The sequence below is a fragment of the Anopheles nili genome, chromosome 2, assembly GCF_943737925.1.
Source record: "Anopheles nili chromosome 2, idAnoNiliSN_F5_01, whole genome shotgun sequence".
NCBI lineage: Eukaryota > Metazoa > Arthropoda > Insecta > Diptera > Culicidae > Anopheles > Anopheles nili.
In genome coordinates, this window is record NC_071291.1 from 58,718,701 (window position 1) to 58,770,916 (window position 52,216).

At 42.1% G+C, this 52,216-nt stretch overlaps 4 protein-coding genes across 8 annotated transcripts; 2 read left to right on the plus strand and 2 right to left on the minus strand.

Annotated features, from left to right (window-relative positions):
* Window positions 1-1,171: 1,171 nt before the first annotated feature.
* Window positions 1,172-4,481, minus strand: LOC128726978 (glutactin-like). Its single transcript, XM_053820834.1, has 6 exons — window positions 4,424-4,481; window positions 2,972-3,156; window positions 2,747-2,899; window positions 1,788-2,687; window positions 1,380-1,716; window positions 1,172-1,304 (listed from the first exon to the last, which is right to left on the minus strand). The coding sequence occupies exons 1-6, from the start codon at window positions 4,479-4,481 to the stop codon at window positions 1,186-1,188; spliced, it is 1,752 nt and encodes a 583-aa protein (XP_053676809.1). The 3' UTR covers window positions 1,172-1,185.
* Window positions 4,482-4,596: 115 nt separating this feature from the next.
* LOC128726986 (esterase E4-like) lies at window positions 4,597-10,357 on the plus strand. The gene is made up of 5 exons (XM_053820846.1): window positions 4,597-4,947; window positions 8,715-9,230; window positions 9,300-9,674; window positions 9,744-10,071; window positions 10,144-10,357. Exons 1-5 carry the CDS (start codon window positions 4,597-4,599, stop codon window positions 10,326-10,328), a joined length of 1,755 nt encoding a protein of 584 aa, XP_053676821.1. The 3' UTR covers window positions 10,329-10,357.
* A 4,046-nt stretch (window positions 10,358-14,403) lies between these two features.
* Window positions 14,404-16,775, plus strand: LOC128720565 (GPI mannosyltransferase 4). Its single transcript, XM_053814238.1, has 3 exons — window positions 14,404-14,548; window positions 14,634-15,573; window positions 15,651-16,775. The coding sequence occupies exons 1-3, from the start codon at window positions 14,404-14,406 to the stop codon at window positions 16,591-16,593; spliced, it is 2,028 nt and encodes a 675-aa protein (XP_053670213.1). The 3' UTR covers window positions 16,594-16,775.
* A 245-nt stretch (window positions 16,776-17,020) lies between these two features.
* On the minus strand, window positions 17,021-41,075 carry LOC128721077 (single-stranded DNA-binding protein 3). 5 transcript variants are annotated; one of them, XM_053814791.1, is made up of 12 exons: window positions 40,616-41,075; window positions 32,826-32,898; window positions 32,404-32,550; window positions 30,994-31,125; window positions 29,818-29,916; window positions 28,128-28,211; window positions 28,007-28,055; window positions 26,558-26,587; window positions 24,307-24,497; window positions 24,073-24,219; window positions 23,785-23,991; window positions 17,021-17,184 (listed from the first exon to the last, which is right to left on the minus strand). In XM_053814791.1, exons 1-12 carry the CDS (start codon window positions 40,669-40,671, stop codon window positions 17,140-17,142), a joined length of 1,260 nt encoding a protein of 419 aa, XP_053670766.1. In that variant the 5' UTR covers window positions 40,672-41,075; the 3' UTR covers window positions 17,021-17,139. The 5 variants fall into 5 exon arrangements, with proteins under 5 accessions (XP_053670766.1, XP_053670763.1, XP_053670762.1 ...); XM_053814788.1 differs by lacking the exon at window positions 17,021-17,184 and adding an exon at window positions 17,490-20,145 and having other exon boundaries at window positions 24,307-24,488; XM_053814787.1 differs by lacking the exon at window positions 17,021-17,184 and adding an exon at window positions 17,490-20,145.
* Between the last annotated feature and the right edge of the window lie 11,141 nt (window positions 41,076-52,216).

Genomic DNA, 52,216 nt, shown 5'->3' on the forward strand with positions numbered 1-52,216 from the left:
AGTAAGGATTGTGAACGATGCCATTGTGCCTGACACTGGCAGGATGTATTTGGATAGGATTCGTCACAAAAAAAAACTTCCAAACTACCCCGTGCATGGGGTTCCGAATATCCGTACTGATTTCCTCTTTTAAAAATGAACAAGAAAGGAAAATCCTGTAATTGCAGGAAAACAACGAATGAGAGAAAAAATAACATCCTTTGTAATAATAACCCAGGGCCTCATTGTTAGTGTGAAAAAGGAATCAAAAACGCCTACTATGTCACCGGAAGCACTGGGCTTTCATTGCAAACAATAGCCCGAAAAGGTGACGATTATTGAAATCGTATCCTTCGCCTCTCGTGTGTCGGTAAACGTGGCCGCCTTTCACCAGCGCACCCCGACCGCTGGGGTGACAAAAGCGTTGATTGCGGTTCACGGAAAGCGGTCGACACACCCGCGTTTAAAATGTGTCAAACGCACCTACGGACAAGGAAATTTGCCGCGCAAATCTCCGCCCACTTCCGATACAGTGCGGGAGTTCAGGGGCGATTTACCAGGCCGCATGTAAAATGTGTCACCGTGTCTAGGACCATAATTTTCGCCGTTTTGCTTCCCACAGCATATTTTCCATCTCCTAGACTCATCATCCCACGGCCGGTAGGCAAAAGCGCACGTTTTGTGTCTCTCTCGCATGGAAACGTTCCACAAAGGAGCACAAAGGATACATTTCTGAGCACCCCATCTCATGGTGCAGGGAGTAAGTGTTTTTGACCTGTGTAAGTAACAAAAATCATTACCTTTCCCTTTTCATCTATTCAAAGCACGAGTTGTGCGTACGCTTCCGCCCTGCTTCGTGGACGACTAGGTTCAATCACATCCGCTTCCTTGTTATAACTTCCTATTGCTATGGTACGCTTTTGCTCACCATTTTAGTTCTGTCTCCTTGCTTCTGTTCATTAAGGCTAGGATTCCATGATACTGTTTTCGTTTTGCGGAAGTTCCAGCTCATTAGATTTGTTTTCTTTGTACCTTTCCGTCGAAATTCTGTTCCGAGTTATTTCAACATTCCAATTTCTACAAATTCTACTTTACGCTTTTATTTGTGCTAAATTGCTTGTAACAAAAAAACCTTCCTTAACCCATGTGTGATAGAAAAACAACTAACGCGTACCGCGAATAACTGAAAATTCTCCGTACGATTGTCTACACGCTATCCTTATTACGTTTCTTTCGCTTCTCGTCGCTCGCTACCGTAAATTCTTCGTAATAGTTGTCTCCGATGCTGGGCGGATCATTTATGTGTAAGTACGGACCTGCGTAATCTGTGCGGAAATTTAAAAAAAACGATGCGGTAAGTTTTGTGCATACGTGTACGCAGTATCAATGAGATCGCTCACTTTTCATTGCATCCCATTGGACGGTCAGATGATCCGATTTCGGTATTCCTTCCGCTGCAAACGATGTCCATAGATCAACCATCAGCTTGGCCATGGCCGTATCCTTTTCGTTCAGCACATCTGCGTTCCCAGGCGGATACGGAAACAGGTACATCTTATCGTCTGAATGGTGGACACCACCCTCGAAGGGATAATGGGACGTATCGCTTCCGTATCCAAACCGTGTCTTCTCACCGGCATAATCGAACGAGTAGAGGAATGTACTGTTCGGGTTGAACCTCGCACTTGCTTGCGCTTCTCGTAAAAGTGGGGCTTTTATTAGAATGGTTCCGGCAAGCTTAAAAGATGAAAAAGAACATCATATTAAATATGCTTGTACTATAAATAAGGAGAAGGACATTTCCTCACATCAATCAACCCATCAGCCATCTCACCAAAGCTGCCACTTTTCAGTTCCTCCGACGAGAACAACGTTCGCGTCTCATAACCGCCCAATGCTCCCGTTGCATCGCTTGCACCTAGAAATTTATTGATTGCATCCACCAGAAAATATCTGGTGAAATTCGGATCATCCAGCTGGCCCGTGCGCTTGAAGTGATCGTACACGGTCGTCAGGAGAAATGTGCCTTCGTGCTTGGTCACACCAGCCATCATTGGGAGATTTTTCCGTATCTTTCCTTGCTTCATACAATCCCACGGCGTTTGTGGCAGGAAGCCGTGATAATCTCCGGTAATGAGTCGATTGCCACCGACGTGATCCAAGCCCTGCGACACGCTTCGCTGCACTTTAAGATCAATAAAGCTCCGTAACAACGTCCACACATCGACCGTTTGTAGAAACTCTTCCACCTCCTCCTGGGAAGCAGAATCAGGACACCCGGCATTGATTGCCACATCGTGCGCGCTATCGACGGGATTCGTATCCCAAACCCAGGGCGAAGCGGATCCAGCCGACTGTAGTATGACTTTGTGAAACAGTCCCTCCGCTACCTTGGGGCTGTACAAAAGTGCCGATATGGCGGCCGCTCCTGCCGACTGGCCAAACACGGTCACGCTGTTTGGATCACCACCGAAATGCTCCACATATTCCTGCACCCATTCGAGGGCAAGCGTAAGATCCATCAGGGCCACATTGCCGGGAATTGCTTCCGTTTTTGTCGCAAGAAATCCGAGCGGACCCAAACGATACTGAACGACAACTAGCACGACGTCGCGTTCCAGCAGAAATTCGGCCGTTTGATTTTTCGCACTGCCTTCATGGAAACCTCCGCCGTGAATGAAAAACATCACCGGTCTTCTCGCGCCGAGCTGTTGAAGATCGTTTGATCGGATGAGCTAATTCAGACAAACTTTTTGGCGATACTTACATCGGAGCTGTATACCGACACGGTTAAACAATCCTCCAGATCCGGCACGAATGCTTTACCCTTAAAGGAGGAAATAAGCTTCATCTGCGGACACGGCATGCCGTGACGGGTGGCATCCTTAATTCCTTGCCATGGCTGTACTTTCTTTGGCGGCTGTTCGAAAGACAAGCATGCATATAATTCGGTGAAAATCCCCCGTTAAGATAATGCCACACATCCACTCACCTTGAATCGGTTTTCACCGGCGGTTGACTGCGCGTAATGCACCCCCAAAAATTGGGAAAACTTTCGACCCGTCCATGCACCTGTGCCCGTGGAGCCTCGCAAGGCGCCTAAATTTGGCAAGTTCACGATCGGCGAACTGGCGTCAGCTCCCGAATTAGCCATGGCGAGAAGTAACCGACTTAGCACTGTAAAAAACAATAAAAAGTACCTGAAGTAAGCCATCGCGTTTTCACTTCGTCATGCAGACACTCCGATAAGGCCGCGCTTAGAGCAACGTTCCCTACCGATTCCGGGACAGAGTAGAACTGAAAAATACTCACGAACAGTGGGATGTCGGATGCCCAAGATTGTCCAAGAACCGGATGATCGCTTCCACCGGAATTCGTTGTATCAATGCACTAGAATCTGCTTGATAACCACAGCTGTTCCGAAACCGGTTTGCCGCAAAGACCGGAATGGTAAATATGTGTGATGGAACCTCGCGCGCTTATCAACAAAACGTTGATGTTTGTGGGAAGAGTAGCGGTGGGAGTGGAGAGAACGCCAAATACAATAATAAACAGCTCCCAATAGCACGGTGGATACGGCTCAGGGCATAAGTTTTGGCAGCTCATCAACATTTGATGCTAGTAAATTACATTTTATTATTATAATTGGGTAATAATTTAAAAAAAACTTAGTTTCATCTATTATTCCCTTTTATTATTGTACTCTTCCAATTGGTAAAATGCAAACAATTAATCAAAAGAGGACGAATTTACTAGCCCAATTTTTTAGTGCATCAGATATTGAAAATAAACGATATGTAAACGAGAAGTCCTTGCAACAAGTGGTTTTATTTTATAATTGAATACTTAAGTTTTAATTAAACACACATTTTGGCTGATTGGGCAATCGTAAACCAAAACGTTGAAAGGTAAGGCCCTATATTATTTTATTTAATCTCTGTAACACATTTTCATTCCTTATTTTTCGGTTATTCCGCATTGCACTCACCGGAATTCAAATGAATGCAATCGATCAAACAAATAAAACATACGCTATTATGAGACACATATTGTATTCAAACATGCAAAAAAATCCTCATCAAATACCTCGCCAAACAGGTTTTTTGCTAAATTTCCTTAAACAATCATCTTTGCGGGGTTGTTACCAATACAATTCCATCGTTAGCCCGGTTTTAGGCCATCTGAAATTACGTAAAATGAACCATACGTGCAGGAGTAGTTTTAATCAGTTTCGTGCGTTCAATCCAACCGATTTGTTGAGCCCGAAATCAAATTTCAACGACTTTTATCGGCGCAATCCGCGATCAGTGTGATGAGGTAAAGTTAAAAAACGCGGAAACAAATGGCGTGCGGCAATATCAATTAGCGAACGCTTACCAATTTGATCGATCGTTATCTATGGCCACTCAAAAGGCAGGATAATTTTAACCACGATTTGCATCACTCTCGAACGCCGCTTTTGTTACTATCAGCACCACCTTATGCTGCTCCCGCTTATCCATGCTTATCACTTATCGTAAAAAGCATGACATCGTTTTATTGCGGTAAGCAACGATCTTCGGCCCCGAGGGTTCAGTAAGTGTGTCGCCGTTGCCAGCAACCGTAGTCGCTAGCAGAATGTCGTCCTTTTCGGGTTTCTTGCCCGTTGTGCTCGGTGTGTTGTGTCTCGCAGCAGCCTCCAATGGCATTACGGTGCCAATTGAGGGTCTCGGCCAGGTGATGGGATCCGAAACGGTAACAGCTCGCACACAACAGATCGTGTATCAGTTCCTAAACATTCCATATGCGGCCCCACCGGTTGGAGAGCGTCGGTTTAAGGCTCCGGTGCCTATTTCACCGTGGACTGGTGTAAAAGACGTCTCCATGCCAGGACGGGCATGTCCACAGCTTGGCGTAACCACACAGAATCCTGAAGGTAATGTCTCCGACCTCGAAGATTGTCTCTCGGTATCTGTGTATACGAAAAATGTAAGTCACTTTCCGCTCGATAACAGCATCTAAGCGAATCAAAGTCTTACTCATGCAAGTGGGTGTTTTTCTTTTGTTTTGTTCAAATCGCACAGATAACAGCCCAGTATCCCGTGATGGTGTACATCCACGGAGGATCATTCTCAGTCGGGCTCGCTGCACTATATCCACCCAACTATTTCCTCGAACGGGACGTCCTGCTAGTGGCCGTACAGTACCGGCTCGGTGCGCTTGGCTTTCTTTCCACCATGACACCAACCATCCCAGGGAATGCCGCCATGCTCGACATCATAATGGCGCTGCAGTGGGTGCAGAACCATATCGCAGGCTTTGGAGGGGATCCACAACGGGTTACAGTCTTTGGGCAATCTGCTGGCGGGGCGGCCGTCAGCGCCCTGCTGTACAGTCCGCTGGTCCCACAAAGCTACTTTTCACAAGTCATCCTGCAGTCGGGTGGCTCAAGTAGCGCGTGGGCCGTTGATCCCAACCCTGTGGAGAATGCAAAAGAAATCGCAAAATTGGCCGGTTGCGAAACGGTGCGACCGATAGAGGATGTCGAAAAATGTCTCCAAGATTTACCGGTTTTTGCGCTTGTCATGGCGCTTGAAATGCACTCGGTACACGTGACGCAATGTGAGGCGCATTTTGCAGCCACATTTAACAATCTTCTTTTTTTTTTTGTTGTCACCAATTTTACAGCAAGAACGAATGGCAAATCAAGGCCTCAACAATATCGGTGGCTGCGGAATGGTAGTCGGTGGTCCCTCTGGTTTTCTCAACGCGGATCCTTTCAATGTTATAAGATCGGGACAGGTGCGCACGGATTTAAACATGATGGCGGGCGTCACGCAACACGACGGATCCTTCATGATGACGGGCATTTACGATATGCTGGCCGCGTCGCAAATGATCGGTAATACGCAGTTCAATCAATTCGATGTCATCGATACTATAAACCGCATCCTTGGTATCGACGAACATGGCGGTGCTCTCACGGGCTATGAAGTGGAATCCTTATTCAGCGAGCAGGACCTCAAGAGTGGAAACTTCACACGGCTCTTGGATGGATTGATTGATGCAAGTGTTTTTTTGTTTTCGTGAAATAATTCATTTTATTGTTTACTCTATTACCTTGTTATGTTTAACACACTTTTTTATTACCGGTTTTTTTATACAGATTGCTGGAACAATTGTTATTAAAGCCCCCCTGTTTCGTGATGTTCAAACCAACGTAAAACACAGTCAGAAGCGAACTTATCTCTATTCATTCGACTATCAGGGAGAGCACACGCGTTTCGGTTATGGTGCCGACACCTCACACTACCCGTTCAAGGGCGGTGCACATCACTCGGATGAAAATATCTACTTATTCCCTTTCCCGCCGGAAGTTACCAATCTTAATGCCGCAGACACGCTAATGTCCGAAATAATGCTAGATTTCTGGACGTCCTTTGCGACGGATGGTGTACCTACGTCATCCAGAGGAGTACCAACGTGGCCAGTTGTGAACGGTAAGAAGATGCAATGTTGTGCATTGTGATTGTGCAAACCAATTTGCTGGTATTTGAATCCATTTTATTTTTCCTTTTAGGTCCTACTGGTCCATATCTGCACATTAATAATCCATTCACTATTGGCACCAATTTCTACGATGAATACGCCGTTAGCGTTCACGAGCGATCGATGGCTGCAAATTTCCAAAACACTCTATCTATTCTTTTGCTAGTATTCGTTGCAGTAATTACGCTCCTCTGATTTTACACAATATTCCACACGATTAATAGCTTAAATCGCAGTTGAACGACGAAAGTAACACCCACCATTGTTTTTCAATTTATAGCATTCCTCTTGTAGTATCCTATTTGTGCTTCTTTTCCATCAAGAAAAGAAAATAAAGCTGTGCACATTCAAATGCAATTTTATGCAGTGTACTTTATTGTATTTCAGTTTAAGCGATCACACCGAATTATGATGTAAAATTTAATTTAAAGTAATAAATGAAAACATGTGAAATTGAAAGTTTAAAATCAGCCATCAAATTAAGGCTTTGCGAAAGTTTTGTTGATTTTTCCTCACATTTTTTAAGACATATGTAACCGTTTAGGATTTCTTTGTGTTTGCTAAAATTTGTTTCAGTTCATATCAAGTTTTAGTACGTCGTGTGCAGCTATTGCTAATTATTATGATCACCCTGTAACTGCAACAATATTGTACGATAACGTCCACGATGCAACTAACGCGGAAACAATTTAGTAGAGAGTAAAGTGAGCCACATTCTACTAGAACTACTCAATTGTAATTTAAATTTGTAACCATTTCAGTTCGCCCATTCACTAGCCAAGCAGGCATTCAACTCAAAAACATACACTACGGTAAGAGATCAATTTATCTGCAAAGAATCGCATGAAGAGCATGTAATTTTCAATCCATCAATATCCATAATTGCGAACTCGGTCTTTATTTCATATGCCGTATCTTATCGCTCGCTGTTATCTTTTTCATTTTATTATCATAACTCTGATTTCAAGCAATACCAAGCTATCAAGAATGACCGTTTCTCTTGCCATATTTATTTATAGGTTGCAACTGACCATGTTGCCACACAGTTTTCAAACAATTAAGATTAGAGCCAGTGGCTTTTAAGACCAGTGGCATAATACCTTACCGGTCATATTCCACTTAGTTGCTTGATATATATTTTTTCGTTGTACATAATTCCTCGAAATATAGTTCACAAACACTACACTGTCAGCGGTACCACCATTCATCGAAATCGTCATAAAACATACATAAAAACGATGTTTTGTTAGATTGATTGGCATTTGGTTCGCTACGTTATCGTACGTGGCACGCTTTTTCTTACCTACAATTGAGTCTACGATCACATAAAATTCCATCGCCGGTCTCCAATTTAGACACTAGCCTGTTACTTTTTTGTGACTAATATCACAAGCTCAGCGTGAGGAAAACACCGTCCCGATATCTTTGACGTACTCTATCTATCATGTTTTCCGCATGATTCGTCATAGGAACGTCGCACTATCTCACGCGATTTAGGTAGGAAAGTGTGAACAAGAACCGCCAGAACCTTGTCGCTGAGGTTACAAAAAGGAGCCAACTTGGTGGATCACCGCTTAGTCGCCAATTGACCGTCGTGAAAGGTGCGCATTCCTGTGCAGTGAAAGGTGTTATCGTCGCTCGTATAACCACTTGTTTCGGGCCGTTCAAATGCGTGTGCAGTGGATAGCTGTCGACCTGTTATCGGTTAGCCTAGTGCTGCTGCTGCTACAGAGCGCTCATGTTAGGAGTCAACAGAACTCACCGATTGTGGTGATTGATGGCCTCGGTACGGTACAAGGAACGCGCGGTCGTACAGCCTGGACCGATCGAGAAATTTTCAAATTCTACAACATACGCTACGCTGAAGCCCCAACGGGCCAGCAAAGGTTCCGAAATCCGGTGCCCGTGAGACCGTGGAGTGGGGTGTACAACGCAGCGTTGCCAGGATCACCATGTCCTCAGATTGGTTTGGACACCGCCGGGGGTTTAATTACCGAAGATTGCCTTACACTTTCGGTTTACACGCAAAATGTAAGGACTTAATGATCATACATCTGTTTTTTGGTGAACCCTCACTAAACCATTCCATCAAACACTGTAATTTTATAGTGTTTTAAAGTGGCAAGCGAAGTGTTCTGGTTTCAGTTCCGTTTGACCGTTTCGCGTTTCACCGCGCCGCGCTGATAGCTTTTCCCATTTTCCCTCAGACAACTGACAATCGACCCGTTATGGTGTTTATTCACGGCGGTGGCTTTGTCACCGGTGCGGCCTCAATCTTCGAACCGGATTACCTGCTGGAAAAGGACATCGTGCTTGTTTCCATTCAGTACCGGCTCGGGCCGTTGGGTTTTCTCTCCACTGGCACGGCCAACATTCCCGGAAATATGGCCATGTACGATATCATCGCCGCCCTCGAGTGGGTGTCCAGCTACATTCGCTTTTTTGGTGGCGATCGGACTTCTGTTACGATTTTTGGCGAGTCGGCAGGTGCAGCAGCAGTATCGGCGTTACTCTACAGCCCCACCGTGCGAGATGATCTGTTCCACCGGGCCATCATCCAGTCTGGGTCGGTGTTTGCTCCTTGGGCCACGTGTAAATCTCCTAAAGAAGGTGCCCTTGACATTGCACGTCGCGTAAACTGTGACCGACCCGCAGAGTCCATGGAAGATTGTCTCAGATCCGTATCTGCGCTTAGGTTAATGGAAGCTTACGAGGATCACAAAGTAAGCAGCTCACAAACGCATCTGTGCATCCATGATTAAGCTTAATACATCATCAACATCATCTTCTAGAACACTCAGTTTAACATCACCGGCTTCCCGGATGTGTCCGGAGCTTGCATTGTAATTGGAGAAGCATCACCTTTTATGCCAAAACATCCTAAAACGTTAACACGCAACGCGTTCCGGAATGTCGAGATTATGGCTGGAACCACCTCACAGGAAGGACTGTTGTTTTGGGAAGGAGTCTACAAATACGGACTCTCGTACAAGCCGGAGAACATTCAATCGTCCTGGGAGCTGGTGCAATTAATCGACACGATCAACGAGCGCTTTGGAGCAGGCTCAAACGATGGATCGCATACCTGGCATCAACTTTTCGGCACGTTCCTCACGACAGAGATACATCGGGCGAACTACACAGAACTTCTCCCTGGATTGGTGGACGTAAGTAAACCAAACGTGAATAAATATTTAGTAGTCATAGCTATATTTTGCAACACTTTTTCTCTGCAGATATGTGGCAATCTCGCCATTAAAGCACCCGTTTTGCAGGACGTTACACGTTTCGCGCACGCCAACCCGGATAAAGTTTATTTGTACAGCTTCGACTACAGTGGCACCCCATCGATATACAATTTTTCGAACCAACAAGACTTCTACTACCCTTACCATAACAACTCGTTTCATGCCGAGGATCTGTTCTATCTGTTTCCTCTTGGGTATCGTCTCGATCAACAAGATACGGAGGTCGCTAAAACGATGGTTGATCTGTGGACTACGTTTGCCATGCGTGGACGACCAACAGCATCGGCAGTGCAGAAAACCTGGAGCCCTGTTGCACGTAAGTTTGCCCATAGCCCAAACAGCAATAGGTTTCTCTGCTACTTTTATTTTTTTTATTAAACTATTGCAGATTTCAACGGTCCGTACCTTAAAATAGGCAAACAGTGCGAGGAATTTCAAAATTATTTCAACGAATTCACGGCATCCACCGATAAGGCAAGACACCAGCGTTCCACCGCTAGTTTGTTGCACGTTTCATATCTAGCTGCTAGTTTAGCTCTAATGTTTAGTATAGTAAGCAGCTTCATACAATAAATAATATAGTTTTGAAGTTGGAAATAATAAACAAAGAAATTGATGTTTCCAGTGATTGGTTTTATTTTCTACAGGCAACATTATTTAACACGTTTTTTCTTCATTTCAGTTTTTAAATAAATAAAAAAAACAGAAAAGCTTTCTCACTTAATTGCCTATGTATGTTGAGCGGCATCGTGGTATTACTGAATCAATAAGCAAGCATTACATTAAACATTCAAAGCCAATGTAATATGTAATCAATCAATTACTATAGCAATCCGATATATACGCTTCTCTCCCATATTAGTTGTTCAACTATATCCATTATCTATTAATGATCAATAAATCAATCTTGGTTATCAAATATCAGTTAGCTGTTGATGAGTAGTTGCTGAATTTATTGTCATTAGTGATATTAAATGAACAATGATGGATAACCAATTACGATGTTATCGGCCTTTCGTTTCATTTAGCAACGGTACTAAGCATTTGAACCATACTGCTGGTTACATACACCTTATTATGCTTCTAGTTAAGTGTATCTTATCGCGCGAGGTTCTACGATAATAATAAAAAGCTGCTTATATGTTTATCATAACATACGATAGCCCCAGTTTGCAATTTTATATTTAACATACATTCTAAACACATTCAGTATATCAGCTCAAAGTACATCAGAAATGCTAATATATGTGAGCGACTATTTCCAAGGCCAACATCTGTATAAATCAATTGCCTTATATAAAAAGGTGCATCGTGGGCTGCAAGAGAATAGCCTTTATGTCGTTGTATAGTATGAAGCATAAATAAGAATATTCAAAAAAGCACGCACGTCCGATTTTTTTTATGTAGTATCGAACAAGGAGTCATCTAAGTAACCCATGCTTAATGCAGTTAGATAGTGATGCCAAAAATGGCTGCATGTTGGGAATCTTTAACGTGTTCTGAGCTCCTGGGCGCAGCCATCGGTTCTCCAGAAGCTGGAAATCTAAATTTCACATTACTACACCAAGTGTTGTTGGCAATATTACGCCGGCTGAACCTTGAGAATGTGCCAGTTAATCAGGTTCAGCATTGTGCGATAGAACAGCAATCTCAAACGGATTCCCTACATATCACGAAGGAAGAAGTAATATCCAACATTCATCGAGATGAATCTCCCGATCGTACCGAAGAACACGTGTCACCGAACCCATCAACAGAAGCATTATCGACGAGTGAACAGGAAGACCCGGAGCCTATTATTTCTTTTCCGGAATCTAAAAATCGCCTAGACGAATCTCCCGATCGTACAGAAGAACACGTGTCACCGAAGTCATCATTGACGAGTGTGCAGGAAGACCCGGAGCGAAATACTTCTTTTGTGGAATCTAAAGACTACCATGAGCTGCTCGGTACCATTTCGCAACTGCAAAGCTCTGTGGAAGACCTTCGGAGTCAGCTTGGAGAACAGGACAGAATAAGCAAAGCCATTCTACCGTCCGTTGAGCAGTTGGCACTGTTCCGTAGCAATAGAAACTCATCCCTGCACACAGACCCCGAAGCACCTCTCGATTACCTATCGCTAGCCAATCGTCTTGATAAGATCGACGAGTCGGTTGCCAAGCTGACGTCGATGGCCTTCGATACGGTGTTGGAGTTTTCGAGGATGGAAAAGACCTTCTTGCCGTACATGGACGGTGGAGAGATGACGATTATGCGCGCCCAGCTGGACAACATAAATCGGGCGTTAAAAGAAACCATCCCTGGGTTTCGCGCTCATTGCAGCTCAGTCAGCGTCCTGAGATCATCACGCCCATCCAACATGGATGCCATCGTTCCGGTGAACTTCTATCGTTACGCCGCGCCGGACTCGGTGAGACCGAACACGCAACGCCGCAGCACAATCAAACACCAGCCGGAACCTGACTTGGGCAAGGAAATCGACACCATACGCACGGTTCTCTCGAGTCTTATAGCACGGCTACCTCTACCAGATGCGATCGCGTCCGGGGATGAATCGACGGCATCAAGTATCTCACTTGAGCTGACCTCCGACAGCATACGTGCCGTTTGGCAAAGAGAATTTGAGGAGCTGTTTAGCTCTTCGCAGGAAAGAATCGAGGATCTTGAAGCCACCATGAAGCAACGCAGCAAGCAACTTGACGAAGTGATCCGTGAGTGCAGCATGCTCAAGGTTGAGATCGAAGGTTTGAAATCGACGGCACAAACCATCCGGGATGTCGGCTGGGAGCAAAATTCTGACCTGCGGCATAGAATGATGGACATCAACGATCGGTTGAATACGGAGCATGCAGCGACGAGTGCTCATCTTATCGAACTGGACCATCGGGTTGACAATCGAGTCGATTATGATCACTTCCAGACCCGTCTGCCGAAGGAAACGTTCCACAGAACCATCGGAGAACTGCAAAGCCTGATGGATGCCCGCGTGGAGTACTTTAACAACGAACTGAACGCCATTTTAATGCAGCTGAACGTGATCAACGCAGAGCTGGATAGGAAAACCGAACAAAACGAGATGCAGCGGTTGGAAACGCGAATACGACGCCGGTTCACGTACGTACACACGCTGGTGAACAATGTACGCCGCACTATAGACGGTCATATCCTGGCGGCAGCAACAACGATCAAACTTAGCAAGGAGCCACTGCGGTGCCTGTCTTGTAGTCATGAAGCCACGATGCGAGCTCAGGCAGACATTATTCCAACGGGAACGTCACTGCGAGTGGCCGAAAAACTACACGATAAGCGCGTGAGACAATTGAACATGTTGGCGGCTGGCATAGCGTCTTCTGCCATTGGAGAAAGTTCAGCTATCCCGCCGAAACCACCGACAATATGTACCGCAAAGGCCGACATGGTGCAGCCTGTGAAACTTGCCTACAATGTGCGTCCGAACGGGCAGCCTTAACGTTATTAATATTTTTGAAAAAATACGGTACGGATCAATGGTAACATTTCATAAATTGTTTGAATGCTTTTTTGGCATAAAAATCATATGTTAGTGGAGTATTGGAGACTAGATACCACACATTTCATTTAGAAGCTCTCCAATTGCTAAAGGAGCTTTGATTAACATCATACCTAGAGCCACAGTATAGGCGGTTTTGTATTAACAGTAAGCGGTTTATAAATTCGTTGGCCGTTCTAACTGTTGGGAAATTGTTGGCTTATAAATTGTTTATAAATAGCTTTATCATTCACGTAGCTAGCAATTAGTTGATCGCAACTGTTATTTATTTTAGTGTTGTTCCGATATATTGCAAGACGTTCCCTAGGCATGGAATTAAGTTTGATGCATCGATGAACTGCATCGGTTAACATCAAGAGATTTGAATTTTTCCCACAAACTTTACAAACATTTCAGACTGCATTGAATAACATGGTTACGTAAACTAATGAAAAAACGAATATTATCATGACACATATTTTCCAAAAGTTCAAAGACAGGCATCAATAATGTTGCTGATTTGTATAATCTCAAATTTGCTATTAAATTCAAGCTTTTATCGTGAAGAAAATTTATATAAACTCCTATCCCAACCGCAAATTCAAGGAGAGCCGTTTTTGATTGAATATTTTCTAATGTTTTTCTTTCGATCATTCGAAGCTTCTTAGATTTTTTATTGTATGTATTTAAAATTTTTAATCAGACAAGGTACAACATTATTATTTTGTATGATTCTGAAATTTAAAAGATCAAGCATGGTTCCATTCTATTCAAAATTCAGCATATTTATAGCATGCGTGATTTGAAAGTGACATCTGTTGTGTCAAAATACGTGAGCGATTGTTTTGTGGATACTTTTATCGGTGCTAGTTTTGCAACATTTTATCTGATAACATGTATTTGAGCTATGTTCTGTGAAATGTTTTTCGGATCTTTAGGGTTTATTTCATGCTTGAAATGTGAAGAATGAATTTTACATGCCGGCTATTTCGTTTTGTGTGCTTAGTCAAGATGGAGATATAGTGCTAACGAAAATTGTAAACAAACAAGCCAATGAAAATAAACTTTCGCCTCCGGTCATATGATTCGCTCAAAACCAAATAATCAGCATTTACGGACAAAAACGCAATACATCTTAAAATGCAATTTAAAACTATAAAGCCAAAAGATCCTTCATTGGTATCTTATTTCATACTGTCTTTTCTGAGAATCGCGCTTGTGTTCGTGCCGCAGCTAGGATACATTCATCCCGATGAATTTTTCCAATCGGTGGAAGTTGTAGCAGGTATGATGTCGAACTGAACGTTTAATCTTTAGCTTTTTAGCCTTTTACCTTTAACCGTGATATATACCACGTTCTTGTATTCTAGGTGACGAGTACGGACTGGAAGTTACGCGAACATGGGAGTTCAACACCACATTCCCTATCCGGTCAATGGCCATAACGTACTTCGGCATGAAAGTTCCGTTCTCAATTCTACGTTTTTTGTCCATGTACTCAAATTTTTATCTCGGTATCAATCTCCGGGGGAGCTACGTAACGCTGGTGTTCCCTCGATTGCTAATGGTTGGTCTATCGTTTGTTAACGATTGGAGTTTGTACAAAATTTGCCGATCCTATGGTCTGCAGTACCAATTCCGACTGCTAACGCTAGCCAGCTCGTACGTGCTATTAGTGTACGCTACACACACATTTTCCAATTCACTGGAAATGGCTCTCTGCTCGCTGTTACTGTACATTGTAAGCGATTGTATGATCCATTCCAACACCGTCATTTACCAGCGAGAATTTCTTGAAGAAAAGTATCGTAAAGCCCAACGTACGGTCGAAAAAGTGCGATTCCACAAGCTTAAAATGTCTCTCCCATCGCACTCCCTGAACAAATGCGTTCTAATGGCGACCCTGTGCGTGGCGGGTGTATTCAATCGGCCCACGTTCATCCTTTTTGGGATGCCGCTCGTCTTTCACTGGATGCTGCGGGGCATGGGAACCAAAACGGTATCGTTCACCGATTTCAACTTACGTATTATGATATTTGTTCTATCGGCCATACCATCGCTGGTTTTGTTCATCGTTATTGATTCCATTTATTACGGCTACCTGACAATGGCGGAACTGGAGCGGCAAGAAATAGGCATTAACAACTTCGTCGTCACGCCGATCAACTTCATTCGCTATAACATTATATCGGACAATACCGCCCAGCACGGTGTGCATCCTTTTTATACGCACGTACTATTGAATGTGCCTTTGCTGTACAACGTACTCGGAATTCTTGCCATTTTTTCGCTGCTCTCCATGGTGTACCGGTGAGTTGGCGTGAAGCCGACCTGGCACGTGGCTTGTGCACTCGACTTATAATAAATTTCGACTATTTCATTCACAGATTTGCTTCAAACGATTACACCACTCTACCACGCGCGCAATCTTTCGTTGGCCTGATGCTATCGACGATCTTTTTCCCCATCATTTGCCTCTCGCTGATAAACCATCAGGAACCGCGATTCCTGATTCCCATCACTGTTCCATTAGTGCTGCTACACGCACCAAAGCTACAGCTTGGGCTCAGCGCAACCTATCCCTTTAAAACGCCGTCCCGCCTGAAGCAGTTCCTGTACCACAGACTAGTCTGCCCGATCATGAGCCCAAAGTATTTACTAAAGATTTGGTATGCTACCAACGTCATCCTGACGCTGTTCTACGGATTCCTGCATCAGGGAGGTGTATATCAGCTCGCGGAATACTTCAGCCGACAAGTCGACGTGCGGTCGTCCAACGTGCACATTCATCTCGTCACTAGTCACATTTACAGTATGCCCCAGTGCTTCGTCGGGCTTCCCAGCACCGAAACGCTACTGGTGAATCCAGAAAATGCTCAAAAATATCGGCGCAGCAAACAGTTCTTCCTGTACGAGTACGGTTCGCTCGAGCTAGACCATCTATACCGTAAGCTAAAGCTGCTCGTCGATGTCTGCGAGATGCGTTCGATCAGTGCCAACCAGCGCTATCGACTGTATCTTGCTATTCCGTCCAGTCTGTCCGAGCAGCTGAACGATATTTTCCACAATCGAACCGCGACTCTCATCAAACACAGCCAGGTGCGGGTGTTCTATCCTCATCTGTCCATCGAAGCGATGCCGAAGATGTTCGGCCAGCACCCGTGCGGAATCAACACGGACGTGGACGAACTGGATGATACCTGTCCGATCTACGCGCTGGACGACGAACAGAATCCGTTCAGCATCGGTCGTGTGCTGAAGCAGTTTTCATCGGTGGCGCACCAGTTTGGTCTAATCCTGTACCGGATCGAAGTGCGGCGCATCAAATAACAGCTGCATTCCTATCCGGCCACCCGTGACGGACGAACAACTGCATGGGTTTGGAGTGATACACGAAGCTAGTCATAATTTTACTTCTCCAGCTGCACTACTGCTAAATAGTAAATAAAACTCTCGAACAACCACGCCAGTGTTAAGACAACTAAGGTCTTTTGCACCATTCCATTGCACATTTCCATAAAACGCTGTGGATGTAAAGAAGAATTGCAAATAAAAACAAATAACAGAGCTTTGTTTGAGCCATGTGTTGTGCTTAGCTTATATTAAAAACAGTAGTTTCTCTGCGTGTTTCGTGCGCGACGTTGAGTTGAGAAAAGCTTATTTTACTGAACAGTGCAGTAAATTCCGTTCTCACCAGTGCATAATTTCCATTATGTACATTTATTTTTAACCATCGATTCGCGTTCATTATATTGCATTCATTAAAACGTATTTTCAGTTTAAAACGACGCAGGTTTACTTTTACACGTGAGAAATGATATAATTTATCTATTCAATCGAACCAGATGGCATGCACGATAACGAAAAGGCCGCTTGTCAGTTATACTCAGATTTCATGGCGTTATTCCAATGGTTGTAAGCCTGAAAATAGAAAAAAAAACACATTTTTTCAGTTTTTCAATATGTTCGGACATGGTCAACGTACTTATTCAAAACTACATGTAAAAGAATAACGTATAGTTGAGCAGAAAATATCAAATTGTAGCATTATGTAAACGAACATAACTGTGAGTTAGTTAGATTGGTCGATATTCTGTTGTCAATAAATTGTGCAATTTTCACCAGTTCCTTTTTATCATTCATTATGCACCACGGGTACGGATTAATATCATAACTTACGCTGTTACCGGTAAAAATGAGCAACGTAAACAAGCAGGTAATTAGGATTCAAAATAAAATGTTTATTTCTTACATTTTTTCCTTGTTTGTTGGTTGTTTTTTCATCTTTTCATTCATTGTTTTCTCGTTGACCTCTCTCTCGCTTTCTCTCTCCCTTCCCCATTGCTACGTTATCGCGTGTTCCCAACATAATTTATGTGTTGCTATCATCTACCGCCTCCCGGCACAGCATAGCAACGAATCCGCACCTTCCTGCCACACTCGTTGATATCTCTCATTAGTGCTTTATTCTGTTAGTCCTTCCATGCTCATCAGGAAGGCCCTCTCTACGACATTTTATTTAATGATTTATGTTACTTTTTAAATCTTTCTCCCAGCAAAATTGTACATCGCACGGTTTCTGCAACGCAGTGCGATTTTGCTTCTACATCCTCCGTGTCACAAGGTGCTTGAAACTTGTTCAGCAAATAAATTAATCTACTTTCCATTGGTTGGTTGATTTTACTTGTGTCGATTTTTTGTTTGTATATTGTTTTAGTTTCAATGTATGTCCCCCCTTTATGTACTCTGCTACGTGTATTTTCATTTAACGAATTTTTACACTCCTCTTCTCTTCATGAAAGTTTTTAACTCTTTCCGCATCCTTGCCTTTATGGACACACACACACTATGCTTTCATTCTTTATTTTATTTGAATGCTCTTCAAACGCAAGTCAATCGGTACTTAAAACTACCTACGTTTCATCGACTCTTCTCTAATAAATTGATTATACCCGGCTAATAAGACAAAACAAACATTGTTTTAATTTTTCACAATACTTCATCATCAGATTAAAAACGGGTGATGTTGAAAAGCAGATTTCATGCGTCAGTAATGCTTGCACTCGATTGTTTCTTCGGTTTTTTCATATGAAACGCGCTCATATTTCACAGTGCAGTTAGTAAAACATGCAATTTTTTCCTTGAAAACTTTTGCATTTCACATGATGATACCCTGTTGCAATTTGCCTCAAATTTGGTTTTAAAAATTGCTCTCCTTCACCCAGAAGTTCCTAGCAAACACACTTCCGTCCGTTTATTCTCAAGACAGTTCAATGCAGCGCTTGACACAAAACGCTGGAAAAAAGTGTTGAACGAAACCCATGTACAGCTGTTCTTTTTTCTATTTTCTTAAAGTAACGCTAAAATGATCAAACACGTCAAAATACTTCCTACGCATCAATAGTTCAATGAATCCAGTTATACTTATAAGCGGTAAAAAAAAGTGTTTTTCCCCCAAATCCTGCAGTTAGATCCTCGCAATATTAATCCACCTTCTTAGTGAACGACCATCAGATTACGAATGTGCTAAAAGTTTATTCCCACCATTGGCCTTGTTAAATACCGCTATCAATACGAGATTACTTGATGATCGAAAATCGAGAATACTTTGGTGGAGAATAGGATTTGTGATGGCGGAAAGATGTACAGTTGTAATTTGGATGTTTACGAAACGCAAAACGTTATCCCGTGCATCTCGACCTTACAGGAAGGTATGTGTATATGACCTTACTTTTCTCAGCACGAATTGAATTCGTTATGGTAGCATTTCGGGAAAGTGCTTTGTGCCGGTGCTTGTAGCAACGATTCGTCCCCATTCCCAACTGTGAACGGGTGTCACAACGATTGTAGGTTTGGTTTCCCTTTATTTTATCTTGGATGTTCTTGGGGAGCAGTGGTAAATATCCGTGCATAATTTACGGTATTTAGCTTCTTTAGCTAACAGTGCTTCTTCCTTTTGTAACAATATAAAACATATGATTGGATTGTGGCTTCTTGTTTAATTACAATACATCGCTTACGATCAACTGTTTCGCCAGTGCGCTCAAACAATTATGCTGTTTATGCATCTTTTCGTTTGCATCCATCGTTTGTATCAATTTTTGTTATATTTTCATATGTTTTCCTTTTTATTTGGTAAAAATGTGTAGCAAACAAACCCACCACCAACCCCACTATTCTGTGTTCTTACTACACGTTTGCAACTCCTCGGTGGCAATATAAGTGTCTTCATTGACACAGATAATGTGGAAACAGTTCAGCTTCTCACCCTTGCAGACTGCAACCAGTCCCCGGTTGCAGCCCATTATCACTCCTTCTCCAACCATCATCATCTCATCATCTTTACCAAACGAAGTTACCTACAATAGATCGTCAATGCTGTCAGCATTTGCATAGCTACCCTTTTAAAATTTATTGCTACAACAACTGCTGCCTCGCATCGTCTGCTGTAACAAACGATTGATGCTCCACATCTCTTCTTGATGCTGCAGCCTTACAATGTTTAGCTTCAGCGACGACAGTAGAGCCGGTGATGGTAAAGTGCATAACGAAGGTTACGTTGTCATTCGCCGCGGCAATGGAATTCACGACATTGTTGTTGCTGATATAGTTCATGGTGTTGTTTGCAGTAATAGTGGCGATGGTGGTGTTGGTAGTGATAGTGATAATGGTAAAATTACTAGTATAGATTGCCTTTACGATATCAGTACTAGATTCGATAACAAAAGTAATAGAAGAAGTTCTAGTAGCGGCTGTAGTAGCAGTAGGAGGAGGATGTTATTGCATATAGTAATCAGGCTGATCTGAGTCTTTCTCAAAACGTTTCGCCTCTTCCTGCATGCTTTCCTTTATTTTCAGTATAGCTGCTGACTCTGTCTGGTCCTGCAAAATACAAGACATAGCCAATTTTGATTTTGCGTCAGTTATGGATAGTAAAGAAATAAGTGTATGATCATTAATCACATAGGAATGATGGTAGTAAGGAGCAATTGTTAGGGGATTATTGGAGGTAGTAGTGTGCGTATGGAATGGTGTGTGTTTTCAGTGAATCTTCAGTAAACGTACTTACAATTACTAAAAATTGGGTGCAAACTTAAAACAAACGAGTTCATAAAATTCAAATAATATGCTTATAAACCTTCCTTTAAATTTTTCAAAAATTAGATTTGCACATCGCGTCCATAATCACGAGATCAATTGAATATATCATCACATTACACATGTGCATATCAAGTTCTTTTCATGACATTTTAACTAACAATTAAAATACAAAAATATTGCTTAGCATAGAAAAGCACAACTAAAACTTTAATTTTTCAACATATTTGCAAAAATCAACATTGAAACAAATGAAAATTCAACGATCAATAACTAAAGGATATTGTAATGCATGAAAAAAAAATCATTCAAAATTGAAATCAAACAGTATTTCCATCAACCACGACATAACAATAAAAATATCATGAAACTAGCATATAATAAGCATGACTTCCAACCAAAACTTCTCTTCATAACTTGCAGATTGAATTATCTTTCTTACAATTCTAACTGAATTTCTTTAAAATAATACATATACTATGCATTATATACCTAGTCATTTATATGATTGGTTTAGGCTGAAATGATAACCTATATTGAGCAAATGAGCACTACGACATCTGACGAGAGAGAAAGAGAATAGTTCTTAAAAACAATGATTTTATCCGGTAAACTTTTTTTGTTGTAATCAATAGGTATTATTCGATGATAATTTTCGAAAACGATGCTGATACTAACACACAACTTCCTACACAACACTAACAACACCACCACACCCGACGACAAAAGCCACCGAATTTTGACCATCAACCAAAAGAAGCCGATGCTTCCGCAAGGCAATATAAGCAATTCACTACCTTTCACTTATACTTTACTTTCTGCGATTCCTCACTTGTGTAGTTGCGGATGTGCAAGCATCTTGCTACTGCAATCTCGTACGTTCGCTGGATGGCATCGCGACGTTCCACAGCATATATCACTGCTCTTGGGCACGAGAGTCAAATAGGTTGTAAGAACTGCAGCTTTGTGGTCCACTCTCATAAATATTTGCAAAGTGAAGTATGGATGGCTTTCTGTGTCCAAAGATTTTTCTCGCAAGCTGCACTGCTAGATAACTTCTTTGGTTATTATCAATACCATCGGACGATAAATAGTTGAATCAAACGTCGAACGATAATCAAATGTTACATTATAAGAGGTGGTGCATTGAACTACTATGTTTCAAATGCATATTAATGGTACGCTTTATTTAAAACGGGGCTCTTCTTCTTCATATGCTGCGCTGATTTATTGCTACCTAATCTTACATCGTAGAATGCAATGTTTAATTTCTAGAATTATATTCTATTCAAAGCGTTAAAATCTAGCCAACAAGTACATCATATTTCGTAGCCTTCAAGTCTAAATTTTGTATCATCTTCTGGGCAATTCAGCAACTAGCGAGGCCGCGTTATTATTACAATGTCATATCAATGATTTGTTATCAAAATTAGAACATTTGTCTGAACGCTCCCCTGGCAAACGCTTGAATTGAAGAAAAGTGGTGAATGAAAACATCGTTCTCTTTCTCTTTATTGTCCATGCTTGATAAACAAAATGTGCAAGGAATCGTGAAACGATTCCTACTCCAGTGTATTCTCTTTCTCGTTCTCGTCGTGTAACGTAGTGTTCAGTAATTTTAAGCATAAATAATATCATGTTACTTCGTCCCATTAAGCTAACATAACCATCTGTCTGCTATTACAGATCGATCATTTCTGTACATTTTTCTGCGGGTCATTGGTTTATTGATGATTTGACGGCCTTTTGAATACTTCTCTTCATCGAAAAATTCTACAGAATCCTTCATTAAGGTTATACTCGAATCAACAAATGCATTGGTTACGTCAAAGTAGTGAACCAATACACAACATACAGATAAAATGTATCAGACAAAAAAAATAATCAAATTAAATCAATACTACTCAGTTGTAGCCCGACGCGCGCTTTATCATACGATTACATAAGGATAGTCTGATCTTTGTGTAGTTTATCATTTAAGCGAGAAACAGAAGAAATGCTTTCAACCATTTACAGGAACGTTAAAATAACCATAAAATCAATACTAGTAGGTAAACGCTCAACCAAGACTCATATGCATGTTTAAACATTCAATAATTTTAAGATCAATAAAAATTAAAAGAAAATAAAAGAAATAAAGAGAAGAGAAGGAGATTTTCATTTTACACATCAAAATAAATCTTCCTCTAAACTTAAGGCTTACATAAATCAAACGGTTGCGCACTATTTACAATTAGCTATGACATGGTCGTTTTTGTGGTATTTTTTTGCATACGTCAACCATATTTTAATGTACATTCCGTTTCTCATTCTAACAACAACCTTATCATTCTTAGTTCATTGATCAGCCTAATTTAGCGTTCAAATCAGTTTTGAACAAATAAGGTTGGATAATTAAAAGGCTATAAAAATTATTATGTATAAGTAAACTAACACCGAATAATGTTCAATATCTTCAAAACGACACAACGGCCGTCAAACGTAATTTATTGCAAGAATTTTTTTTATTTCCTTTTCTTTCTTTAGTTAAAGTGCAAAAAACCAAAATGTAAAATTGTGCAAACCGAAAAAAATTACATCACTTCTGTCCAGTGAACATATCACCTGACGAAAGAAAACCAAATCTTATAATCCATTTTTTTATATTTACACAAAAGGGACATTAATGTTATAACTCACGATATGTTTGAAGCGTAACGACAGAAACTTAAATAAAAAGTAACATACGCAGTCTTTTTCCTGTTGCTCGAATAGTACGATAAATCAAAAGACCTTTTACGTTCTAATCTTTATGTTTCTGTCCAATGGAGATTAGATTATTAATAATTTCTTCCCATTTTTTGAGAGGAAAATTTAAAAAAATGAATGCCTATTACCATCGGAACATTTATTGAGAGAACCAAACAAAAATATATCAATTAAAATAAACAGGAAACTCCACTTCAAACTACTGCAGATATAGTACGTTGAACAAAAATAAATTATGTGTTGTTAAAAATCCGTATAATTTAATACACAAAACAAACTGAAATGGCTAAGAGGAATTGGTTTAGTCAAACGTTATTTCGACTAACGATATATTCATTTGGAATCTCTCAATCAACATTTCGGATCGTTGATGCAAATGAAACAAAAGTGTACGTTGAAAATTACAAGGAAAAAGTGCATCTGTCTCTTGTTGAAGACGAACAGATACGCACTTCAGTAATGTTTACATCATAATTTAGAGAAGATACGTCTCAACGTCGTTCAAACCCTCATGCACCATCGTATTTAAGTAGGAACAGTTATGTCGTTGTGAGATAATGATCGGTGCAAAATTGTTGTAGCACTTAAAAACTGTAGTTTTTCTGTCTGCCCTTTTGTTGCTACGTTATTAGAATGGAGGGTGGTTTATTGGCTCTAGAAATTGTCGAAACTTACGTTCTCTCCCGGGCCACCGAAGCCACCCAGGTTGTAGTCACCCATACCACTGCCGGAATCTTCTCGTGGCGTGCCAGGTCCGTTCGCTGGGCTGTTTTTCATACCGTCCAATCCATCGTTATTAAGTACCGGGCCTCCCATTGCGTTAGGGCCCATGGGGCCACCCATGGGACCACTACCGTCCGCGCCACCAACCATAGGAAATTCCTTATAAATATAAACGATACAGCCAAAAATGGGGATATCAGGATCCGATTTTTTTATTAGATAAAAAATCACAACACTTACGGGCTTCATTGGTGTGTACATGTTCTCGCCACCAGAGTTAGAAGAATCTTGAGGTGATGGCATTATGGGTGTACCTGGTCCGGGGGGCCCACTCGGTCCTGGAGGTCCTCCATAGTTTCCGGGAGAAGACGATGAATAATTCATCGGCTGCATACAAACGATTAGTCAACGTTTTTTTTTGATTCAATATTACATGGATGTTCAAATCAAGGCAAAATTTGCCTTTTCACTTACCGATGATGTGTTCGGTTGCCATTGCGGCCGACCACCGGCCATGCCCATCGGTGGCATACCGCCGGGTCCTAAACTGCTGTTCGGTGGGGGACCACGCATTCCAGGGCCGTACGTCCCCGCTCCCATGGGACCCATGCCAGGGCCGCGAGGTGGATTCATTCTAGGATTCATAGGACCCATACCTGGAGGGCCTGAATAGTTGTAGTGTGGTTGTTTGGATTGTTTGTATTGTTTGTACGATCATATTATGGAAAAGGCGCGTGGAATAAGGTGAGGAGTTTTGAAGGGATGAATATTGCCAAAATCATATAACGTTCGTATGTTGTTTATGTCCACACGAGCACACACAATTAATCAACATGACAAATACACAATTTGAATATGAAGATAACATACAGATGTAATGACAAAAGCCAAAATAGAGTAGATTTAAAAGAAATTAGATTACACGTGTGTTCAAAATGCAAATAATAGTTGTAAAAATAATAATTGTTTTTGTTTTTTTTTAAATATGCACACAATGATATACAAAAAAAAACGTTGCAAACGTTGGATATAATAAATATTATATCATATTATATGATGGTTACATACATATGTATAAATAAATATACATTTTTTTCATACCAAAGTGCCAGAATATTATCATAAATCAAGAGCAAGGAATAGCATCACGAAATGGTGCAACACACATACGTAGCAATGACAATAGTTAGTAATGATTTTGGGAAGCAGGAATTAAAAGTGATGATCGAACATAAAAGAAGAATAAATGGGAAAAAAAGAAACACAATCGATTATTAATGACACACAGTACTCAGGAAAAGAAATTTGGCGTAAAGCATTAATATCTAAAACCGAACAAATCAATGAAGCAGAAAATATCCCTGCAAATTAAAAGCAAATTGGCAATAGAAAAGAGCCATAAAGAACAAGCAGCATAAAGAAAGATCTAACCACATATAATTGTGAATGAGCCAAACACGAAAAGAATGCATGAGGATAATGATGATAGTCGTGTACAATTTTCAAAACTATTCAGTATAACGATACTGCATATATTGCTGAACACTTTCTCCATCATAAATCCTTTTTTATCCTGTGATTTTACATATGAAAACTAAACGCAACAAAAGAAACTCATTTTAAACCATATACTTAGAAAATATGTTATCGCAAAAAAAGTTATGTTTCGAAAAAAATGAAATAGACTATGTACTATAATAATGAGCCACTTGATTGAATATTGAATACTGCAAAATATTCAAGCATTGTTTAACTATTTCTTATATATGTATGACTCTACTACAAAACTTAAAGTTAAAAAATTCATTTCATCATACAATGGATATTTTAAATTAGATGTTGAGATGATTAATTATTATATATTACGATTGATTGAGGATGATTTAAAACATAAATGTAGGCCATTGAACGGAGTTGTACCAAACGTTTATCAGCAATATTTTCCGATTTTTTTTTTTTGATAATATACACCGATATTTTTCTCTTTCTAAAACCGAATCGTCAACTTTCAATTTGAATTTTGTTCTCCAATTCAACGTACTTTCATATAAATAGAATAAAAAAATTAAGTAACAGACAAACCAAATCGTAATCAACTAAGCAAAGGAAAAATTAAAAGTTGTTTCACCAAACAAAAGCATTTTGACATATTTGATTTTGTTTATTAATTCACCAATGAGCTTGGAAACGAACAATGAAAATCCTTAGGTGCACAACAATCACCAGAACTTACAAACCAATAATAAAAAAAATACAAAAATAATGGAACATGAGAAAGTGTTAGTCGAAGCAGCTGTTATATAGGCTATCTGATAGCGTAAAACTAATAGCGGTAGCGTAACGAAATTAAAATATAAATAATTTGATGGAAAATATATTTTAAGTCATAGTAATGTCAACACAAATGCAGGAAATTATAGATATAGCAACTTAATATACGCTAATTTTTTCTTGATTATTATTCCAAGGAGGATCATACACAACATTTATGAACCACATAATTTTTTTTATTTTGCTCGTTAACAGTTTCACACAGGACAAAAAATAGAGAAATGTGATTGATAGTATATGAGCGTGAAAGTGAAATAGAAAAAACAGCAAAAAAGCGCAAAGGAGGAAATAAAAAAACGTGTAGAAGGAATAAGAAGAGAAATAAAAAAGGAAAAATGAACTTAAACAAAACAGTGGTTTTAAGTAGCAGACAAGCGCGACATAGATTGCCTACCTTGCCATGCTACAAAGTCTCCAGCTTCACCTGAACAGAGAACAAAGAACAAAAGAAAACATTGATTCGATTTTATTGCAGTGTTGGCACAAAATATGTCGTTACTGTTGTACTTCAATGAGAATATGCTCATAATTTCGCAATGGCTGCAGTGCCCCGAGCACCATGGAGATCGAGAATATAAAAGTATTCTAAACCAAACACATCTTATCGATAATGCTTGCAGGGATTCCGTTTTCGTTTAGAAAATACTCCATTTCTTATGCTAAGTAGAAGATCCATAAAATATGTTTATCCATTCTAACGCACCATTACAATCCGAAAGATATTCTAACTACGTTTCCTGAAACACATTACTTCATGACCGTCATACAGCGAAGCCTTTTTTTTTCGACGTTTTCGTTGAAACGATTACGAGGGAATAAATCCAATTGCTTCATACACATGTGCTATGGATTTGAGAATGAAAATATTATTCTCTTCGAAATCAAATTCGAATATTTAATCAAAATAACCAATAACAGAGGCAAATTAAAGATGCATTCAAATAATGCATAAGACTTTCGTTTCGTTTATGTCTATGTAACCTTGCACCTTATTCATAATGTTCAACTACAAACTTCTTGAGTTGCCTTGCAGCACAATTTTGTTCTATACAAAAATATTCGATTAATACATTGTTGATCTGCATCTGATTCTTAATGTAATTATTATTATTTATTTAGGGACGCCCAGGCCGTATTAAATGATCCTAAATGTGTAATGCCCAAATTGACACATCGAAACATTACATTCAAAGTGAGCGTAGAACGATACAGACCAAAACTGCTTGCAAGTGAAAGATAAGGGAAAGTGACTTTCAAATATCTTTTACCAAATGGGATATACAATAAGACAAATTAATTTGGGAGCATCAATGGAAAAAACCCATTGACAGAAGATGGAGCGAATTTTTTTCTCATAAATGAGGAATTATAAAATTAAATCAAAATGATGTACAATTCAACTCAATTCTAGAATAAACAAGAACGAAGAAATAACTATTATAGCCAAAGATAAACGAAGAGCGGGTGACGGTACTTGTGGAACAGAGCAAACGAAAATGTTGTCTGCAAGCAAAAAGGCCGGTGAACTTCTTGTTACATGATACAAACAAAACAAAACTACGCTTGCTAAGTTGGTTTTCATGAGGAATGTTAACTTTTAAGGGCATATATGATTTCCAATTCCGATAAGTCTTGCAGTACGCATTCAACAATCGGCACCTAATTGGACCTTTTTTTATTGTTGTAAATGAAAATGTATGAAGAAAAGAGCGATAGCACGGTCTAGAGAGAGGGAAAATGGGAATATCTAAACGCTTCAGTGTGTAAATTCGCATTGTTATTGGTGGAGAAAAGTGTGTTCACTAATGATCGTAGCGTTAACAACTTAGACAAATGATCTTACCTTGCCGCGTCGGGTCCATACTATTTGGCATCATTGGTTGTCCAGGAGGCTAAAAATAGAAAAAAAAACACAATTAATCTCTGCATTTAAACAGAACAGCTAATAGTGACAAAGTACTTACACCATTGAAATCATTTCCAATTCCTTGCGGCATTCTCACTCCGGGCCTTGGTCCGGGAGGATATCTTGGGCCACCCATGAAAGGCTAAAAAGAGGCAACGAACAAAAATCAAACCTCAAGAAAAGAAAAAGCATGTTTGTATGATAAATGTATGAGGCAATGCATGAAGTGAAGAATTAGTAGATCTTTATTGTTCAAATCGATGAATGCAATGGAAATTAAAAATGCATGATTCTTCGCAGTATGTAGGTGGAATATTCTTCTTGGATAATTTGAAAATAATATACACAATATGTAAAGATTTACGAAAAAAAATGATTTTGATAAATAATTATATGTTTATCATTTAATTTCCATATTTTTTTATTTTCAAGCTTTTCCAAGGAGCAAGAGAGAAAGAATATAATTTTTTCAGTGATAATGAAACGGGAAAGAGGCAATGAAAACATTTGTTCAACGATTGAAATGAGACAGAGCAGCTTTTCCCACACATGTAAAGCATATAATTTAGCTCCAAACTATCACTATCTTCTGAATGAAACGGATCACAATGAATTTCGATATCACAATAACTCACAGAAAAAAAATAACATTAAAACAACTCGAGCTCGATTGTAATAATGAAAGGAACAGTTACACAAATAAATTTCACGACACATAGTGTAGAAAAGGAGAGACAGAGTAGAAAAACATAGTTTAACCAGAACAACGAGATTAAAATTTAATAAAACAGGAACACGTACAACAGGCACCGATTTTATCACATTTTGAACTAATACATACTGCACGTATGTTGAATAAGTTACTATGATAGAAGGATTGTTTCGATCGTTGGAAGAACCATACGCAATAAATTAAATCTATGTCTAACAGAGAAGGCAGACAACAGAAAGATGAACATTTAACACTTTAATATGGAATTTGTGCATCATTCTTACAACGAAACATTCAACATACACTGACAATGAACAATTAACACAGTACAATTGATTATTTAAGCAATTTAATATTTCAGATCAAGCAGGATAACTATCAACATGGTTATAGTATACATAAGGACTGAATTGTGACGATGAATGAAGTGTACATGAATATGGCGTTGCACGGGTTTTTTTTGGAAAGGCACTAAAGATCATGTTGTTAGCAGTAGGTGCACAGTGAAATGCACACTGGCAAATACTCGCACGCACCGCATATGTGTAAACTTTCGAGCTACTCCTATGCATCGGAAAGCCTTCAGATATCGAAGTTTTCGGCAAGCAAATACTAGTAATGAAGTACTACTAGTTCTCAGTGGTGATACTCTCTCTTCCCTTTTCTATTGAACAAAATTTTAAATCAAAAACTTTTTCCAAATGAATCAGCCAGCTGAAGATGACCAAAAACATAATACAACAACTCAAACCTTGCCATTTAAGATAGACAATTTTTTGAACGTATTCAGAAACATTGATAGGTTAGCAGGATCTTTACGTAATATTATTAGTAACAGAGCTTGGACATAAGACAAAACAAGTAGTTCTTTGAGCCGACAACGCGAAGTTCCGTTTCTGGGAAAGTTTTCATAGCTCTTTCAGTGTTATGCTTGTGAATCTGCAGTCGTTCATCCCCAATTATGTTTTAGCCTATTCGATTCTGTCACTTTTATTTCTCAAGACAGTTGAAAATTCGGCGAAGTGAAGATACTAACCTGACCGCTCATCAACTGCCCATGCGAGTTTGGAGGCTGTGGATGTGGGGACTGCTGACTACTAGGGTGTGAAGGTTGTGATGGCCTAATGGAGGAGTTCTGCAAAAATAATCGGTAATAACGACAAACATTCACGAAGAGAAAGAAAAGAAAAACTCAAAAAGAGGACAAACTAATCAAAACGCACGACAATAAAACTTAAGCGTTAAACTCAAGAAGATTTTATGTATATATAATACTACATATAATCACACAGACAGTTTTAAAATATGTCACATGCGTAGTTTAAAGGCAAATCATTACTATCATGATAAATCGATACAATAATATTATATTAAAAGTCTAAACTACTGTACACGGAAACAGCACACTACTGCTGCTGGTACTTAATAATGTTACATGTTACATTTATCCAATGGAACTAATTCCAATGAAATATCAATTATTTTGGGCCAAACTGATAGATTGTTAATAATCAAGTTAACCTCCTGCTCGTCATTTCTAAGTTTTTAAACGTCCAAATAGACCAATAATAAAAATATAACAACAATAAAACTAAGCCATACGTGTACAAGACATGCAAACACTCTACAAAAAATCCTTGTTATTTAACCGCTTGTTGGTTCAATATTGATTGTAATATTCGAATAAAAATGACCAATTTGCTTTTTCGCAGCGCTTTTCTTTTATTAAAATAAACTACTGTAACGGTGTGGGAGGCATCGTAGATGATCGACCATTTTGATATCAAGAAAAACGTAGGAACAGAAATCTACCATCTAATAGCACAACGAATTAGGCTAGGTAACCCTTTTTCTAAACTCATCGTCAACAGTTATACGGACTATATAAGCGCAATTATACAGGGAAAGCCGTGAAAACGTGTTCCATTCCATGAGCTACCGATTGTTATGGTACACATACAGACACACACACACAGACATAAGTTAGCGAATGCATTACACCGTTATCATCCTACACTATAGAACAAGGGCATATTTCAAGCGTTGGCTGCAATGTGGAGTAGAAATATGATATTTGTTTGCATAGAGGCACCTACGGTACGGTACGAATGATAAACCCACTAAGAATGATAGCGGTGGTAATGTGTTCGGAGAAAAATGATACGGTGAATGAGCGACAAGATGCGAACGCAAACCCGAGGGGCTCACTTACCGGAAAGAAGCCTGAAGGTGCCATCGGACCGCCGGGCATGCCTTCGTTTGGTGGTAACTGTCCTATAGGACTCGGCGCTGGTCCTGCATTGTGTGCTATTCCGTTTACTCCATAACCTGAACTCACGAAACCCTGAAAAAAGTCCATATTAACCATTAGTAAATTGCATGGTAAAAGCTGATTTTCGACCTGACCTTCGGAGCCAAATTACAAATTATATAAGAAAATATTGTTTTCAGAATGAAAATTGTACGAACACGAAAGCTTGCAAAATCTTTGCTAAAAAGCAATGTTGCAAATATCTTATCAGCTTTCAGAATATTTTTTGTGCAAAAACCTCAGTAATTTTACTACAATAGCGATTTGTTTAAAAAAAAACATGTTGATCTTTAAATTTAGATAATATTTTTATAAAATAATTGATCAAACATACAGGTCTTCGATAACACACCTGAGGAGATGATAACACACCTGAGGAGTATTATACATTTTTCCGATGCAATTGCTCTGAGACTCAAATCCACGTATCATTTTCTGCAAACGCTTCTTCTCGTCGAAATATTGAACGATCACTCATTTTTCTACTTTTTCTCATTAGCGAATCAGTAGAAAAGATTGACGTGCTTCCTCCTCCTGTGTGCATCGCATACTCCACAGAGACATGTGCCTTTTGTCGACTGCTGCTGGTCCTGTGATGTGGTGGAGCGGACATGACCTGAAGGTACCACAGCCCTTCCTCCCCCACACATTGACCGGAAATCTACCGAACCGGCCGAGGGCCCACGACGGCCAGCAACGACTCACAATGAGAGTGAAGGCTTGGACTTCGCGAGCCTACGCGCTCCATTTTCTATCTTCCATTTCCCTTCCGCCATCTTTGCGCGTTGGAGAAATTTACAGTTTTTCGTTCGCATTTCCCTGGCTTTCTAACGGTTGACCACCGGACGAGTGTCTTACGCATTTTTCTGCAGCGAAAGATTAATGACCGACTCTAACAAACGCGCGGGACCGCGTCGGAAAAGAGTTTCTATATTGATGAACATAACGGAAAACAGAAAATTTGAAACTGGCTCTCGAAATACATCTTCGAGCGCGCACGCCACACGGGGCTGATCGTCAGTCGCTGTCGCTACAACAGGACGGAGAAAACAAGGTTTTATGACAAATATTTCCCAAACGTAACCGTAACTGGGATCCACTTTCCAATGGCCAGCCATAAATTCTCTATTTGATTACGTTTTAGTCAAAATTTAACCATCTCAAAATCTATATGCATTATAGTTCTCGAAAATCATTAATTTTTGCAAAAAATAAAAATGACCCACAAAAGCTCTTACGCTACCGATGAGGAGCGTTGCTAATAATTTGTTCCGCTACACTTTGATGTTGCTCTAACTTTTCGCTACTTACATAGTCATGAAATGCTTTGGCCTCGGATGAATGCTCGCAGGTGTCCCGTCGTTCCGGTGCCGCACAGTAGAGATCCCAAAACACACACCACCACGAGTGCAGGAAACCCGGTGGTTCGCCTAGTGTGATATTTTTCTCCCACCGTATCTGCGAAGAGAGAAGGGGAATTGCAGATGACAAACGAAGTGTTTGAAACGCATCGAACAGGACATGCAGGATGAACGAGCCACTCCACCAGATCATGTCCTTTCCGCGAGTCGCTTCGTCATCGAGGTTGGAAGCTCTTTGTCTTTTGGATCATGCGTGAGAAATGGGGGATATTTCTCGTTCGATCACAAGACGAAGAACCAACGGCAAGTAACCCGACCAGAGCGCTACACAGGGGATGGGTACAAAACCGAAGATCATCCCGGCTAACTTACCTCAGATAAGAATGTTTGTGCTGCTTTCGATGCTCCTACGTGTAATAAATATTCATATACATAAAGTGCAATTCTGTGAAAAGAGAGCAAAAAAGAAGGAAAAGAATTAGTCGAAGGAAACGCAGCAACAGATCGGGACAGATGGGGGTTACACGGAACAACAAAAAGCCAACACCGGACATAACGCGACGAAAGCAAGAAGTTCATCTCACCGCGCGCACCACCAAAGGTAGGATGGATTGCGCGGCACTCAAAATCAGCGCATTAAAACAATACATAATTATCCTTCGTTATCTCTCGGTTTCACGCATTTCGCGCAGAACTCGGCACCGGGATGATGGGGGATCGACATTATCGATGGTGTGCCTTTGCAGTTGGTCCGGCGTCGCTTGCAGTATCGCGGGCTCGTGATCATCCAACGCAAATGGCCGCCCGTTAAAAGTCCCAATTAAAGGAAATACACATCGAAAAAACCCGGATGCAGCCCCGGGGCGGGTGATAGCGCGTCCAGCCGACATTTTGGAACGGCACGTTCGACGTTAACCCGGCGACGGTGTGAGACTTTATTACGTCCAACGACGCCGATTCATCGATCGCTCACTAAAACTGGACTGCTACGGCGTATGCAGCGGGTCTCCATCAAACCGACCAGAGTTACTCGGAGCTAGCAGATGACGGATCAAGCTGTTAAATGTGCCTCCATCGCAGAGTATCTCGAGTTTTTGTTTTATGTAAAACATCATGGCTGACGAACGCATAAACAGCCCTGATGATAGAGAAGTCCGAGAATGGTTTTAACACATTTTACTTGAAGTACTTTAAATATGACTGTTTTTAGTAGCTTTATAGGGAGTTATTTCTTTATGATCTATCTACACAAAGCACCAAAATTCGGGTTCTAAAGTTTGATGATAACAATTTATGACACTCGAAGTACTTAATATATGAATAAATACAATATAAATAATTTAATAGTGATGAAATTTTTGTAACCTGAATTGTTTCCATATTCCTTTAAACATATTAATAGTAAGTCAAAAGCTGTGTGTTCAAATTAGATGATCAATTATAAATTTTATTCCTTTTTCATTTGTATTCTTATATTACCCTAATGTGGTCTAAGAATATAAAAATTTATATTACAATTTTTTGAACTAAAGAATAGCCTTTAGTTATTGTGAAAATCACATTTAAAAACCCCCATTCTAGCAATTCGTCGATCATCAAGAAAAACGTTTGATGCTCTTTAAATCGCACGAATAATTTAAACTCTCGCAATCATTCCACAAAGCTTAACAAAAATGTGACCAAGCGTGCATTGTTTGTGTGATCTAACCAAGCTAAACAGGCATCCTAATATGTGCTGGATGATCTTAGCTTAGTTTTAGAGGTGTGCTCCAAAAGCAAGCCAACGTCTGGTTTCCCTCCAATACCAATTCTTCTTCTACCAACAAAAGTTGGTTTTATGTGCCCGGTATTTTGATAGCGTCGCTGGCTCGTTTACACTCGCGCGCGCGTTTGCAAACGCGTATATTCCTATTCCCGCCAATCGCCAAACATAGCCCGCCAACAGCAAGCGCGCGCGCGCGCGGTCCGAGGGATAGACGTGGCGATCGCAATGAAAATGACGATCGGTCATCAGGAGAATACACCCAACAAAACGAAGAAACCAGTCAATCCAAGCCACCTCCGAAGAACACCAGGGAGCGACGAAGAAAAAAACTGGTTTTTGGCGAAGCGCAACACCTCGAAGCGTTCGCTTTTATTTTGCTGCTTCTGTATGTATTATGGTTTATTTTTGCACACGAGGCTTTCATCTTATTTTTCGCGCCACATTGGCCCTGGTGTTCACCTGTGCATACGCAACAACTGTACATACATATCCCCTCTGCTATATACACACGTACGACAGAACGGCGAGGAGTGAAGATTCTCAAAGTCCGAGATCGAGCAAAAAGAAAAAAGATCCTTGAACAGCAAGATCCCAGGAACCACGACTTGGACACAAAATAACAAAAATAAATTGTTTCTAGGAACAGCCTTTGGCTTGAGGGCGGAACCATATTCGCGATGATAAAACGGAACCAAATTTTAAACGAAAGCAAAATGGCATCGTGTTTCATGGAAATAAAATGGAAACGAAGCCTTCCATTATCGGTAGGATTTTATTGATCCTACCAAGGGTTCAGATGTGATTTTTTTTTTAATTAAATATTTGTTATATGACACGCAAATCACTTTTTCCCCAATACACAAATCAACAAATAATGTATTGCAAAATAATAGAACGATAGATTGTTCAATGCCACGTCAAGATCAACAATCCTCGGTCGGTGATATTGAGCGTCTCGATTTTTTAGTATTATTTTGAAGCGCCAAACAACATCATGGTATTCCCCTCACACCGGATATGGCACGAGGGCGCGCAATTGCTGCTTATCATGCGCTCTCGTTTGTTTCTGATAAGACGTCGACGACGACAGCGACGAGCATCATAGCATAGTAGATATTAAGTACCCCGGTGCTTTCATCGGCACACGTTCCGCGTGTGAAGCTCAATCACGCGCACTTCATTCGAAATGGCAACGTCAAACTTGTTGTTTCACGGGTCCGCATGGTCGAATACGCAGACCGCGCACAGATAAGACTGCCGCTGCTAAAGACGCTGATATTGAAGGCTAGATCTGGGGAAAGATGTTAACCTTTTACGTGAAACCGTAAGCAAACACCATTTAACCAACAAGAGGGGCCCAGAATTGAGAGCTGACAAAAATGTAACGCCTAAAAAGTACTATAAGTAAGCCATTTACAGAACGTGCCTATTGTGCAGATGAATCTACAGCTTATACAATGATCAAAATGTGCAACAATATCTTGCTACAATCTTGGCTAAGTTATTATGTGTAAAAATATGATTTATATGGGATTTCTGATGATTCGAAATAAATTTTAGCTAACACAACAAAAGAGAAGCGCATTGCTTGATTATACTAATTTCTTGATATGTAGTTTCAATGATATAAATAACTGACTCATGAATGTCAGATAAAAATAGTTAAACCATATAAAACTAATTGAGAGGCGAATGGAGCGTTTCAGCTCAAAGTCTATAGAAAATCTCAAAAAATACTATTTTCCCGGTAAAAATATATATTCACGCAATTCCGTATAACTTTTGATTTGCAAACGAAGATAGCAAGGCAAAAGTAATATTACGAGACGATATTTTTTTTTTTGCTTTAACAATCCACCTACGATTCCTTATACGAAAAAAGCCAGTACTACATCCGACACCGCTCGCCATTTCATTTGGCGATAATCTTGCCAAAGCATTCGAATAGAAACTCTTTTCCACTAATCCATTGTCGACCAATCCCCAGCGTCTGTCAGAATTGTAACAGCTGGCGAAGCTAGAGAGCCTTATCAGTTGTTACGTTGTTTCTCAACACGGCTCAGAACACGGCTGCCTCTCACGGTTTGTCAAAGTTGCGATTGCGACCAGACCGTTCTGTAGGCCACCCTCACCGCAAAACTTCAACCAAGTCAATAGTCCACAGGTTTGCAGCCAATTCGAAGCGATGTTAAAACAAACCTTCACGTCGGCGTTCGCTGCTGCTGCTGCAAAAACATATGACAAACGACAAAACCGTGGACTGGATCGGGAGAATGAAATAAAGTTCGCCGGTAAACCTGCAGAAGATTAATGCTTCACATATACCGCGCGCGCTCGTGCAAATGCAACTCTTGCCTCATTGAAGGCTGTTCGACGAACTGTAACATTAACAAACCCCCCATCCGAGGACTAATCCCATTCTCGAAACAATGGCAAATCTCAAAACACATCACAAAAGTGATCTACAAACTGGCGTTGCGGCACGATCCTAGCTTGGTCGGAGGATTCGATGTAAGCTTTAATGTTGGGTGGAGAATAAAAAATAACTCCTACGCTGTGTGTTAAAGCCGAACAGCCCATCCACGTTGGTTGGGACCATCGTCTACCATGGCACACGGCCACCATACCATCGGCAGCACCACACGTCGACAAAACGATGTGGATTTTTTGTTGGAAAAAAATATTTGTTCAGCTCTCCACCCCACGGCACCCACCACCCACCAAATGTGCGCTTTTCTCTCGCTCAATCTCTCTCTCTCTCTCACACACACACTTTCGCTTCGCTAGTGGAACACGCAGACGGGGATCTCTCCGCATCGTGTCCTGCTCATATCCTTGCGAACCAGACTGCGTGTGTGTGTGTGTGTTTTGCTAGCTGCCTCTCGCTCATCCCAAAAGGATAACGGACAAACGGTTTTAGACGAGTGCGCGGCGCGCGTGAGGGTTTCGGGGGCGGCGTGCGGCTGCTTATGTACAGAGTAATATACATACAATGCTTTGTATACCCAGCACCTAGTCATAGTGCGCTGGAATTGGGGTTTCGCTGGAATCCTCGCTGCTGGTTGGGGGGGGATGGTGGGATTGATCGTAGGAGAATCAGGTTGGAGTATGTCACGAGCCATCGCGCTGCGGTGGTTCTCTCCCAATCGCACCCCACCCCACGGGGAGGGTTGCCATTTCCCCAAGCAGGATATATCCGTCCCGGTACATAAAGAACGGAAGATAGTTACAGCATAATTTATGTATCTTCCAGTCACTCATCTTCGCCTCACGCAAAAGGTGGTACGGCGCCGATGAGAGCATTTGTCGGGGGTTCTGAGAGGTAGATACCCACCACTTCGCACGCGTGTTCCCCTCCTTCCCTCTCCTCCCTTCGGCCTTTGGTGTCTAGGACCTTTTCCACCTGGAGCACCTATCCTTGGATTGAGTTCTTCGGCATAGTTTCTGAGGAAGGACACTAAAAAGGACACTCTCTCGTTCAAAGCGGGCAAGAAGGAAAAGCATAACAGTTAACAAACCTGCTCTTGCGCCTTCGGTTGAACAACGATACACAGAAATCTCTACCAGCAGTTGAAATGAAACATCGCAGGTGCAGCAGATCGCATCGACGACATCGGTTTGCTATCAGCTTTCAAGCCCAACCTCGCGAAGATCCCTACTACTTCGTTTACGTATGTGAACCGTCGAAAAACGTAGGCCTTCTATCACATCTAAATGTACCCCCAAACGGATGCCTATCTCATCGACGCGTGCAAAGAGCACATGTGTGTATGCCTGTATACGTTTCTCGGCCTCGAAGATGGTCAGTTTTTCGAGCTATTGACGTAAAAGGCAAAATGCAGGTGTCGTAACACTAGCCTCCATGGTTCACAACTTGCTGCAACACCTTACCCGTTGGGTACCATTTCTGAGTTGAACCACCAACAGGCTACAAAAAAATTTACTTCATGCTAGTAGCCATAAACCCAGGTGAAAAAATTGCTTGGAAAATTGGTAAAAAAACGCATTTGTCGTGAGGAATTTATTTAAGATTGCATATAAAGCAACCCGTAAAAGTTTGCAGAAGCAGATAAAGATTCAAGCCCATCGACGCAGCGTGTAAGCTTGCAAATGAAGGAAAAGCATTCGAACAGTACACCGCTAAATGAATTGAACTTTTCCAATTCTCTCTTACCATTCGACACTTGCATTTTAATACCTCACCTCAAAATCACAGCAAAATGACAAGAGTTTGCTCAGCAAAAATCGCTACCACCACCGAAACAAACTCTCCTCGCTCGAACACGCAACGACCAAACACAGGAGTACCGACCTAGAAGCAGCACAAGGCACGTCGGCCCCGGGTGTTTGGGAGTTTGTTTATCGATCGAGGAATCGTCAATGTATTTCCCGTGGCTATGTTGCCCAGGCCCGATGCCAGTGTTCGTCGTCGAGGTGGGACCGAATAATCGAGGCACATTCGAAAGCTATACATGATTGGTTCGAGCCGGGGATATTGCGTCTGGGGAAAATGTTGCAACAACGAATGTTGGTGCTGGTGTTGGTTTGGAAACCATCCTCCTTTTAACCCTCGTCCCTTTGTGGAGCGCCATCGACCACAGGGAGGGCCAAAGATGTCGTCGCCATCATCATCATCATCATCATCGACGAGAGACAAGGTACCTTTTACATGACACACACGCGCGGGTGTGTGCGCGCGCGATGGACCTTCCGTCAAGCAAATGCGTGCGATGTAAACAAACGCCCTTCCTAAGACCGCGAAGGACCACCATCTCCCGGTTTCGGCCCTTTCCCGCGAACGTTTCGCGCGTGTTTCGCGAACCAAACCGCCACCGACTTTTGAATGCCAGGCGAATGGTTACAAAACACGCACGCGAAACGTGGTCCAACATCCGTGAAAACGTTTTGGAAAACACTCGATCCCGCGGTGCGATGGTGGTACGTAGGTTCACCGACGTTACACAACCGCACCACACACAGCAGCAGGTTCGAGATAGAGAGGGATATTGGCTGTGGGAAGAAACTCCGTTCTCCGCTACACGGCGCGCTGGTGGACGTTTCGTTCGCCAGACGCACGTACGGATAGTCACACTTAAACCGGCGGACTACGTCATTACTTTTTGTCCCGCGGTCCGCGGCAAACAGCGAGATGGGACGAAAGGAAGCCATTCCGCGGGAAGGTGGGAAGAAAGATGCGAACGATATTTTTAGGTCCGTCCAGGGTTAACACCGCGACCGTTTCGTGCTGGGGCGCCTTCGGGAGCGTTGCATTCTTTGGCGCCAATAACACACGTTGAAGCTAATTTTCTCGACGGCGGCGCTATGAAATTGCCCTGGGAGTAAAATGCCCACAAAACAATGCAATGCTGATTGCAACAAATGATGTAAAATATATAAAGTATCCATTTGTCGCGTGTAGCGACAGAGCTACGTTCGATTTGTGAAGTGATTGATTGAATTTTTTACTCAACAACGTTGTGGTTTTTTTTCTTCATTTTTAACTAAAAATAATACTGATCCAGGTTCTTATAAATGGAGGATTTTTGTTAACAATACGATCCTATGCACACAGTAATATAATATACAACAGGATTTTTTTTAATAAAAATCAAAACGTTAGCTTGAATCAGAACGTCAACCATTTCATACGATTTCAAATATAAAAAATCTGCAGTTTTTTAAACATATTTTTAAGCAATTCAAATATTTTTGTAAAAAAAAAAGTTCAAACTTAGAATACTATGTAGAAAATATATAAAGTAAATTTGTGAAAATCTTAATATGAATATTTAAGCCCCATTTTCTTCCTTGCTTTTTTCTGCATGCTTCTATTGACAAAACGAGGGGAGCATTTTGCAAAATTGAAACTCTTCGATAACTGAACTGTGCAGTTTTTCTTTCACTTCTTCCATAACGGATAACACACCGCCCAGATCGGCTCTGCCATGAGCGCGCGATCGTAACAGCGATCGTGAAACAAAATCGTTCAAAGCAATATTCACCCCCAGGGCATGGAATTGGCTTACGAGACGAAACGCAAGAGAAAACAGAAGAATGCCACGAACAAAAAGACGTTCGACCAGACGTTCAAGGTTGATGAACATTCGTGCTTCATGATAGAGCACTTATTCCTCCTCTCTCTCTTTATCGCGACTCGTTCCTTTTTATGTATCTCTTTTACTTCTCTCGTCACAAATCCCTATTGCCGTTCGCAGTCAAGCATTGATCAATGAGATCAATGAGAAAAGCTATAACGTAAGTCTAAATTTATTTTGCAGCCGCAAAATCATCAGAAAATCATCTTTCATCCCAGGATGCAGCACACCCTTAGAACTCTTAAACGGTAGGATGCATTTCGCAACACTTGCAAGGGAGTAAGGATTGTTTTTATACTTACTTTTCCCTAGCTTGTGCATCTGACGGCACCGCTGTCCCTTTGCCTTTCGCATACATCTTCACCCACTCTCAGTGGCGCCGCTCGGAGCAGCCTCCTTCGGGGTTGGAGTAGTATCTGGATCCACCGATCAAAGCGATCTCGGTAATATTTTCCCAATTCCACCTGCAACAGCAGCGTGGCCAGGCCAGAACGGATCTGGGGTTGTTTTGCTTCCCACTCGCACTCGTGCTCGCTTTTCGTTCACTTGTCGAACAATCTCATACTCGAGGGTTCGCGCAGTTGCACTGAAAACGGAAAATTGCACACACAAACACACATGCACACACACGAGCTCACAATCGCTGCCCAGCAGGCAGATCAAGCGCTAAATGATCCTCGCGCTGTGGTGCGTTTAGTGAAACGGAATTGGTTGCGGTGTTTAGGCCCCTGCACACTACCGCACCGATCAGCTGGCGCTTTTCTTGGCACGAACACACAACACGGACTCCCGCGGCAATCCTTTTTCGGCACACTGGCTGACGGAAGGGGCGTTGGATCTTTTTTTTTCTCTCTCTCCCTTTTTTTGTTGCTTTTTGTTCAACTTTCCTTTTACGGCGACACACCACAATTCCTGGCTCTCTAGCGCATTGCTCTCGCGCTTCTCTTACTCTCTTGCTCTATCACGCTCGCTGCACAATGCTAACAGCACACACACGTACACGGGCCTGCACAGGACATCACCTGCGAGACGATTTACAATCTGACGAACGGTGGGCTTCCCACGCACCTATGCTCACCCCCACCAAGAGATCACGGTGGCGTTTTGGGGAATTTCTCAACACCACAAGGCGCTAGTCACGTCTAGAAAAATGCCGCCGCTACAGGACACAACAAACCTCTATCGATCGCTTCGCGGCGTGGCACGATCGGACGCTTTACGTTTTTTCTTTGACAACACTCGCCCACACACGAGGGCGCACATACACCGACACTTGCTGACAATGATGCACCACGATTCATCGATTGGTTTCTGAAAGGTTTAGCGAGGAATAAGCTGCTGCAAATGCTTCATACATTCGCTGTGGTTCGATTTACGATCAGGACGCTTTACACACACACACACTTCCACTGAAATGCACACCTAAACGCAACGACGATCAACAAATTGTGGAAAGTTTCTGAAAAGATAATGAAGCGTGAGTAAATTCGTCGATGACAAGCATCTAAGTTTTTTCTCCTTTTCGAAACGCAATGCATGTGGAGAAAATGAAAATTTAAGAGCCACGTTTAAATAAAGATAATGATCGATCGTTGAGAACCTAATGCTATATCATATGCAAGGTGTCGAAGATTAATACTTAAAATAAGTAAAACAAACATTTGATATCATATCATTGAAACTAGATTGAAATTTTCCAGAGCTAACAGACTACAGCACACATCAAAATACGTTTCATTTCGCAGCGAAAATCAAATGTTTGTGATAAATTTCACACAAAAATTGCACACCAGAGCGACTGGTTGCAATTAATTGTTTTGATTTTGTCACAGCTCGACCTATATGCCTTGAATTGCGTTGTACATATATATATAAACTCGACAGCACCACGGCAGCGCAAATTCCAATACCTTTTCTCGGAGCATCCAAAAAAAAGGAAAACAAACGACACATAAACGAAACAAAAAAAACGTACGTACGACCTCTCTACTATAGCGCGAGATTATCGTTCGAATCACAGGACGCCCTCACCACTACTACCACACGCACTGCCAGCGAAGCCGCCGTCCGCCCAAGCACCCATTCCCCTTTGGATTGATTGTTAGCCTAAAAAAAATATAATGGCTGCTACTTTGCTCTGCTTGCGTCTTCTTAGCGATGTTTTGTTGTTACCATGGTGAGCATTTGTGTTGGTGCCAGCCAACCTAATTGTTGATAATAATTACCGCTGACAGTGTGTAAAGCAAGGCAAAGGCACACACCGCGGGACTGTGGCGAATGAACGCACACACCTTTGCTGAGCGTCGCATCTCACTCACTCTGGCACTCGCGAGCGCATCGGGGCGTGTTAATGAGCGAGAGAGCAATACATCGCCATACCAAAACTATATGAAAAGCGAAACGCAGGCTTCAGCTTATTGGAGATGATGTGCCACCGTCGTTGGGAAGCGCTTGCAATACGTTTCAGAAATTGATAAATGAAAGAATTTCACAGCGCTGCATGTTAGAGAAATGTTTACCCAACGTCCAACACACGGTATCGAGTTCGTAGCGATAGTGAAAATATTGAGATAAGTTCGACCACCTTTTGACGATGGGTATGCAATAAATGTCTTACAAAAATAGAGTCACAAGGTGATGGATGCTAAGTCCGTCAGTCCATCACCATTGCACAGTACACTAAACGTTATAAACCTGTACACTTTTCTAACGAGTTTAAGTGCTATTCGCGTAATGCTTCACTGGTAAAATGTTTCATTTAACGCACTTCGCAATCGAAGGAGTTTCCAAATACTCCACTAGTTCTTCACGCATTCGGTCTTCGCTTCCAGTCGCTACCAGCAAAAATCGCTGGCGCACAATGTATGAAATTTCAAATCACTTGCCAAACGAACTTTACTTAACGCACCTCTCCGTGGTAGCACAAAATATCCAATCCCGCCGATAAAGCGCAGCTGGACGATGATGGACACGGCGCTGGCTCACGCACGGCGGCTGATACACTCTCGCTGCTCACTCTTTCCGGACGCTCGATCTCGCTCACTACGCTGCTCCACTGGACGACGACAAGATACTTCTGATCGCTTCCGTCGTTGTGACGCGAGTAAAGAGGTTTCGACTGCGGACGGTGCACGAACACCACCACCACTTTCGACGCCTGGCTCTAACTGTGTACGTTCCAAGCAGCGCCAGGCACGTCAAACCTGCCTACTTGGCTGCTACCAATGCTGCGATACGTACGATATTTTGACAGTTCTGCGATGTTCATTTGACGTTTGGAAATGTTAACTTTATAGTAATTTCGTAACAATTAGCCTTCACTAACTAAGAGTTTGAGCCTAGCATCAAAGCTGATAAAATTATAACTGTTCAATGTATTTAAAAAACCATTTCGACATATTAACTAAAGATAACTCATTGGATAGTTCATTTCATGGACTACCATTACCACGTCGGAAGCTTCACAATTTTCCATTAAATTATCACATATAATCACAAATTTTTAATATAACCAAATGATCACAACTCCAACAGAAATATCATACATTTATTGGGTTAGTTTCGTTCTTTGACAAGCCTGAAACATCGTGATGCTTCACGTAAGCACTCACACACCGCTGCTAGCGCGACCAAAAAAGAGACCGGCCTCGACATGACAGATCAAAACACATTCTTTGGAGGGTTTTTATTGCTGTTGTTTGCGCTTTTCGTACTTTACATGAAAACTGCTTTATTTTACAACGCTTTAGATGAATAACAATTCCAACTTTTTGTATTCAGTGTGCTCTACATTGCTTCACGCGATAGTTGCAGGACACCTTCTCTCGCCCTGGACGTACTCGAACTCTCGCGGGGAAAATCGCCACCAGAGAACACTTCTCCCTTTCTTCTTCTTCTTCTTCTTCTTTACGTTCGGGAAATCAAGCTATTATATCGACCCGCACACTATCGAATGAGCCACACAATGAGTGTGAGTGCCACATTCGCTTCTGTTATATGCCTTACTTTTTCCCTCTATTTCACCGTTTGTGCATTGGTGAATCAACGATGAACTGCTTCAGGCTTGAAAGATCATTTAGATGTTTATTTCTCCAACTTTGGCTTATATTCAGCATTTTTTTTTCGTGTCCATGCTTCAATTTTGCTCCTTTTCCATGTTCTATCCTTAAAATCTTGTTATATTTTTGGCAGAACATATTTCTCTCTATTGTTACCAACCTGTGGTGGCCAGATAGATTGGTAGTGGTGTGATTGCATCATAAGAAACCCTCCCACACTAGCTCAGCTAAACATGCGCTTTTGCTCATTCCTGCTGTCGGGTAAAGCGCTCGCTATTAACACCGCCAGCGTGTGCGTGAGCGGCGCTATCAACCTCGCATAGTTTCTAAAACGACACCAATCCACGCGCGATTGATTTTTATATGCTTCAGCTATCATTTTTTCTTGATCGTACTCATCGACGGTTTTTTTTTCTCTGCGTTAAATGTTGCTACAGCTTCTATGCTGCCCTTTCAGCGTTTAATCGCGTACATCATCTCCGCGGTACTTCGGAGGGAGAAAAAAAAGGTTATGCACACTACCAAAGCCCTTAAGGGTGCCGACAATGACAGCCAGGGAAGAGGGCGCTCGTATGTGGCAGCGTCGCTACATGAAGCCCCCTTAGAGGAGTATATAAATATAACCGCTATATAAAAAGACGGGGGTTTCGCCGGTGCGAACTCAAAATCCCGGATCTGGCGAGAAAAATCCAAAAGAAAGCAATCGACTCAAAAGAGAAGCTGAGCAACAAAAAAATCCACATCGCCATCGGTGTTGGTGTACGTGGTGGCGGAATCGAAGTAAATGTTTTTTTCTCCCCCCACAATTGAGTGCAGTGGCACATTGAGAGGGTGTGCGCACAAGAAAGAGAGAAAGAGAGAGAGAGTGAGAGTGCGAGATAACGAGACACGCACACTTCCTAGCACGAGAGAAAAACAGCAAGCGATGGTAGCGAAGGTACAGATCAAAAAATTTCCACACTTTTCGCTACCCTACTTCCCAACGCAGCCACTTTCCATCCACGAGCAGTGGTACAGAGCGAGAGAGAGAGAGAGAGAGAGAGAGAGGGAGAGATAGAGTGAGAGAGCACCCGATTGAATCGTGCTAGCCACGGTCGAAGGGAAAGGGCCACGCGGCGCGGATACGTTTCCGTATTTTTTTTTCTTACCTTGGAAGTAGTCAAGTGCGAGCGAGACGGAGCGAACGAACCGGTGCAGTACACAGTACAACTAGGAAGAGATGTGGAACGAAAGGGCGTTGGCGGTGGATGATGCGAGCAGATGCGAGCGGTGGAGCGGCCAACATGAATATATAAAAATTGCTACAAACGACGGCCCGTCGTACCAACACCGATGCAACCGGCTAATGACAGCAACCGCAGCAGGCCGCGAGTGAGAGCGAGAGAGAAGAGCGTAACATAGCCAGAGCGCAACCGGGCGGCTCAGCTCGTGGCTTACGTAGTAAGAGAAATGTGCTAAGGGAGAGAAAAATCGTAAAAGAGGAACATCACCAACGGCAACTGTGCGTGCTGTAACATGGTTTATTCAACGTTGAGGTAGAGATGGTTAAAATTAGACAAATTAAATCAAGTAAAACCGTCCAGTTGCAGTTTGCTATCTATTCACAATAAATTGCAATTTCCTCTTTGTTTCGCAGTATTCTATAAAAACTGTCGGATGCAAGCAGTTGCGTGCAGAATACATTTAAACAAAGGGCACCAGTTGTTTGTGGTAGATTGATCACAAATATCTCGTGTAATGATTGTTTTGTTTTATACTTTTTTCACTAGCAAAAAATCTACATTTGTGCATTTTTTTAACAATAGCATATTCTTGATAAAAAGATTTTTTTTTCCTAATTTGGCAACATGAAATGCCGTGGTTGTTCGTTTCTCGTCATTTATGGTCCAAAGAATGTTTTGAAAAAAAAAGAAATCAAATAGAATAAAAAATAAGATTTTCCCCTGACAGTTACCCACAATGCCAATCGAAAAGGACATTCCCGTGTTTTTAGGCTCCTCGGAATCCCTCCAGATTGCAAGACGGCCGAAGCATTCCGGCATGTTTGCTGGTGGTGCGCTTGCTTTGATCCTGCTCTGTTTGTATCTCCACTGCTCTCGCACGACGCAAAGGATCATCAAAGGAGCATGATCAAAGCTGGCTTGAAAATTTCGTTTGAAAAATAAACATCCACGCGCCGGCGAGCGGCTGGCTAAAACGGCCAGGACGACTAGGTAGAGCGGCTGAAGACGCCCGAAGACAGCCCACACCAGCAGCCAGTACATAAAACCATACATAAAGACGCATGCAAGGGCAAAACAAGCGGATTCTAACGTGCCCCGGTCCTGTGTTTGTGTGCGCTGAGCCGCTGCGCTTTATCTGCTTATCTATCGATGCTGTTTACCGCCTTCCAGCCGAACAGGTGGATTAGCTGGGTGGATGGGCGGAGAGAAAAAAAAAAGAGAAAAAAAACCTGCGCCCCGAGATCAAGTTTTGCGTATTTTTAGTCTCGCAAACTATCTTCGCGAAAGTTTCGCCAAAGTTCAGTTTAAAAACATGAAAAGTCTGGAACCGTTCCCGCTTGTTGCCGGAACTGCGCGAGAACTTGACGCGTTGTACACGGGGACCCCTGGAGCTGGCAGAAGTTGGCGACTTTCTGTTCGCTTTTGAAACTTTTGTGCCAACATTTGCCTCCAAGGATGGTGTGCCGTTCGTATTTTTGTTAAATGTAATTCCATAAAATAGCGCGCACAAAAATTCCATCGCGATACGGTTGGCCTACTTACTGCGGGTGTCTAATAGACGGAAGGTTTGCAACCGAAGAGAGCTGTTGTTTGCTTGCAACATGCAACTTTTCGGCCAGCTGCAGCTTCAAATTTTCTCCCTACCCATTTCCCAACATTCGCTTTATTTTCTTCTAGTTTACTTCTGCTTTCCGTTGTGCGCTGCCCTCGGGCTTGAATTTCATCTTGCAGTTTTCCGAATGTTTGCTTGTTAAATCCCACAGTTTTGTTGTTGTTGTTATTGCTTCTCCCCGCTCCAACTAACTTCTCCAACATTTCATACTCTATTAAACACTTTCACGTGCCTTGCCTGCGAGTAAGTGTGTATTTTCTTTCTTGCTTTCTTTCTTTCCTTTTTTTTTATTTGCACCGCTCGCCGCGAAAATGAGTTCAGCCGAAAAGTGAGGTAAAAATAAAACACAAAACACCACCAGCACTGCCAGCATTGCACGCATTTTCATTGTGCACACAAAATGGAAAATACATAAGCCCGCTCACTCCGCTCGCCCACCCACGCACCCCACTCCAGCCCACTCGCCTAGCGCGAGAAGCAGAGGGGTTTTTCCGTTCGCTTCCACTCTTCTCGGGCCACATCATTTTTCTGCCACCTTTCCACCACAGGACCATGCACGCACACATCGACGCTCATCTCGCCCACGAAAACTCTCCCCCCTGGGGTGGGTGGATGTGCCTTCCGAGGCTCTCGATCGGAAGAGCACGTCAGCGTTCGAGGGGTAGGTTCTTCTTTCACCCTGGCCAGTTTTCCCTGAGCCTGCTCTGGTGTCTGCTGTCGTTTTTGTCGCTGCATGTAAAAGGACTTTTTTAAGCATCGTTCCCTCTCGTCCTTTTTATGTTGTTGTTGCTGTTCCTGCTCACCGAGAAAAGGACATGGACGAGCGAACGAAGGAAACTCCTCGATCGTCTCGAATGTGGCAGAACTCCAGCTCGCGATTCCAACCTTTTTCTACCGTGGTTTTTCCTGCACGGGTGGATTTTCGTGAGTTTCGTGAGTCGCAACAGACAACCACGCCAAAAAATGATGGCACAGAAAGGGCCCCCTTTCTCTCTCTGTCTCTCTCTTTTTCTCTCTCTCTCTCTCTCGATTACGCTCTGGTGTGCGTCAGCAAGCCTTCGCCGTATGTACACCGATGGGTTCAGTACACGCATTTGTACATACGCAGAGGGATGCTGCGGGTGGGTTTTGGGTGAGGGCCACAGGGAGCCCTGGGAGGGCCTGGCGAGGAGGTGGCAACGAGCGAAACCGAGCGACAGAGACGGCGAGACGCTAAAAAACGCACAAAAAGGTATGCTCCCCTATTCCGCGGGTGCGCACCCCGTTTTTCCAAACCCAAAACCCGCCGGCGCAACCCCACGAACGGCGCAAGCCGTAAAAAACGAAATCATGAGAACGGCCTAAAAAAAGCGCTTTGGAGCGCGTTAAAAACCCCCTAGCGGTGGAGTGAATGAAAATGTTGATAAACGGGAGAGCTATGGTTTATGGGAGGAAAACTGAAATTTTCTCGGGAAATTCCCAAAATTCCAAGTCTATGATTTTTTAAGGATGTCATCTAGTTTTAAAATTTTAAACTTTCATATTATTTCAAAACTGATCATTTGAATTTCCATCATTAACAGAAGCTTTTCTTAAACTAAGCCTTACAGCTGTAAAAATAAGCCTTAAAATATTTAAAAGCATTTGTTAATCTCCCCACATAGTACCACAAACAGGAATTTTCCTTGATTTCTGTAGCATGAATTTCCTTTGATGATCTTTTACCTTGACCTTGAAATTTTACCTATGTTTTTGTTAATGTTTGATGGTGAATAATAATGTTTGTTATGTTAGTGCTTCTCATTTATCACATTTTTGGCTTATTTTAGGCCTAAAACCCCGATAAAACTGTGGCAAAGAAAATTTCCCGACTGCCATTGAAGAAAAAAACGCGCTTCTCTCCAGCATCACATCCTCACGAAACGATGCTCAGTCATTTTTCCCGCAAACGACAATCTGTAAGAAGCATGCTCGACAGTCAAACTGGATGACGATAACAAAAGCAAAGTGCGCGCGAGAGAGAGAGAAGGTGAGTGAGGAAGACAAAAAAAAGCGACCCACCACCCCCCCCAGATCGTCCTGTGGGTGGTTGGTGGGACGCGAGCAGAAGCGTCCGGCCGCGGATGACGGTAAAGTTTCTTTTCATTTGGGGGTCATTCTTTTTGCCTCGCCGTTTTTTTTTTGCTCATTTCTTTTACTTTTTTTTGCTTTTTGGTTTTTTTTTGATTCGCAAACCCTCGTCGCGTTCCGCATCGCCAGCGGAAAGCCCGCGGAGAGGTGGCAGCGCGAGCCCTGGTCCGCTGGTCTGGTCCATTTCCTCTCGATTTGCGTCGTCGTCGTCGTCGACGTCGTTTATGTGTGTTTTTGAGCAATCTTGTGCCGGCCCCGGTTTGGCTCGCTCGAGGAAGACCTTCAGCAAAGCTAGAGCCCCCCCTTGCAAAGGGGGGTGAAAAAAGAAGCAGAAGGGAAGGGAAGGGAGGCAACAGAAACCGAATACAAAACGGAAGCAAACAGAAACCTCTCGAGCCACACACACACACACACGCCGTGGGGTGGCCAATGGGGTGGGAAGTGCAAAAACAACAGCATAGAACAGAAAAAAAAATTGCGCACCCCCTCCAACGCACACACACACAGAGCGAGGGAGGAAGAATGGCACCATCGCACATAGGGTGGGTGTGGGTGGGTTCGTCTGATGAGACTCGCGGGACAGATCGAGGATCGCGGTTGCGAGCAAAGTACATGCGAGGGCACGTGTATGTGCTCCAAGCGCTGGTTAGAACAAGCTGGAAACGAAAACGCCACCCCTTAAGCGGGAAGGGTGGTTTGGGGTTTGGTGGACGAGAGAAGAGAGACAGAGAGAGAGAGGGAGGGAGAGTCAGAACGCTGGCATGCTGGGTTAGGGCTTAGGGCCCAAAGGGAACCGAAACCCGAACGAACGCTTTGCGGGAGTTGAGCGAAAAGTAACAATGATAACAAATCTAAACACGAGCAAACTACAAATTTACAATGTTCAAACCCGGAAGAAGTCACAGACCTAGGTGGGTGGGTTGGATGGGTGGGTGGGTGAGTGGGTGGTGACTACAATTGCTCCCGCGAATAGGATTAAACTAAATCGTTCGCGTATTTTTTTGCAACGGGGAGATAAAGTTGTCATCTCCTAAAGGGAAACGTTGAATGAAATGCTCATCTGGAGTCCTTCATGTTCTTTTCTTTTGACGTGACCACTTGTTCAAACTGCATGTTGGTTATGGTTATATTTTTTTTGTTCTTTAAACAATTGGACCCAAAATGTATTACGCCCGCTGCGGGCGCGTGTTTTGAACTATTTATTTTAACCTTAAATATGCCATATGCCGTGCTATTTTAATACATGCTTGAACGTGTATTAATTTCTCACCCCCAAACATAGGTAATACATAGCGCATGGGTACATTTTGTTTTACATAAAACAAAACTGCACAATTAAAGCAGCCAATGCAACCCTCCGCGCTCCGGTGTGTGCGTCTTCCGTTTCCCAAAAAAAAAAACCCCGCTACCAAAAGAGAAGATTTTCCACCATTTCCACGCAGGGTTCCTTACCTATTTTTTTTCCCAAAAAAAAAAAAAAGAATGTCCTCCTTTGGCAACCTCGTTTTCACGCGCGAGTGTCAGGACGGAACCACTACGCAGCCCGGGTGTGCGTCTGTGGTGGTTTCATATATTTCATATCGTCATCATCAAAGAGCTCTGTTTTTTTGTTTCTTCTTCTTCTTCTTTTTTTCCCTGTTATACCCTCCCGTAACCTTGTGGTGAGAGCGGCCGCGCGCTCGTTCACACATCGTGGAGCAGATCAGCGGCAGCAGTGAAGCGAAAAACGCACCACTACACCAACGCAGCTTGGAAGCGGTCCGGGTATAGGGTGGCCGTAGGGCTGACAAAGGGCGCATCCCTCGCACCTTCCTGGCAGAAGAAGGGCGAAGCAGGAAGGGCGATTATTTACGTCGCATCTCATTGGGCGACCGCACGCACACACTGATCGGTGCCATGGAAGCAGACTCCGGCGCACACCTGCGTAGGGTTTTTTTTTCTCTTCTACCCACCACCGCTATACGGCTATCGGCTGTCTCTTTTGCGCCCTGCCAAAAAAGGGACCTTTACGCGAGCTTCCCAACGAGCTGGTTTTCGTCCTGGCAAGGGCTACAGGATGGATTGAAAGGAAGAAAATGCTCGTTCCTCGCATCGACTGCCTCGCCGGTGTGCGAGAGAGGAAGCGCGATACTTTTGTTTTCGCTCTCTTCTTTTCTCTCATTCGCACTCACCGCGCGCTGTCATGGCGGAGAGGCACGCGATTGCCGCCACGCTGCGAGCTCGTCTACACGTCGCACATATCAGTGTGGTTTGTTTGAATTCGCTTGACCATTCGCTCACACGTGGAGCATACTTAATTGTTGATTCGTCTAATCAACAAGGATACGCAAGGATGGAATGTCTCTTCATCCCAACCAACGTTATGATGCTCGCGTTTTGGGCTATGGGAAGTCCTTTGTTTTCTGCAACACATTTTCCCCGCAGCAAACTCACACGCACACGAGTGTGCTATGTTTGCTCGCGCCAAGTTGGTCCTTACTGAAGTGTGTCCTTCATGGGATAGCTTGAGCTACGACTCAAGTAAATGTTCCCTAAAAAATTCTTTAAATTTAAATTACAAATTGGTTCTAAAAGTATCTTTTTCACACCCGATCAACTTTCAATTTGATTAGAGCTATGAACCAACTGGTAGGCAATTTAATGTGTGTGGATATAGAGTTATGTTCAAGTAATTTTAAAATTGGATTATGTTGCTAACACGTATTGCTTCCAGACAAATGTCCTTTTAGCATGTGTTGCTTGAGGAAATAAAAATATCAAAAATTAAAAATAGCAAGTAATATATTGATTAGATAAATAAACCAGACTGTAATGTTGCTGATATGTTGTACATAATGTACATGCATTCATTAATTTGCTTTAGTAGACAACCATTAACGTATGGATGATCCTCAGAAGCTG

Bases quoted from the DNA above. Each gene is read 5' to 3' on its own strand.
- LOC128726978 (XM_053820834.1), bottom strand. From the start codon at position 4,481: ATGGATAAGCGGGAGCAGCATAAGGTGGTGCTGATAGTAACAAAAGCG. The intron at 2,688-2,746 runs GTAAGTATCGCC...GATCTTCAACAG, and splicing joins TGTCGGTATACAGCTCCGAT to CTCGGCGCGAGAAGACCGGT. The intron at 1,717-1,787 runs GTGAGGAAATGT...TCATCTTTTAAG, and splicing joins TGGCTGATGGGTTGATTGAT to CTTGCCGGAACCATTCTAAT.
- LOC128726986 (XM_053820846.1), top strand. From the start codon at position 4,597: ATGTCGTCCTTTTCGGGTTTCTTGCCCGTTGTGCTCGGTGTGTTGTGT. The intron at 9,231-9,299 runs GTAAGCAGCTCA...ATCATCTTCTAG, and splicing joins AAGCTTACGAGGATCACAAA to AACACTCAGTTTAACATCAC. The intron at 10,072-10,143 runs GTAAGTTTGCCC...AAACTATTGCAG, and splicing joins AACCTGGAGCCCTGTTGCAC to ATTTCAACGGTCCGTACCTT.
- LOC128720565 (XM_053814238.1), top strand. From the start codon at position 14,404: ATGCAATTTAAAACTATAAAGCCAAAAGATCCTTCATTGGTATCTTAT. The intron at 14,549-14,633 runs GTATGATGTCGA...CTTGTATTCTAG, and splicing joins ATCGGTGGAAGTTGTAGCAG to GTGACGAGTACGGACTGGAA. The intron at 15,574-15,650 runs GTGAGTTGGCGT...TTTCATTCACAG, and splicing joins CTGCTCTCCATGGTGTACCG to ATTTGCTTCAAACGATTACA.
- LOC128721077 (XM_053814787.1), bottom strand. From the start codon at position 40,671: ATGTATGCGAAAGGCAAAGGGACAGCGGTGCCGTCAGATGCACAAGCT. The intron at 31,126-32,403 runs GTAAGTAGCGAA...GACTTTTTTCAG, and splicing joins CCAAAGCATTTCATGACTAT to GGTTTCGTGAGTTCAGGTTA. The intron at 23,992-24,072 runs GTAAGTGTTGTG...TATATTTATAAG, and splicing joins TGTACACACCAATGAAGCCC to GAATTTCCTATGGTTGGTGG.